Source organism: Salminus brasiliensis, chromosome 8, assembly GCF_030463535.1.
Source record: "Salminus brasiliensis chromosome 8, fSalBra1.hap2, whole genome shotgun sequence".
NCBI lineage: Eukaryota > Metazoa > Chordata > Actinopteri > Characiformes > Bryconidae > Salminus > Salminus brasiliensis.
In genome coordinates this window covers 6889579-6961667 of record NC_132885.1, presented here as the reverse complement: position 1 = coordinate 6961667, position 72089 = coordinate 6889579, and the positions used below count along the sequence as shown (strand labels likewise).

At 42.0% G+C, this 72089-nt stretch overlaps 2 protein-coding genes across 3 annotated transcripts in view; both read left to right on the top strand.

Annotated features, from left to right (window-relative positions):
- The window catches only part of abca12 (ATP-binding cassette, sub-family A (ABC1), member 12), a 106577-nt gene extending 88714 nt beyond the window's left edge, over positions 1-17863 (top strand). Inside the window, exons 54-64 of the mRNA XM_072686225.1 lie at positions 2013-2172; positions 3077-3330; positions 5325-5529; positions 5831-5940; positions 6097-6247; positions 12134-12268; positions 12615-12718; positions 14276-14368; positions 14557-14662; positions 17062-17199; positions 17465-17863. Coding sequence (XP_072542326.1) covers positions 2013-2172; positions 3077-3330; positions 5325-5529; positions 5831-5940; positions 6097-6247; positions 12134-12268; positions 12615-12718; positions 14276-14368; positions 14557-14662; positions 17062-17199; positions 17465-17593 — 1585 coding nt within the window. The 3' untranslated portion in view covers positions 17594-17863. The remainder of the gene's footprint in view (positions 1-2012; positions 2173-3076; positions 3331-5324; positions 5530-5830; positions 5941-6096; positions 6248-12133; positions 12269-12614; positions 12719-14275; positions 14369-14556; positions 14663-17061; positions 17200-17464) is intronic.
- Positions 17864-22664: 4801 nt separating this feature from the next.
- On the top strand, positions 22665-68399 carry bard1 (BRCA1 associated RING domain 1). Of its 2 annotated transcripts, XM_072685456.1 has the most exons (12): positions 22665-22819; positions 25735-25791; positions 26909-27060; positions 30482-30606; positions 30712-31554; positions 37524-37604; positions 40624-40796; positions 45454-45580; positions 45709-45841; positions 48965-49057; positions 61114-61211; positions 66003-68399. In XM_072685456.1, exons 1-12 carry the CDS (start codon positions 22722-22724, stop codon positions 66336-66338), a joined length of 2316 nt encoding a protein of 771 aa, XP_072541557.1. In that variant the 5' UTR covers positions 22665-22721; the 3' UTR covers positions 66339-68399. The 2 variants fall into 2 exon arrangements, with proteins under 2 accessions (XP_072541557.1, XP_072541556.1); XM_072685455.1 differs by having other exon boundaries at positions 30482-31554.
- The last annotated feature ends 3690 nt before the right edge of the window (positions 68400-72089 follow it).

Sequence of the window (72089 nt, the reverse complement as noted above, 5' to 3'; positions counted from 1 at the left end):
ATCTTTCACAGAAAACAACCCCACATTTTAATACACAATAAATATTTATTTTTCTAAAGACAAAATACGTAAATGTGGCATATTTAAACAAAAGGTAATAGGATATAGTTTTTTTTTATTAAATTCAGCAAAAATACAAATTGTTTAAGTCGGTTTCTTCTTTTCTATTTTTTACTTCAAATTTAGAAAATCAACAAAACGTCTTATTTTTACAGGGTGTCCAAACTTTTGCAATGATCTGTATGTACTAGATCTAGTACTACTGTATCTACTAGATTTAGCAGCATCCTGCTTGCAATACATTAGACATATAGTATCGTGCAAAAGTTTGGGCACCTTTGCTCAAATTGCTGTAGTTCTTGATTTTTTAAGTTAAAATAAATATGTAACACATCCTCTACAGGGAACACCCCTTACCACACAATTACTGATTATATGCTGATTTAAATATATTTGGAAAAAAAAATCAAGTGCAAACATTATGGCACTTTTAAAAGGTGATGTTTTATCTTTTCCAGTAGGTTAAAGTCAGCAAATGAATAGAAAGTGTGCTCTTACAATTGCAGAAAACTATTCAAATTGTTTAGTGTAGTGTAGGATTTGTTTTTTGCACAAGACAATTTGTTTTTGCATAATCCTTCATAATATTCATAGTTACTGAGTGAAGATGGGTTTACTTTAGCTGTCTTGGTGCAGGTTATTGTCATAGCAAGAAAAACAGGCTACTTAAATGCCCATTTTGGTCTAAACTGGGTAGTAATGTTATTTATTGTGCTTTGCCGTATTCTGTACTGTAGCATCAAAAACCTCAGCTTTATTAGTTTGACAGAATTCCAGATTTTCTATCGTTTTCGTATTTTTCCTTTACCAACGTTCCTTTGAAATTTGAAATGTCAGAATCCCTGCAGTGCTCATCCAGTCCTAACTTCTGTCTGAGTGTTGTTGCCGTCTTTCAAAAGTTTCCTCAGCCATCAGAAGGCATCTACAGAAAAACGTGCAATACCATAGAGACTAGTAGCAGAATACAGTCAATGTCAGCATGGTTTCTCACATAAGACACATTAGCTTTCACAAAAACTTTTGTATTAAAGATTATTTACACTCCCATCAAATAATAGTACCGGGGCTCCGCTCAGCTCAGCTTGTGCTCACAGTCTAATTGAACCCCTGATTAGAAATCAAGGTCTCCTGCCGCACAACAGGAGCACAAGCTGCCTACAGTTACCCTGCCAGCACTGAAGCTGTACAGCAGAAAGTGATTTCACCACCCCGTCACTTCTCTAATTGCGCTGTGAGCGGCACCACGGCCCAAGCTCAGCGCCGCTCCTTTGGCGGTGGGCTCTGAGGAGGACCGCGAGGCCCCGGTGTTCGGCGAAAGCTCAGCACTCCGTCTTCCATTCATCAGCCCCAGCGGCCCTCTGCCTCCCGGCCCATAAATAACTAGCCCAGCGCCGCTGTCTGCTGCCCGCTCTCACCCGGATCCGCTTAATTGCTTTTGTTCGGCATCCTTGTGTCTAAGGAAAAAGTGTCTCTCTCTCTCTCTCTCTCTCTCTCTCTCTCTCTCTCTCTCTCTCTTTTTCTCTCTCTTTCTACTACTCCATACACACAGGCACACACACACACACACACTCTCACTCACGCAGATAAACACTCACACCCTCAGCTCTCTCTCCTCTGTGTTTAAGCACATCTTCTTCCTTGACCCCCTCCACCCCAATCACCGAGAGTAATGAATAAAAAAGCAGATCATTTTGTAGTGCAGAAAAGGCGAGAAAAAGCCTCACCGTGAGAGAGCAGATGAAGTCATTTATCTTCCGCTCGCTTAGCTCAGCTTGTGAACGTTTTTTTTTTTCTTCTTCCTCTTCTCCTCTTTCTGATTTTTTTTTTAAACATCCTTTAAGTCGCGGTCTGAGTGGACATTTCTCCTCTGTACTTTTCACTCAGCGTGGCTGTCTCTTCTTCTCGTCTTCGTCTCCGTTCTAATTTCTCAACTATTTTGTTTTTTCCCCCAGGTTTGCCAGCTTCCCCTGGATGTACCTCTTGTCAGCCATGTTCAAGGATGCGGAAATGGCCTTCATCAGCTACGTCTGCATCAACCTCTTCATCAGTGTGAACACCATCATCTCCACCGCAATCATCTACTTCCTAGGGCAGCTCCACCCGAACGATGAGGTAAGAGTGAGGCCACTCATGTGCTTGTTCAGTCTCTCGTCACTTCAAGACTTGACTACTGCAACTCTGGTTTAGCTGGTCTCCCTCTGCGCACCATCAGGCCCCTGAAACTTATCCAGAATGCAGCGGCACGGGTCGTCTTCAGCGTTCCTAAATTCAGCCGTGTCTCTTCACTGCTGCGTTCTCTCTTCACTGGCTTCCTGTAGCTGCTGCCTGCATCAGATTTAAAACCCTGACTCTGGTCTATAAAGCCAAGAATAGACCAGCCAGCCCCTCCGTACTTGATGGCAAGAGCCCTTCCAGCTTCAAGTACGGCTCGGCTCGACCCGCCATCCTTTAAGATCCACAGAAGACAAACATCCAGAATTTAGTCTGTCCTGGTGCCGAAGTGGTGGAACGAACTTCCCCTGGGTGTCAGAGTGAGCAGAGTTGCTCGCTGTCTTCAAACGCTGACTGAAGACCCTTCTCTTTTCCGAGAGCACTTGGGCAAAGTGTAGTGCCAAGTACTGTGGTCTCCATACTGACTTCTGTATTTAGTAGTATCTAAGCTTAGAGGGATCTTCTGAATTCTAGCCAATGCAAACTAGCTAGCTCTGGATAAGAGCACCTGCTACATGCCGTAAATGTAAATGTACATGAAGTCTCCAGTGAGCATGAAAGAACCATGATCTATAGGGCAGCAGCAGCGTTCCTGTCTGGAGTGGCAAAGACAGAGATACCATTCTCCCTAAGCTATGTCTGTGTACCCTCAAAATGCTTTTGAAATTTGGATGAAATTGCTACGTAATATTCAAAAGTAATTACTCAAAATCTGGTCAAATCTGATGACAATGCATATGTAGTTTAGAGTTTTCTAGGTAAAGTAAGCGAAATCTAATCCTATGTCTTTTATTTCCCCTCACAGAGCATCCAGGCGGTGTACCGCACCCTGAGCTACGTCTTCCTGATCTTCCCCCAGTTCAGCTTTGGAAACGGGCTAATGGAGCTGGCCCGGGTGGACATGCAGGTCCAGATCCTGAGCGTTTTCGGGGTGGACGCCTATAAGGACCCCTTCAGCATGGACGTGCTGGGCTGGATGTTCCTCTCCCTGTTCCTGCATGGTTTCATCTTCTTCACCTTGCGGCTGCTGCTCAACAAGTGGCTCCTCCGGAAAGTTAGGTAAGGCCCCAGCCTCTCAGGGTTTACCGAGCCTGGCGGAGTTGGAAATAAACTTGAATAAAGTGTCACTCCACGTTATTACAACAGTAAATAGTGTAAAATGAAAAAGAGAAATGCAGTGTTATTGCAGACCCATTTTGTGACAGTAGAAGTGCGATACGATGGCCATACATCATTAGAGGTAGAATTGGGTATTGGATATTGAGCTTGGCTCGAGCGGTTATGGAATAAAGTACAGAATAGTTGCTGAGGGTTTAAAACTGTGCAGAATAATTGTTCATCTATTCTCAAGATGATAGTATGAGAATGTCAATTTATATTGCAGAGGGAAATGTTTTGATTGTATTAGGCCCCTTTCACATTTCCAGCCAGCCACTTCCGTCAGCCTCTGAAGCAGGTAATTACGTTTCCGGTCTAAGCATAACAAATACCTCAGTCAGCGGTGCTGTGGAGTGCGGCAGACTTGCTTGCATTTGCATTTAAATAATATTTGCACAGATAAACATTAATGGCTCTCAGTGATATCGCAACAAACCAACATGCCGAGAGTTGCAGAGAGTACAGAGTTAACTGAGAAGAAATGTCCCCTTAACGTGGAATGTTAAAGCTGATGGGTTCAGCTGTAGCTCTTGTTAAAAAGCCTTCGTCCCTCACTCATGCCTCCGGCTCTTCAAGCACAAACACCTACCCGTTTAAATTTAACACAGAGCATCTAAAACCTTTTTATTTTTTTCATAAAAAGACACAGATCATAAACTGCCACTATAAACGAGCAAACATGCACTGTATGTCCAAATATTTTTGGACACCCCTTTTAATGAATGCATTCAGCTACCTGAAGTCGCACCCATTCCTGACACAGATGTGCAAATGCACACAAACACACAAACACAGCTCGTCTAGTCCCTGTAGAGAAGTATTGCCAATAGAATAGGACTCTCTAGAGCAGATCAACATGAACCTAAAGGCACCATGCCTCCTAAAGCCAGGCAAGGGCTAGAGGGGTATAATCACCCCCCCCCCACCCCCAGCATTAAGATGTGGAGCTGGTGGAGCTGGTGGAGCTGGTGATTAGCCAACACCCTGACATCACTAATGCTCGCCCCTGTCACTGAATGCTATCAAATTCTTACAGAAATGCTCTGCATTGCTTTGCAACACCCCAGCAACACCTGAGAGACCACCAGCTGAGCAACCATCCAAAATACACAAAAAAAGCCACTTAGCAACATTATAACACTAATCTCGCAACCCCTTAGCAAAACACCATAGCAACCACTTACTAACGCCACTGCAGCCACCTGGAATACCATTGTAATTTTCTGTCAACCACTTAGCAGCATCCTAACAACCACTAATCAACTACATAGCAACACCATGGCAACCAGCTGGGCTACCATGACATCTGCCTAGCAAACACCTACCACCACCCAAACAACTAAGCAGCTCCATAGCAGCCACCTAGCAACACCATACCAGCTACCTACCTACACTAAAGGAATCACCTAGTAACCACTTAGTGACAACATAACAACCACCTGTGATGCCATAGTGACTGCCAATCAACTACATAGCAGCATCCTAGCAAAAACAAAATAACTCTAAAGAAACCACCTAGCAATCCATAGCAACCACCTGGGAGACCATTACAACTGCCGAGCAACCACCTACCAGCACCCTAACAACTAAGCAACTCCACTGAAGCCACCTAGCCAACCAACAACCTAGCCACACTATAGCAATCTTCTAGTAATCATTTCACGACAGTATAACCACCTGGGATATTATAGTAACTGCCAATCAACCACCTAGCAGCATTCTAACAACCACTAAATAATTCCATAGAAACCACCTAACAAACCATAGCAACCACCTGGGATACCATAGAAACAACCTGGCAACACCACAGGAACCACAGGATGTGCAACCCTTCAGTGTTTCCTTCAGGACATGCTCTTTTTCAGACCTGTTCACCTTTCTCTGTCCCTGTCAAGGCGACTCTTCTGTCGGAGGAAATCGGTGCCTCAGACAGGAAGCTGCGATGAGGATGAGGATGTCTTGGCTGAACGCCACCGTGTGGACAGTGGGGCGGCCAGTTCAGATTTGCTGCAGGTCAGCCAGCTCACTAAAGTCTACCAGCATCTGAGCAGGAAAGTGCAGGCCGTGAAGAAGCTGTCTTTCGGCATACCAGCGGGGGAGGTCAGTCCTTAAATGAGGCAGAAATGATTGGAGTATTTGTTACAGTAATTCATGAATAAGTGCTAATTGTGAGTGATTTTGATTACAATAATTAGTTCCCCTAATGAGCACCCAGATGTGCTTTCTGTATAATAATAAAAATAAATTCTGGTCCGCTTGTTTGGTTTGGTGATACCATTGGGATTATTCCAGAGTATTTCTTGAGTACAGAATAAGATCACTCTGTATATTTAATCAAATGTTAAGCGCCGTGTTTGGGCTAAACAGTTTCAGAGAGAATCAACATTTCTTGTGTTTCTAGTGCTTTGGGTTGCTGGGTGTCAATGGAGCAGGAAAGACCACCACCTTCAAGATGCTGACTGGAGATGTCAGTCCAACGCATGGCTCGGCGCAAGTCCGCGACTGGGATGGGTAATTGACTGATCTCTCCAGTATCAACTCTGTCCAGCCAGTTTTAGACTATCTACCAATGGTTATCTAATACACTCGACCAGTTTAACCAGAGATGCCAGCATTAGGGTTGAGCCTTTGCTGGACAGTGCTGAACTTGCTCACTTCTGTTTCCAGGAGATTGGTCGACATGATTGACTGTAGGACAGAGGGCATCAACATTGGTTACTGCCCTCAAGTGGATGCTCTGGACGACCTGCTGACCGGAGAGGAGCACCTGTACTTCTACGCTCGCATCAGGGGCATCGCTAAGAGAGAGATTGATACGGTAACACGGCCCGTTTGTCTTTGGTCACCAGTTCATCGTCCAATTATGAAATCAGACTCAAAGACTCAACCTGGGTAGTTTGTGGCTACAGCTAAGTAAAGTCTGAAAGTATGGCGAGGACAGGGGTCTTACCAGGAGCATACTGGTGGTAAACTTGGGAATTTGACACCAGCTTCATGGGTTTTGGTGACTGGCTGCATTGTGTGGATCAGCAGGCCTTGATCTTATAAAAAAGCACAGTCATGCCGAGCAGGCGGGGCAGAGAACTAGAACTGCCAGAGTGCAACTGATTTCGATTCGTGCTGTAAAAGGAGCATTGGGGTAGGGTATTAAATTAGATGGTGATTATTACATTAACTCTCCGCTGGTTCTCAGGTTTATTTGCAGATATAAATACTCGAAGGAACTTTTTAAAACTCTATTTTGTTCTGGAGCTTGTGAGACTTTGTTGTGGTAGTCAGCAATTTGCAGGGCACTGGCTTCTTTTCACATATATCTAAATATAAAGCCGCGATGGCCTCACTAGGGTATTGCCCTTTGCTTTAGTCTCAGTGCAGTGGGAGCTTGCTATGGGCAGAGTATTGAATTTGACAGGCCAGGGCTGGCGCTTCTCCATATTGATTATAGAGGGAGCTAATTAATCTTCCATTCTCACAAGATCATTGGGAAGGGGCAGTTCTGGAAAACCCGCCTCGGGCCGGTCTAGTGAAATCTTCATTAGCCGTAAACAACCTGGAGAGACAGCATTTCTTAAGGACTTATCACGACAGTGCTGATCAGGCAAGTTTGACACTTTGGCAAGCCGGCTCATTTAAACAGATATTGTGTCCGAAGCAAAATGAACGAGTGAAGCAGGGCGATGCAGTGCACCTCTCAGAGCTTTGCCACTGAAACTTACTACCGGCCACTTTAATAGAAACACTAACATTGTACTTTGCTTACCTTGTACCATGGCAATAACACGAACAATCACCTGGCATCACTATATACCGAGCAATCACATAGCAACATCCTATCAACCACTTAGGAACTACATAGCAACTATTTAGCAACATCATAGCAAACACCTAGCAACTCCCTAACAACCACCTAGCAATACCATATCAAACACCTGGGATACCATAGCAAGTGCCAAGTAACCCCCAAGTTACACCATAACAATAGCTACATGATAGTAACCAACCATTTAGCTATCCCATTGCAAACATCATGGACACTGTGGTTACTACCAAGCAAACAACGTAGCAATCATTAAGCAACTACATAGCAACAACACAGCAACCACCTGGGATACCATGACAACATCATAGCAACCACCTTTAAAAGTTCTTGTCTAATTGTCCAACTGACTACTCTACAAGTGTATAGTTAACACACTAGAGCTCGCCTATTTGATTACCTCCCACTACCTCAATTACCATTGCAGTTCATTCATTCATTAGTAGCAGGTTATGTATGTCATGTATCATCACATATAACATTTCTGACTTATGTGAGAGTCTGTGTTTTTGTCACTATATAGTAAAAGGTGCATGAGGCTTTCTTTATTGTTTTTTTCATTAAGAGCACAGTTCATTTATTATTATTATTATTATTTTTATTATTTTTTTTTAATCATTATTGATTATTGCTTTGATCAATCAGAAAAAAAACACTTAAAGATGACTGATGTGTACTTTTGTTTATCATTCCTGTTCAGAATTGAAGTTTCTAACTAGATACATATTAAAGAAACTCAACAGTTGCATTGAAAATAATATGTGAAGAGCAGATTAACTGAGTGGTCGCTAAAAATACCACCTCACTCATGTTTGCTGCTTTTTACTTTCTTTGTGATAAATCTGATCCAGCAAAGCCCAAAATGTGTCCATTAAATGTTTTTTGTTAGTGTTAGGAACTCTTATTTTTATAGAACCTCTGATTGCTAAAAAGGGTAGAAAACAAACCACTAACAGTAATTAGTGCTAACATATCCAGCCGGTGAGCTACAAGAGCCTGCATGCTCACTCAGGGATAAAACAGTGTAAGAAACACAGTTTACAACCTTATACATCCTTCATACAGCCAAAAAAACATTGTAGAACACACAAATCACAGATTCTACACACTAATCTGTGTAACAATGTTTAGCAAGAATAGTTGAAAGGGTTCTTTGGATGGTGTACTATGCTCAACACTGAATACGGTGATAGTCTGTGGCTCTGTGGTCAGAAACTGCTAATCGCTGAAGAGATACAGGAACAGAAAGTGTGCATCTGATGGGCTACAAGCGCTCAGTGTATATCAGTAATATGGAGCTACACGTAGGGGTTTGCAATAAAGCTGTAATAAAATGTCTGGTGAGTGTATCCCGATGGGCCAGTTTGGGAGCCATTTGTCATTTAAATGTCCAGTGTCCAACATGTTCTCATCTGCACCGTCACCTTCCCTCTGCGGTGTTTAGATATTTAGAGACATTGCTTTCCATTCTGATGAAAAACTGTGATAGCCATTAATTATGACACGACCATTGGAGTGTCTCTCAAATGCAGACATTAGGAAGGTGACACTGCACTGAGATGTTTTTTTTTATCATTTTAATGTGGTTCGCTGCTTCACCGTTTCACAGCGATGGAGGTAATGACTCCTACTTGAACCTTTCTCATAGAACAGCACACAGCCTGCTAGGACTAATAGAAACAGTGAACAATTTCAGAGCCTTTTAGAAGGTGAGTCATCATCTGAAACAGGGACATGAGTTGAAGGAGTTCTTCAGTAGCTCATAGTGAAGTCAAAGTGAGGACTGTGTAGAGCTGTGTTAGCCTTGTTTTTGCCCTGATTGTGAATGTTATTTTGAATTGCTACAGAAACTGAAATCCAAAAGGGTTTGCAAGCCATATCAGACATCTGTTACTGTTGCTGCTGCCTTGGTACCTTTGTGGCTCAGCCCACAGGACAGGCACTCTCCGTCCCCAACTCCCGATGACCCTTGGAAAACACACTATCACTTTCAAACAGGACAGGTGGGGGGTTCATTTAGGACACCACAGCAACTACCTAGCAATACCCCAGCAACCACCTGGAATGCAATAGCAACTACTTGGCAACCCCAAGCAAGATCGAGATACTAAAGTAACCATCTATTAATACCCTAGCAATCACGTGCAATACCATAGAAACCATCAGAAATGTTCATGCTATTTATTTAGATGAAAAGGTTTATTAAATGAGAACTGACAGTCATGTCATGTCACTTTTTAAACCAACATTCTACAAATTTCATTTGTAACCATAAATCTAACATATATTTTTTAAAATATATATAAATTATAATAATTTATAGAATTTTATCAGGTTATATAATTAGTTATGTGTATTTTGCCCACCCAGGATAGCATAGCGACCACTAACAATACCTTATTAATCACCTGGAACACAATAGAAAGTACCTAGCAACCATGAGTGATACTACGGTAACCGTCTAGCAGGACCCTCCACCAGTAACTACACTGCAATCATGTTCAAAACCATAACACCCACATAGCAGTACCCTCATAACCATCAGAATGGTTCCTGCTGTCTACGGTCACTGTAGACCTGTGTTAGTCTTCTTATTTGTCCCAGACTGTGAAGATTGTCATGAACTACTAGAGGAACTGAAATCCTGAGCACGATAATGCCTTCATAAAGGCTTTTGGAAGAAGAGAATGGTTTGTAAGCCATATCTATTACAGTTACTGCTGCCTTGGTGCCTCTGTGGCTCAGCCCATTAGCTTAGCACTCCAGGACAGGACAATCACTCTAAGTCCTTTTGACCCTTGGGAAACATGCTATCACCTTCAAATAAGACAGGCAGGGCGGTTCCTTTATTCTAAGATAGCATAGCAACCATTTAGCAATACTCTAGCAACCACCTTTGAAACACAATTGAAACTACTTAGCAACTGTAAGCGTTTCTATAGTAACATAGTACTATAGTAAACCAGTAAAGCACTTTTTAAATAAATCTACTGAGGTATAAAACTATAAATATTTTAAATATCAAGATTATGAGAATTTTTATCGTCTGGAAATATTTTATCATCTGGTTTCAGTCATGCGTCTACCATGAGTGATACTATAGTAACCATCTAGCAGTTCTTTCACAGTTATATCCAATACCAATGAGGTCACTCAGCCTTATTTTTGCTCCTGATTGTGAATATTATTTTAAATTGCTACAAAAAACTGAAATCCTGAGCATAATTATGTCATGAATGGGCTTTTGGAGAAAGAGAAGAGTCTGCAAGCCACATCAGGCATCTCAGCTGCCTTGGTGCCTTTGTGGCTGGGTCCAAGCACTCCCGATGACCCTTGGGAATCAAAGAATGGCTTTCAAACAGGACAGGCAGGGCTTTCATTTATACCCATTGAAACTGAGAGGACTTCATGGTTTGTCCATCGCGTCTACATTGAGCTGTTTAAATTCCGAGTGAGGCTTGTGAGCTCTTTTGATGTAGGAATCCAATTAATTAAATGGATGCAGCATGCATGCCGTGCTTTTTGTGGCGGGTCAGATGTCAACAAGCATTTAATCAAAACACTGTTTGGAGCGACTCATTATGGGTGCTGAGACCACATGCTCAACATGCTAGACCAAGTTGTGAAGCTTTTTGTGGAGGGCAATTAGTGCTTCATTAAGCAGTAAAAAGAAAAAGTTGAGAGGCTGGGAACCAGGGAAAATATGGTGTTGCTGGGGCAGTGGTGGCTCAGTGGGTAGAGTGATGGGTTATTAATCACAGGGCTGTGGGTTTCAAACCTGGGATTACTACTAGCTCACAGCACATTTGGGCGCTTGAGCAAGGCGCTTAACCCTCTCTACCCCAAGGGCTCTGTAACGTGGCTGATCCTATGCTTTGACCCAGGCTTTCTGATCTTAGTTGTGCTGACCGAGTGTATACGCATATTGACAATAAAGGCACCTGTTGATGAGTTAATTGTGGAGCCTGAGGGTTAAGGTTACATTGATGGCCCTCAGTTTAACCAGCAAAACATCACCAATAATGCACTAATTAATACTGACTTCATTTTTGACAGTAGGGCAATATGTATTATATGATTTTTTATCAGCTGATATTGATTATGAGTTATGTGTACTTTGCTACCCAGGATAGCATAGGGACCACATAGAAATACCCCAAGCAACCACCTGTAACCCAATAGTAATTACCTATCAACCCCCAGCAAATGTAAGAGATGCTATTGTGACCATACAGCAGTACCCCAGCAATCACATCCACAACCATAACAACCACCTAGCAGTACCCTAGAGACCATCAGATGTTTATTCCTTCTGCTGTTTGAGTTTCAGTTGTTAATTGAGAACTGACAGTTAGCTTTATAAGGCATTTTTACCAAAACTATTGTAGTATAAAAATAATAAAAAAAAATATTAATCTAAAATCGCATTTTTACATTAGAAAATATAAGAATTTATAGAATTTTTATCAGCTAATTTCGATTCTGAGTTTTGTGTACTTTGCTACCCAGGATAGCATAGGGACCACATAGAAATACCCCAAGCAACCACCTGTAACACAATAGCAACTGTAAGAGATGCTATTATGACCATACAACATTAACCCAGCAATCACATCCACAACCATAACAACCACCTAGCAGTACCTGAGAGACCATCAGATGCTTATGCTGTTTGAGTTTCAGTTGTTAATTGAGAACTGACAGTTAGATTTATAAGGCATTTTTACCAAAACTATTGTAGTATAAAAATAAAATAAAAAAATATTAATCTAAAATCACATTTTTACATTAGAAAATATAAGAATGTATAGAATTTTATTATCTGATATGATCTATGAGCTATGAACTAACAGAATGCTTTTGTGTGTGTTTTTCTGTGAATGGCAGGTTGTGAACTACCTGCTGAAGAAACTGGAGCTGAACTACCACAGGCAAATCACCAGTGAGCGCTACAGCTGTGGAACACGCCGGAAACTGTCTACTGCCCTGGCTCTTATTGGACAGCCTCAGATCCTGCTACTGGTGAGGCTAACCACCTCGTCCACTCTTATCTGGACTATTTTCTAGTTTATATTAGAATTTGCTCCGCTCAGCACTTCTCCTGCGTCTTTCCATCAGCTCATTTTTGCCCACCTGTCGGCAATCCCATCTACTGCTACTTTAAAAATGGATTGCTTTCTGGGACGTTCAGTGGGCAGGGAAATTTACTGCAGCTTTTAGCTACTTCACACCACTGTGTGTTCTATCCACACCCTATCTACTGTGACACTGATGCTCTGTGCCATTCAGAAGCACTGATCAACTCACTGTCCACTGGGATTTGCTGGGAAATGCTTATCTGTTTCCTCTGGTTTTCCCTAACCATTAGGACGAGCCTAGCTCAGGAATGGACCCCCGTTCCAAACGGCACCTCTGGAAGATCATCTCGGAGGAAGTGATGGGGAAATGTGCAGTGGTTCTGACATCACACAGGTAGGAATATGTATATGGAAGTTCTTTGGGGCTGGGAAATTCTGGAAGTCTTATAATCTTATGACTCTTTAACTACTGGAAACATTATGGCCTCTTACTATGACCCATCACAGAGCATAATTAATAACATTTCTGCTTATATAGGGTGCCACAGAACAGTATGTGCCATACTGCCCCCTGCAGTTACTGTAGTGTCTTGCATCCTTTTAAAAAAATAATTAATTATTTATAATTTGAGTAACTGATTTCTTCATCTGCCCTCTCATTAGTGTAGACGTTGTGTTAACAGCCCATTGTGTGCTTGTATACAGCTATGTGTATGTTTTCAACAGTAGCAACCGTACATAGCTGGATCTTTCTAATAGGAATGGATGCTGAAATGCTTAAAAATGACTGTGCAGATATTTGTACTCCCCTTTTATGTCACCATGATACAAGCAGCCACTTGGGATAGCATAGCGACCACCTAAAAATACCCTAGCAACTACCTAACTATCTTGGCCACCTAGCAATACCCTAGCAGTTAGGTCCAATACCATAACAACCACGTAGCAGTACCCTAAAAAAAACCACCAGAAATGTTACTGGTGAAGTCTAGTTTGTGGTTTAACCTTTTACAAATAACTGTTCTGTTTGCTTGTAATGCTACATTCTTTGTAGTTGACGTTATAACAGTTAAGAGAGTAACAATACCCCAGCAACTACCTAACAACCTATAGCAACTATAAGAGGTACCGTAGCCACCACCTAGCAATACCACAACAACTACCAGCAACACAATAGCAACTATCAAACAACTACAAAGCAACCATGAGAGGTACTGTACCCACCACCTAGCAAAACCCTAGCAGTTAGGTCCAATACCATAACAACCACATATATAACAGTTAAGAGAGTACCCCCCCCCCCAAAAAAAAAAAATAAATAAATAAATAAATAAAATAATAAATAAAATAAGTCATTTGGTTAATATTTCGTGTAAAAATTGTGCCCAAAATATACATCAAGAATTATTCATAGTGAAATATTTATACAATTTGTATCATGTTTTAAAAATAATTATGTAATGAAGGTTCATCTATAATGAAAAGTTTATTTTGGAGATACATTTCTAGAATGTCTCGGATGGTCCCGGGTTGTCTCCCAAAAGTCTTTCTGTCTTCTTTTAACACCATTTTACCTTAAACATAACTGACGATACATTATGAGACATTGTTTTAGTCCCGTTTAACTCATTAAAATCTGTCTCCAGAGTAGTGAGTGAGCTGCATGTCCACTCTAGTCTTAGTAAAATGGATCAGCATGTGGAATTGGAGCTTTCTGTGAGCTACAGAAACATGATTTGAGTTATTTAATCAGAAAAACATTAAAAAGCAGCTGAAGGCTTAAGTATAATCCTATGTGTTTGTTTGCTGGTTTAACGAGGTGGATGTAGAAATCACATTATTAAAGGAGAAGAGTAACGAATAACAAGCTGCTAGTTTGGCCTCTGCATGAAAGAGTAAAGAGAGAAGGGAGATATTTCCCCGCTCAGTTTGTTGTATTTGCTTGTTTCAGCATGGAAGAGTGCGAAGCTTTGTGTTCTCGCCTGGCTATAATGGTGCAAGGCGAGTTCAGGTGTCTGGGCTCCCTGCAGCACATCAAGAACAGGTCAGTGGCCTCACCATCTCCGCCGCCACAAACCTATTAGTCACCACTTTCCCTCTGCCTTTCCGCCCTATTCTTCTCCTTACGTTTGTTCTGTGCACCACAATGAGCTCCGCATCAGTCTAACAGCCCTTGCACACACTAGTTTGTCTAGTGACGAGAGATGGAGCTAACCTGTGTTGCCCCAACAGGTTTGGCAGTGGCTTCACTGTGAAGATGTACCTCACTACAGCCTCCAGTGACATTGATGCAATCACCACGTTCATGGAGCAGCAGTTTCCCAGCACTTACCTGAAGGTAAAGTCACTTAACATGGACAGGGCTGATGAGTTCATTCTGAGAACTTTAGTTAGAAATCAGCGAGCACTCTGTTCGAGCTCAGGGGGGCCATTAAAGCTGCCCTGCAGAGTGGTCTTCTGCCAGCATTTGCAAGCTGGAAGCCAACAAGCCTGTGTTGCATTGTCTGTAAACTCTTGTTAGGAATCTTTAATGGGTAGTTTACAGCAGTCGCTCAGTCCCAGTCCTGGGGGCTCCCGGCTCTTCAATTTCTTTCTTTGCCCTGCTTTACCACAGCTAATTTGGCTCTTGAAAGACTCTGGGCAGACATTCTGTCTGTTGTCTTATGGATTAAACTGGTGCATGAGCCTAAATGCATGGTTTATGAACCATGTGTGTTTCTCTCCCTCAGCCAGACATTAGATGTAGGCTTGGGCAAAATAAAGGAGGATTGATGGGAGGACCCACCGCTTATAATGTGTGATATGGCTTTTTATTCCAAAAATAGGCATAAGTCATTTTGCAAGCCTTTCTTTAGCCTCTCTTACAATTAAATAAAATTCTGGCAGTGGTGGCTCAGGGGTTAGCGGTTAGAGCACCGGGCTGTTAATGACAGGGTTGTGGGTTCGTTACCGGGGTACGGCAAGCTGCCACTGTTGGACCCTCTCTGCTCCCTGCGTGCCAAAGCAATGGTTGCCCACCACTCCGGGCAGGTGTGCTCACTGTCACTGTGTGTGTGTTTGATCACTAGTGTATGTGTGTGTGTGTTCACTGCATGCATGGGTTAAATTCCATCTATGTCCAACACTAATGGTGAATATGGTTGTCTTGTCTCGTCTAAACAGTGTGGTTTTGTTGCTGTGCCCTTAAGACGGATATCGCCCCCATAATGCGTCCCCATAATCTCCAAAATAGCAACTTTTTTTTGCATTTCTTTTTCTATTTGTTTATCAAATGTTTGCAAAAAGCAGCAAAAACAGCCTATTTTGAGTGCACTGTTTTTGTAAGATCACAAAAAACAATTTTATTTTTTTGTTGTTTAGCCCCGCCCACTCATGCTGACTTTTTAATAAATAGAATATTGATTTCAGAGGCATCGTGAGCAAATATTTCACACCCTTCGAACCTTCGAACAGACTTGCTCATGTGGGTTCTGGCTTTCAGTAACATGCTGTATTCTGTAAACATTGACACACGTACAAAGCATCGCTACAAACCACAGAAGCAGCCAAAGCAGCCAGTTTGTCACACAGGTGATACCTACAGCATTTTGTACTTTAAAATAGCAGCTTGAAAATCATGCTGTTGCTCCACTGACTTGTAAAAGGGAGGACAGGGCCATGGTCACTGCAGTTCAAGGCTCGGGACACTGCTAACTGCACCGTGTTACTTTGGTGAAGCAGGCAGGACAGCGCTTGCGAGAACTGCATAGCTCTGCGTAACTCATATTAGTGACTCATATTAGTGTAAAATCCTGTAGTGTTACTCTACTGCCTCGGCCCAAGGCACTTGTGAGTGCTTATACTTACATGCATAGATGCACTAGTCTGGTGAGGGAGGTTCTTAATGCCACTGTGTGACTCTCTTGGTGTATTTTACAAACGACAGCGATGGATACTGAGCGGATTATGTTGGAGTTGGAGCAAAAATAGCTGTTAATTATATTTACTAAAACTGCAACAAGAAAAAGAGAGAAGACGTCAGAGTACAAGAGAGTCCGCAGACATTAAACTGAGGCAGAATGAACGCATTTAAAAGTGACAGCGAAGGCGGAAATACGATGCCTCCAAGTGGACCAATCACAGTTGTTGCGGCCTCTGTCGATTTTTTTTAATATACATTTTATCATACATTTAATTTTATTTACGTAATCTCCCCCAACATTGCACACCAGTGTGGGCAGACTAGCACACGCCCACTCCAAAGCATGCGTAGTCATGCCGGGAGAGAAGCGCTGCATACTCAGCTCCAATGCACCAGCTTGCAGACGCCAGTGACGGCCAGCACAGCAAGAAAGCGGTGTCAGAATATTGGATTATCAACACCCCACATCATCCTCAACTGCCAAAGTCATCCAAAAGTACTGGATGAGGCTCCACCATCATTCCAGAGAACACTGGTCCTGGGGGGCTCTGTACCCCTCTAGTACAGGCTATGCTGTAGATTTAACGCAGAGGCATAAATAGGCCCTAAAGCGTGTTAAAGCTTAAGTTCAAATTCCACTTCCAGCCTGGAGGGGGAGCCCAGGAGCAAGACATACCAATTCTCCATAATGCTGCTTTAAGCTGAAGACTGGGATGAGCTGGGAAACACTGGTTTAGACTCCTGGTTATACAATTATAATCCCTAACTCTGCTGTATGATGATGTTATGCTGTGATGCACCAATATAACCATGCTCTTTACTGTCCACCTGCGCAGGATCATCACTCGGCTATGGTGGAATACCATGTTCCCGTGGCTCCCGGCGGCGTGGCTGACATCTTTGACCAGCTGGAGTCGAACAAATCTGCGCTGCAGATCAAACACTTCTCCGTCAGCCAGACCACGCTGGATGAGGTGAGGGACTGGGAGGGAATGAGGGAATGAGGGATGTAGTAAGAGCAAATGAGAAAAAGAAGGATGATGGGGTGATGTTGAAAGACTGACTGATGGATAGCCGGATGGGAGAATTGAGTGAGTGAGTCGCCTGGATCTCCTCACTGATTCAAATATTCGTGTCCACTCAGAAGAAAAGGCAGAAAGTCAGTCAGGAGAAATGAAGTGAAAGAGGAAGCGCGGCGCAGAAACTGACAGTTTCTTTCTTTTTGTCTCGGCTCTACAGGTCTTCATTAACTTTGCTATGGGAAAGGCTGGCACGGAATCGCAGGATGTCAGCGAAGCCTCGGACTCGGACAGTCTGGACACATTCAGCACTGTTGACTCAAAGGAGTACACTGGCCAGGTTGCATAGAATGGCAATGAAGCACTAGGGAAAATGCAATGTAAAAAATTAACCAAATTAATATAATGTATGGTATCTCCTGATGGCTGGATTGCGGTACTGTAATTTTCATAATGGACGAAAAATCACTTTGTTTAACCTTCATATTATATATATATATATATATATATTTTTTTTTTTTTTTTCCCTTTCATAAAATGATGGAGTATATATTGCACTTTGTGAGAAATTAACCTACTTCTTGGGTTCTTTCTGTGTGTCTGAAGCACCAGTATACGCTTAGCAGGCCAAAAAATAATTCTCAGATATTAATAAAACAAAAAAAAATGGAATAATGAAGGGGTAACTGTTCTCAGGTTCTCAAGCCAAATGTATGTTTTGCCACATGAAGTAAAAAAAAAACCTCTGTTTCCTCTACAGTTATACATATTTTATATAATATACATATATTATTCATAGCTATCATGCAAAAACCTTGGATCCCCAGTTTTAATTTTTGTCATTTTTCAGTTTTTGTAGAATCTGGCAGATGTTCTTTACATTGGTTCATAATTTTATGATTAAAGGACCAATAGAAATGCAAAATCCAAAATGACTTGCAATAAAAATCTTTTTACATTGACTTCCGTTGAAAGTTTATGAGGTTTTTTCCTTCTTGTAAAGGTGACATCTTGGAGATACAAGTTTTTTGCTTGACAGCGATGACATGAAAGTGTAACTTGTCCTCATTGCAATGTTACAATGAGTCCAATCCCTCTCTGTGGGGCTATAAATGATACAATACGCTGTCTCAACCCAAGGCTGTGAATCTGCAGTTTCACCCTCTCCAACAGAACCCTGTTGTTGGTCCTATTGTTTACTATAACCCATCATCGGAACCCATGCCCATAATTCGGTTACTTAATACCGCATTAACTATGCATGCATGCAGGGTGAGGATCTCATCCTTTTAAACTGCTGGCAGCCCCACTGCCGCGCTACTTCTGAGGTTGGTATAAATCACAAAGACCGTTTTGGCTCCGAGATATAAATGATTCTTCAATGTCTGCACATCTTCATTCTCATTAATATTTCCTCTCAAGGCACATCTCTCATGTACTGAATATTTCATCAGCTCTTCCCTCGGACCGCTTCAAGGCACAGTTTCTCTTTTTAAAAATGTACCAAACGTATTTATACATTAAAGCTATTTTTCAAAATGCAAGCTGTTCGCCGCTTATCTTATTGTGTGTGGAACAAGTGGCTCCTCACATCAGAATCGAATCAGAGCTGGCCCCTGTGAGAAATGAAATTAGTCATTATAATGCCATTGTCAGCCACTGAGGGTCGGGGATACACTGAAGGCTGCTGTGCTGAAAGAAAGAAATGCAAATTACGTAAGCTATTATTTGACACCATGAACACACTTATTAATATTCATGTTTTCTATATGATGCTCATGAAACAACCGGCACTGTGATAGATATAGACAAATATATAGACAAATACAGTTACAATAACCAGCGCACTTATACATATACATAGTAGCTCTAGATATCATCAAGTAAATCAGAATCAGTAAATTACAGTTGTTACAGTTGTAATCGTTCAAGTAAGAATAAACACTTTATGGAGAAAAAAAGCAAACTAGGATTGGGGATCTCTGAATATATATATATATATATATATATATATATATATATATATATATATATATATATGTAAATAAAATATATATTAAAAAAATAAATATATAAATATATATATATATATATATATATACACATTATATATAAATTTGCATCTCTACATGTCATCTGACTATGAATGGTATGAAGTCCCAAAAGCAGTGTGAAAGACTAGTGGAGATCCTGCCAAGACATGAGAGCTGTGATTGGCAGTCGAGGTTATTATTTCACCATAGTGATTCTGAATGCTCTCAAAGTTCAGATATTAGTACTGTGTTTAAATCCGAATAATAACTTCTTTGCATTATAATTATTATAATCATTTCTTTGCATTATTTGAGCCGTTGTTTTTGAGCAGTTGTGATTTCTGCAAATAAATGCTTGAAATATTTTTATTTGTAATTTAGGGGAAATGTTGTCCATGGTTTATTAAATACAGCGCAAATTTATACAGAATGTTCCATGGTTATTATCACAGTTAGTGCCACTTTGCCACTTTATTATATTCATATAATTTATATACATGTACATATATACATATTATATATATATATATATATATAAATATATATACACAACTCCGGAAAAAGACCACCCTACACTATCAGAGAAATGAACTCTAAACACATGTTGTGAGCATGAGCTGTGTGCCACTTATTATATACATTTATTTATATACATGTACAGTGCCACTTTATGGCACTTTATTATAGTGCCACTTTATTATATACATTTATTTATATACATGTACAGTGACACTTTATGGCACTTTATTATAGTGCCACTTTATTATATACATTTATTTATATACATGTACAGTGACACTTTATGGCACTTTATTATAGTGCCTCTTATTATATACATTTATTTTTACACACATGTATACATGTATATGTATATAAATAAATGTATATAATAAAGTGGCACTAACTGTGATAATAAACCTGGAACATTCTGTATAAAGCAGTTCCAATAATTGCACATATGAACAGTATAATTTGAGGATTGTAAATATTATTACACAAATAAACAAATACAGAAAATTAACGATTTCATATTAAGGCTGTGGAAAAGTACTGGGACACCTGCTATATCAAGGGCATTAAATAAGAGGTTTGCTAGTGCGGACCATGGAGTTGAACTGAGAAGTGAGAGTATATTGGGCCTTTAAGGCCGGGAGGAGGCGTTTCGGTCATAACTCCCCTTTATCCTGCTTAGTATTATGAGCAAGTGTGAGAATTTGATTGCATTCAGTAATAAGAGCCTTAGTGAGATCAGCGTGGTCATGGATGATCCCCATCCCACCTCATCCCCAACTGCCAAAGACATCCCAGAATTATTATTGGATGGAGCTCCACCACCCATCATTCCAGAGAACATAGTTCTTCCACTGCTCCACAGCTTAATGCTGGGGGGCTTTATACCCCTCTAGCCCACGCCTGGCATTGGGCAGCATGGTGCTAATAGGGTCATGTTTAGTCCTATTCTATTGGCAAAACTCTACAGGCTGCAAAGCAAACCAGGCCTCAAATGTCTTTTTACTTCAGAGAAATAATGACTGCAGTAAAAGTCTTTCCGAAAAGTCTATGAGTATGTTTTTATCTCGCATCTTGATCCTTTATTAATTGTATCATAAATAGTCATAAAGGGTGAGTGAATTTAGGTCTTCCTCAAATAAATAAAACCTTCAATAAATAAAAACATGGATAAATATTTGACTTAACACCAGCTGTGATGGCATGTGATCAAAATCACATAACGTCTCACAGGCCCAGTCTGAAAATATGGAGGAGAAATCTTCAAACAGTAGTGCTTACTCTATATGTACACCAATCAGCCATAACATTAGTACCACCTGCCTAGTATTGAGTAGCTCCCCATTCTGCTGCCACAAATGATCTGACCACAACACCTCTGCACTAAGACGTCAGCAGCAGATCCTTTAAGCCCTGTAAGCTGTGAGGTGGGGGTCCCATGAATCACATCAGGGAGCCTTAGGTGCTCATGACCCTGTTGTGGGTTCCCTGGCTGTCTTTTCCTGGAGCACTGCATACCAGAAAAACCCCCACCTTCCTGATGTTTTGGAGATGTTTCTGAGATGTTCTGACCCAGTCGTCTAGCCATCCCAGTTCGGTCCTGGTCAAAGTGTCCAAGTGTCCTGGGCTTGGCCTAAGTTGGCCTAACTTAAACTCCACTCAGGGAATAGAGGGCCCTCAATGTAACAATACAATGTGCAATATTTTTCCATTTTCTGACCCCGTCCCATGTGCAACTTGTAATTATCTGTAAATAATATATAATATAAATATATATATATATATATATATATATATATATATATATATATATATACATATATATATAAAATATATAATATATATAAATAATAATATATATAAAATATAAATATATATAATATTGTTTTTCCTCAGAGTGTTTGACTTGATATTGAGCTTTTGACATTTATTATTTATATTTGACATTTATTATTTATATTTATATTATATTATTATATTATATTGGTCATTTATCTGCTTTTTGCATCTGAATGTCTTGCTATGCCTTTGCTGCTGTGCATTTCCCCACTGTGGGACTAATAAAGGATTATCTTATTTTACATTTAAGGCATTTAGCAGACGCTTTTCTCCAGAGCGACTTACAAGAGTGCTTTGCTATTTACCCAAGAAAAACCTCAGCTAGTTTGAATAGACTAAAATTCAAAGATCCTCTAAGTTTAGACATTTCTCAAATCTTATCTTATCTTTTCCTGCTTTTAACAACACACCACCTTTAAGACCTGAATGTTCATATGCTGCCTAATATATATATATATATATATATATATATATATATATATATATATATATATACAGTACAGGCCAAAAGTTTGGACACACCTTCTCATTCAATGCGTTTTCTGTATTTTCATGACTATTTACATTGTAGATTCTCACTGAAGGCATCAAAACTATGAATGAACACATGTGGAGTTATGTGCCATCCTTTGAGAGAATGCCAAGAGTGTGCAAAGCAGTAATCAGAGCAACTAGAATATAAAACATGTTTTCAGTCATTTCACCTTTTTTACAGTACATAAGCACATAACTCCACATGTGTTCATTCATAGTCTTGATGCCTTCATTGAGAATTTACAATGTAAATAGTCATGAAAATACAGAAAACGCATTGAATGAGAAGGTGTGTCCAAACTTTTGGCCTGTACTGTGTGTGTATATATATATATATACCCACCCCTGACAGATGGAGCACTGGTACTAATGTTATGGCTGATCTGAGTAGTTTCAGTATCGGGTGGGCGGGGCTTTTTATGGATCTGGCAACCCTGCCTTTCGGGAACCAACAGAAAGAGCAGCTGTAGGCCCCGCCCCCTTTTTCGCTGCTACTGGCGGGAAGCGAAAAACCAGCAGCACCGTCAACACGCAGGATAACAGCCATTGATAATAATCGCCATGGGTCCCGAACCAGCTGTGGAGTCGGAGGAGGACACCTGGGGGAAAACCCGAGAAGCTGTAGCGCATTTCCGGAAGCTGCTGCTCTGCTCTAAATGGTAAGTTTAGTCCGCTGTTAGCGAAAACTAGCCTGCTGCTCACGCCTCCTGCTGTTGCCCGCGGTTGCATCATGGGTAATGTAGTTTTTCGGGACGGCTGTTCTGCATCGAGTGGGTTGAAAGGTCTCGGTTTTAAAACTACAAAAAAAGTTGTAGGATTTATTCCGGAAGTCTGTGTTATTAGGCGGACAGTACTTACTCTGTGTCAAGGTGGGAAAATATTAAACAAATAAATCTCGACGTGTCGTTTAATAACATTAGCTTTGTCACCGTCAGTTCGTTAGCTAACCTTCAGGCTCTTCAGGCAGTCTGGTTGGGGTTGTTTTAGCAGATTAATGGCCTGTCCAAAACCTGCAGAAGACACCAGGCTGAATATTGACCAGTGTTTAAAACCTGCATTCATTTACACACTGCAGCTGGAGTGTCCTGCACCTCAGAGACCCCCAATCTTAGTCTTCTGTGCCCTAGGGACCCCTGATCCTAGATGTACTGTACCTCAGAGACCCCCAATCTTAGTCTTCTGTGCCCTAGGGACCCCTGATCCTAGATGTACTGTACCTCAGAGACTCCCAATCTTAGTCTTCTGTGCCCTAGGGACCCCTGATCCTAGATGTACTGTACCTTAGAGACCCCCAATCCTAGTCCTGTGTACTGTACCTCAGAGACCCCCAATCCTAGTCTTGTGTACTGTACCTCAGAGACCCCCAGGCCTAGTCTTGTGTACTGTACCTCAGAGACCCCCAGGCCTAGTCCTGTGTACTGTTTTTTTAGAGAACCCCAATTTTGGTCTTCTGTGCCCTAGGGACACCCAATTCTAGTCCTGTGTACTGTACCTCAGAGCCCCCTGGTCCTAGTTTTGTGTACTGTACCTCAGAGCCCCCTGGTCCTAGTTTTGTGTACTGTACCTCAGAAACCCCCGAAACTTGTCCTGTGTACTGTACCTCAGAGACCCCCGGTCCTAGTCCTATGTACTGTACCACAGAGACCTCCAGGCCTAGTCCTGTGTACTGTTTTTTAGAGAACCCCAATTTTGGTCTTCTGTGCCCTAGGGACACCCAATTCTAGTCCTGTGTACTGTACCTCAGAGACCCCCAGGCCTAGTTTTGTGTACTGTACCTCTGAGCCCCCTTGGTCCTAGTTTTGTGTACTGTACTTCAGAAACCCCGAAACTAGTGCTCTGTACTGTACCTCATAGATCTTCAATCCTAGTTTTGTGTTCTGTACCTCAGAAACCCCCGAAACTAGTGCTCTGTAGTGTACCTCAGAGACCCCCGGTCCTAATCTTGTGTACTGTACCTCAGAGCCCCCTGGTCCTAGTCCCATGTCCTGTACCTTAGAGATGCCCGATCCTAGTTTTGTGTACTGTATCTCAGAAACCCTCCGTCCTCGTCCCGTGTGCTGTATCTCAGAAACCCTCCGTCCTCGTTCCGTGTGCTGTATCTCAGAGACCCCCGGTCCTAGTCCCGTGTACTATACCCCAGAGACCTCCAGGCCTAGACCTGTGTACTGTTTTTTAGAGAACCCCAATTTTGGTCTTCTGTGCCCTAGGGACACCCAATTCTAGTCCTGTGTACTGTACCTCAGAGACCCCCAGGCCTAGTCTTGTGTACTGTTTTTAAGAGAACCCCAATTTTGGTCTTCTGTGCCCTAGGGACACCCAATTCTAGTCTGGAGAAGGAGAAGATACAATAACGATATTAATGCCAGTGTGTTTCGGGTTCAGCATAAGACGACATAAGTATGTTCACTTCAGTTTTTGATATTTTATATATTTTAAACGTTTAAAGAAGTACTACTTCGTTACAGCAACACAAATGCATCGAAATTATGCTGCCAGATGTCTTGTTTTAATCATGAATGGTGGTTTCAGATAAGAAAAGATAAAATAGCCCTTTATTAGTCCCACAGTGGGGAAATTCTCAAAATCAAATCAAATTTCCACAATCATATATTGGGGACAGAAGAGAAGGAGGCGCATCTCGCCCACACAGTTTTAAAAATGAAATGTTGTTGGTTCAGACATCCTTCTATTAGTGTGAAATGGCCGCACATCTCTATAGGGGAACATGTAGTGGATGTAGTGATGAAGGTGTGCAGCCTGAATTTCATCGTTGTTTTCGTACGTTATGTTTTCTGGTTCTGTGTTTCTCATTTTGTCCAGAAAGGCATGTGTACATGTCATTTTAGGGGTTTCTCTCAGAGTGCAAATTGTATTTCCTGACTGTAGGGGGAGCCCAGGAGCAGGAAATGCCAATTTTCCATAATGCTGCTTTAACTATCATGAGTTTTACCACCCAATTAGGAAGATCTCAAGTTGTGTTGTTAACTTCGGAAAACACATGTAATGATGATGTAATGGTGATAATCAATAACTTGATTTAGGGAAAACTAAAGAAAATGAACTCTGTCATGGAGAACAGCAGTCAATAGAATATATTTACATTTACGGTATTTGACTGATGGTCTTATCCTGAGTTGCTTACGGTTGAGTCATGATACACAGGTATAAGAATGTAGGGTTAGGAGTCCTGCCCAAGGACTTTAATCAGTGTGGTGTGCTTGTCCGGCTGGTGAAGCTGGTGTTGCTAATCACCACAAAACACCAATATAAGAACCCAGTGAGTCCAAATGACTCATTTTCTGCAAACAGGTGTACAAGCGTTCAGGCTGCTCAGTCAGGGAGTAGTTTAGCCGTGAGTTTGGAGATGGATGAAGAAATGAAAGCTTAGCTGCTCTCAGACTGGAGATAAGGGCTGTGGAGAAAGAACAGCGCTGTGTCCATTGGCGCAATCTCAAAAGACAACCTTCGCCTCTGTGGAAGTGAATGTACATAAACACACTCTGTGATAAGGTGCCTCTCCGCTCGCCATTCAGTATCTTTGGTTTTCACAATTATCTTTAACTTACTCTTGCAGTTCAAACATCCTGACGGAGCCGGTGTGTCTGGGCATCTGCGAACATTTGCTTTGCAGGTAAGCATTCAAAAGTGACAGCTTCAATATTTGTCTGTTCAGGGTATTGTGGGGGTAGAAAAGTCCAGGTCCGGGTTTGCACAATATGGAGAAATTCCCTTTCACTATTATACATACACTAATCAGCCATAACATTAGTAGCACTGATTATTTTCATCTGCAGTGGCTTCTGTTAAGGGGTGGATATATTAGCCAGCAAGTTAACGGTCGGGTCTTGAAGGTGATGAAGTGTTAAAAGCAGGAGTGTATGAATCTGAGTCAGATTGTAATGTTTAGATGATTGGGTCAGATCATCTCTAAAACATCAGGCAGGTCTTGCAGTGGTCAGTACCTACCAAAAGTGGTGCTGATGGTGGTGCTCTGACATCGGCTGGGAGATTTTTTTCCTATTCTTCTATGCAGAATTCTTTCAGCTTTCTTACACCCACAGCCCGTTTCACATCGACACACAGTATCTCAATAAAATTAGGATCTGGGCTTTAATTACCTTCTGACTGTTTCAGAAATCTCCTTTTTTTTTTCTTTTGAGCCATTCCTGGATGGGTTTTTGGGAATGTTATGGGTCATTGTCATGGCGCATGGTTTTGCGCTGGAGTTACAAGGCTGGCAACTGGTGAACTTGAACTCGAGCTGAAATGTGAACCCAGTTAGTGAAGCTGGACAGGATCTCAGAGACTGCTGGGTTCCTAACCTGACATTTACATTTATGGCATTTGGCCGATGCTCTTATCCAGAGTTCATACGTGTGATGTGTCATGTTACACAGGTAAGAGAATGTAGAGTTGGGAGTCTTGCCCAAGGACTCTCTTTTTAGCCTAGTGTGGTGTGGTTGTCCGACTGGCGACCCAATGCCCTGGTCTGCCACAGGGAAGGGGGTGCTCGTACCCACTAGGCTACACTGATCACTGCAAATGGTGCATAACCAAGTATTAGAAAAACTGTGTTCATTCATTTATTTGTCTGTTGAAGTGATTGGCTGTGTTGTATGACCCCTAACAAGTCATACAACACACTTAACTAAACAACTACAACAGATTTATTTGTAAAAAGGAGAGAATCCTGGTAAGTAGAAGTTTCCAGTGAGCTTTCACTCTAATGTGAATGGTTCTTGTTGCAGGTCGTGTGCAGGTCCCCAAGCAGGAGATGGCTGCAGTGTGTGCCACAGCCCTGCTTGGGTAAAAGACATCCAGATCAATAGACAACTCAGCAACATCACTGAGCTGTTCCTCAACCTGGAGTCATTGCTTTGTCGTCAGTCAGATGTCCAAGGTAATGCCAAACCAGTCACATTGTGGCATAGAGCAGCTAATTAAGTCATAGAGGGTTAACCTGGTTTACACACACACACACACACACACACACACACACGCACACATGCACAATATGTCCAATGTTTGTGGACACCCTTCCTAATGAATGCTTTTAGCAACTTGCTTTTAGCAACCCATTGCTGATAAAGATGTGCAAATGCATAGTAGTGCCAATAGAGTACACAACAGGAACCTGTCTGCTACATGAGTTGGGTTGGGTTGAGGTGGGGTGGTAATCATCTAACATCCTGGCCTCACTAATACTTTTGTTGCTAATGCAATACAGAAATACACTTGCTTCATCACACACACACACACACACACACACATATATATATATATATATATATATATATATATATATATATATATATATATATATATATAGCCTATTCCCTTATGCCTAAGCCTAATAAAAGATCTGGGGTTGATTTTTGTATTTAGTAGCTGTTCATGAGAGAGCTCTCGGTATGAGGTCCAGAGAGCTATCAGCGTAAGTGAAGAAGGCCATTATTAATAAATGTAAATACTGAGGGTTCACCTTAGGCTGCAAACCACTCAATAAGAGAAGGGCCACATTGGACTGCTAGAAAATGTAAGAAGAAAAGGAAGGGTTAAAAGGTCTAAAGCAATACCACGTCTTCTGTCAAACATGATGGAGGCACTGTTATTGCATGGATATGTGTGGCTGCCAATGCAGCTTCGTCACTGGTGCCTACAGAGGAAGTGGCTGCTGATAGAAGTAGCAGGACATATTCAGGAGTGTATCGAGCTAGAACTTCTGTTCCTGTTCAGTGAAATGCTGCACATCTGCACTTCATAGCTCCGATGGATCTGGAGCTATGACCCAAAACACTACAAACGGTTGATAAAATATTTCTGCTTGAAATAAAGCTTAAAGTCCACTGAGAGGCAAAATCACAAATTATCACTGTCCAAGCAGTGTGTGTGTGTGTGTGTGTGTGTGTGTGTGTGTGTGTGTGTGTGTGTGTGTTTCCGACTGAACTTTGAGCCTGATAATGACAGTAATTATGTGATGCAATTAGCCATGGTGGTTTTTTAGCTTGTAGGTCTGGCCAAAGACAAAGCTGGGTGTGATGTCGTAGGCTACGGAGCAGTGCTCTGTGTGAGCGGCAGATCTGTGCCCGTGGGGTCAGCGCATTAAACGCGGCGTGGAGATTACGTTTGGCCGGTCTCACAGTTCGACTCAGGCAGGCACTGCTGTAGAATCAGAGATTGCTCTCCGAACTAGTGGCTGAGGAGCATATCTGGCTGAGGTGTTTCTGAATACCTTATTCACAGGGAGCTCCAGCAAAAAAAATAACAGGTGAATACTAATTGCAACACCTTTCTGGTAGGTGTTGTACATTTTCTGAAAGAAGAGCAGGGGTGACAGTATTATAACTGTGAGACCAGCCATGTATGTTTCATTATGTCGCATAAACAGTATTTTCGAATAAGTCATTATCAGTGACCAGGGAGGTTATTAAAGCCTGGTCCTTATGAAGCTGCTTAAGGCCGTGAATAGAGTGTGAAAGTAATTCGAGAGTGCAGTACCTGCAGAAACTGCTGGTGTGATTGCTGCTCAGCAGTGTTACTGCGAGATAGGAGTTTAGTTGCATCTAAGGTGGTTCTAAGAGGGTTTGCTAAGATGTTGCTGTGGTATAGCTGTCCGTGCTAAGCCATTACTAGGTGGTTGTTAAGGTGTTGCTGTGGTAAAATGTGGGGTTCCAGAACTTTTGCCCAAAAGATGGTTGGTCCAAGAGCTGGCTACAATTATTTTATGACAACTGTAGTCCGTGGAAAAGCATAAAGCATAAAACTGTTATTGTTTTTACAATTGTGCTTAATTTGGTGACTGTAGCTTGAAAAATGTGACATGGAGAGTAGTTGGATAGAAAGTTTGCAGACAAATCTCAATGCATTCCTATGGGGGTGTTTTGGCCACAGTAATGTTTATACACTTCCTGTGTGAATACTCTTATCCAAAAGATTTTGATTTTAGATCAAAACGGATCTGAAAAGGAGTTGGAACAGTGGTTTTCTCAACAACTATAGGAGCAGTAGCGTCATAAAAAACAGGAGTAGTAGTAATATAAATAAATAAATAAATACAATAAATAATAATAAAATAAAAACAATAGTGTGATTTTCCCTTCCGCAATCACACAAATAAAGGAAATAAAACTTAAAAAGAATGCCAAGAAGGAAACACCAAGATAAACAAAATACTACAGTACAGCATGTACAGTATGCATGATTGCAGAGCATATCTGAGCATATCATATCTGTCTGCAATTGTTCTCCAGCCTTTACTGAACATTTGTAATTTACCTGGGCTAACAGCAGTTCTTTGTTCCAAAACAATAGCACTGTTACTCCAGTTCCTCAGTGTTGGGGTTTAAGCTCTCTGTGTTTGTTTTCTAACAATGATTTTTTGCACCAATACCGTATCAGTATCAGCGCTGATATGGCAGTTACACACCGTATCAATACTGGTAATAGCGAGCAGCAGTACCATGAAGCATACTGAAATTCTGCATCTTTTAAAAATATATTTTTCATTATTATTATCATTATTATTATCACATTTTTTTTTTTTACATATTTTTGTTTGCATATTTTATTATGAAACCAAACATTTCAACAACCAGTAAAAGCCAGTCATATATAGTTATTACTATTAAACAGACATTTATTGGACCTTTTTGGCACTTTTTGTCTTCATGTGGTGTTTTTTTTATTCTGATTTCCAGTTTCAGCAGCTGGTTTAAAGGAAACACACTGAAGTTTAGTAGTTTTGTACACAGAGACGTGAACCTGAATGTACCTAAATTGCTGCAGAAGCAATTTCAGAGTGAATAAACACCAGTTTAGAAACAGAAAGTGCTTCTGCAGCAATTTAGGTACATTCAGGTTCACGTCTCTGTGTACAAAACTACTACTACACTGTGGCAATTTTTTATTTTTTTTCACAGCTCTGAAACTTTTCAAACTTGCAGTTCCTCAACCAGTAAACGCTGTTCTTTCAGGCTTATTATATTTTATTTGGGATAAAATATTAAACATTATAACCTTTAAAACTTGGAAAACTATAAATATCAGGATTTAGAGCCGTCTGTCCAGTATTTAAGTCAGAGTCGGTATCGGTACTCGGCAGATACTTAAAAATCTGCTGTCTGTATCTATATAAGTGGTCATTTTAAAAAAGTGGTATTTTTTGCATTCTTAATTTTTTCACAATTGCAAACAAAAATTGTTGGAATTGGGGAAAAAAATGAATATTCACTTTTTATAAATCATCCAGGATACACGACTGGAGTAATCTACCTGTTAGACTATCTGTAACCTCTAAAACATATCTCTCTCTTCACTTCCAGCCTCTCCTGCAGAATCTTCCACATGTTTGAATGAAACCTCTGTCCTCAAGCAGAAGAAGAACTTCAAGATCTGGTTCAGTCCAAGGAGCCGCAAAGTACGCTGCCGAGTGGAGAAACCAGTGGAGGTGAACTTGCAGACAGGAAAAAGTCCTTCCGGGCCTTCTGAGCCAGCATCTAAACTCCCAGACCCCAAACTCCTGTCTGTCTTCAACTTCAATTCCTCCTCTCAGGATTCCGGCTCCTCATCTCCTCAGAGGGAAAGAGGAAGCGATGGGAGAAAGAAGAAAAGAAAGAAAAGGAATGCGAGAGCTGTCAGCAAACGGACCAGTAATAACCCTAGGCCACCCACCAGGAATCAGACCAAGCAGAAGCTGAAGAAGATGAGGCTGGAGGCTGTGAACCAACAGTGGGGGTTCAGTAAAGATGGGGCAGTGCATGGTGAGGGTAAGGAGGAGGAGGAGGATGATGAGAAGAATGTGGGGGACGCTGAGGGAAAAATAAGTAAGAGGGTGTATTTCCAATGCCCTGATGGGCAACCTGAGCCTCAGCTGGTTCAGGAAGCCCCTCCCCAGGGGGTCCCCAGCCCAAGGAGGAGCATCCTGAAGGAGGGAACAGTGAAGGAGACCAAGTTGTCCAGTGAGGAGCAAAAATCAGCAGTCCGAAGCATAGTCTCTCACTGTGATGAGCAGACTGATCTAGTTATGGAGACTGAACCAGTTGTGGACATCAAAATACCTGCTCGTCCTTCCCCTGGCAGGACCCCCAAAAGAGCCAGGTTGGAGGAGCAAAGGGGCAGCCCACAGTCCACACCAAAGCGACCTAAGCTGTCTCCAGGCCGGAGAAGGAGATCAGCTCCTGGTAGAGCCACCACACTATCTACCCCTCCACCTTCTCCAGACTGCTCCAGTCTCCATAGTGTTCCTGAACGAGCTAGAAAAGATCAGGAAGGAAGCCCAGGCAGCTCTCCTGCCACGGGGAAGAGGACTCCAGTGGAACGCCACAGCCAGAGTAGCCCGGCCTACATGAAGAGGAACCATAAAGGAGAGACCCCTCTGCATCTGGCTGCCATAAAGGTCAGTTTTTCTTTTTCACTCTTTATTTTAAATATAGGTGATTAGCCAAGATAAGCGGTATGGACAAAAGTATTGGGACACCAATCAAGGCTATTAAGAGTTAATCCTGCTTGCAGGATTTGATTGCAATCAGTGACATTAGTGAGGTCAGGATGTTGGATTATCCCAAAAGTATTGGATGGAGCACCATCCATCATTCTAGAGAACACAGTTCATCCATTGCTCCACAGTTCAATTCTGGGGGCTTTATACCCCTCTGGCCCACACCTGGGATTAGGCAGCATAGGTTCATGTTTATCTGCTTCAGAGAGTTCCATTCTATTGGCAATATTTCTTTACAGGGACTAGACAAGCTGTGTGTGTGCATTTGTACATCTGTATCAGTAATGAGTGCAGCTTAAAACAGCTGAATGCATTTATTAGAAGGGGTGTCCACAAACATTTGGACATGTGTCGTGTAGTTCTTACAGCAGAATTTGCTGCTGATACTGACAAGCAGTAAATACTGGAGCACTGGGTTTGAACTTGGCACATGGATCACCTGGAGTTTAAGGAGTGATTGGCTAGTGAATTCTCTCAGATGGTGGACAATGTGAAAGTAACAGAGTGCTTGCTGTGTGCTGCCCTGACTCCAGAGTGCTCCCTGGCAAATATCTGACCAGTGAATCGACACCCATGTGGATTATTTGCCGGCATTTTAGCTGTTGCCATGAGAAACCAACCGGACCGAATAAGGATACAAGGTCACAAAAACCCACATTCTGGTTCTGACTTTAGCAAATAAACGAGGCATGAAAACCGTCTAAACCATCACACGCTCGCCTCAGACTTCCCTGAGTTATAGATGGGTCAGCCACAACATTACAACCACCTCCCTGATATTGTGCAGGTCCCACTCATGTGCCACCAAAACAGCTCTGACCTGTTGAGGCATGGACTTCCCAAGACCTCTGTCCTGTGGTATCTGGCACCAAGACTAATGTTGGCAGCAGATCCTTTAAGGCCTGTAAGTTGTAAGGTGGGACCTCCATGGATCGCATCAGCAAGTCTTGGGTGCCCATGACGCCTGGCGCTGGTTCACCAGTTGTTATACTGACCACTGCATACTGAAATTATTTCTATATACAATTATTATTTATTATTATAAAAAAAAAATACCTTTAGTGGAAGAATACCATAGTGGAAGAAATAATGAACGTGTGCAGGTGTCTCAATACTTTTGTCCATATAGTGTACACGGGAGACTGTTGGAAGCCAGATATTAAAACACAGGCAGTTTATGTGGACAGCACGGCGCTGAAAAGCTGCTGGAAGTAAAATCATGCTCTGGCATGACCTTGTTTGGTGCAAACCATCATGAAATAGCAGCAGTTTCCAACAACAGCAGCAGCACCGTCCACAAGAAATTTTGCCTGAAACGTGAGCAGTTGTGCAAAGTGAGAGGGAGTGGCAAAGTGAGAGGGAGTGGCGCTTGATGGGTGGGAAGTTCTGAAGTTCACAACACAAACTGAATGAACAGAAGACAATGGGAGCACTTATAATGCCATAATTTTGTTTTTGGAAGATCAAGATTCCTTGTCAAGTCAGAAATGCGATTAAAGAGTAAACCCATAGCAGCACACAGCCCTGCCTCTGCCCCAGTTCAGATTTACCCATCTTCTTTTTTTTGATTGGCTGTCTCCTGGAAAGTGACACATGAGGAGTGGAGCTTATACCTTAAAATAGAAAAAAAAATTAATCCGATATTCGAGGGTCCGCAGAAGGAACCCAGCCGAAAGCTTGTGGATCCCATGTCTATCTGTAGGATGTAAGGGAGTTTTTGATTGGCATATGCTTCACAGACTGAACACAGCCGTGTTTAACTGGAGACTAAGTTTCCAGTACACTCTTAACAGCAAAGGTCCAGACTTGATTACTGCAACTCTCTTCTGGCTGGTTTCCCTCTGCACACCATAAGGCCCAAGGCTGCAGCTCATCCAGAATGCAGCGGCACGGGTCGTCTTCAATGTCCCTAAATTCAGCCATGTCTCTCCACTGCTGCGTTCTCTCTTCACTGGCTTCCTGTAGCTGCTGCCTGCATCAGATTCAGAACCCTGACGCTGGCCTACAAAGCCAAGACTGGACCAGCCCCTCCGTACTTGATGGCAATGGTCAAAAGCCGATCCGCACCAAGAGCCCTTCCAGCTTCAAGTACGGCTCGGCTCGACCCGCCATCCCTCAAAATCTACAGAAGACAAGCGTCCAGACTTTTTTCTGTCCTGCACCAAAGTGTTGGAACGAGCTTCCCCTGGGTGTCCGAACGGCTGAGTCGCTCGCTGTCTTCAAACGCAGACTGAAGACCCTCCTCTTCCGAGAATACTTGGACGATTAGAGTACTATGGTCACCTTATTGTCTTGTGTTTAGTAGAGTCTAAGCTTAGAGGTATCTTTGAATTATTAGTCTATTCTAACTAGCTAAGGTTTCTTTCATGGGTAAATAGCAAAGCACTTTGTTAGTCGCTCTGGATAAGAGCGTCTGCTAAATGCCATAAATGTAAATGTAAATGTAAATGTAAGGTCCCTGAAATAGCACTGTGGCTTTTCCATCCACCAGTCTACTTTTTCCACCTCGTTTCAGCGTGAAAATCTTTTTTTGTTGTTGTTTTTTTTCTGAGTTTCACACTGAGACGAGGTGGAAATGTTACAATGCCTCTAAAACCTTTAAAAATGCCCCCTGGAAACCTTTTTTTAATTTGTATTTTATTTAATTTTTTTAAAAATAATAAATAAATGATGGCCTATCAAGCCGCAAGTCACATGAATCCGTTTCACGACTCCACACAAGTAGCCAGCTTGAATATAACATGTTATATACAGTGGGGAGAACAAGTATTTGATACACTGCTGATTTTTCAGGTTTTCCCACTTGCAAAGCATGTAGAAGACTGTAATTTTTATCATAGGTACTCTTCAACTGTGAGTGATGGAATCTAAAACAAAAATCCAGAAAAATACATTGTATGATTTTTAAATAATTAATTTCCATTTTATTGTGGGAAATAAGTATTTGATACACCAGAAAAAGAAACTTAATATTTGGTACAGAAACCTTTGTTTGCAATTACAGAGATGAGACGTTTCCTGTAGTTCTTGACAAGGTTTGCACACACTGCAGCAGGGATTTTGGCCCACTCCTCCATACAGATCTCCTCCAGAGCCTTCAGGTTTCATGGCTGTCGCTGGGCCACACGGACTTTAAGCTCCCTCCAAAGATTTTCTATTGGATTCAGGTCTGGAGACTGGCTAGGCCACTCCAGGACCTTAAGATGTTTCCTACGGAGCCACTCTTTAGTTGCCCTGGCTGTGTGTTTTGGGTCGTTATCATGCTGGAAGACCCAGCCACGACCCATCTTCAGTGCTCTTACTGAGGGAAGGAGGTTGTTGGCCAAAATCTCACGATACATGGCCCCATCCATCCTTCCCACAATACGGTGCAGTCGTCCTGTCCCCTTTGCAGAAAAGCATCCCCAAAGAATGATGTTTCCACCGCCATGCTTCACGGTTGGGATGGTGTTCTTGGGGTTGTACTCATCATTCTTCTTCCTCCAAACATGACGAGTGGAGTTTAAACCAAAAAGTTCTATTTTTGTCTCATCAGACCACATGACCTTCTCCCATTCCTCCTCTGGATCATTCAGATGGTCATTTGCAAACTTCAGACGGGCTTTGACATGCGTTGGCTTGAGGAAGGGCACCTTGCGTGCACTGCAAGATTTTAATCCTTGACGGCGTAGAGTGTTACTGATTGTTTTCTTTGAGACTGTGGTCCCAGCTCTATTCAGGTCATTGACCAGGTCCTGCCGTGTAATTCTGGGCTCATTCCTCACCTTCCTCAAGATCATTGATGCTCCACGAGGTGAGATCTTGCATGGCGCCCCAGACCGAGGGAGATTATCCGTTATTTTGCATTTCTTCCATTTTCTAATAATTGCACCAACAGTTGTTGCCTTCTCACCAAGCTGCTTGCCTATTGTCCTGTAGCCCATCCCAGCCTTGTGCAGGTCTACAATTTTATCCCTGATGTCCTTACAAAGCTCTCTGGTCTTGGGCATTGTGGAGATGCTGGAGTCTGACTGATTGAGTGTGTGGACAGGTGTCTTTTATACAGGTAACGAGTTCAAACAGGTGCAGTTAATACAGGTAATGAGTGGAGAACAGGAGGGCTTCTTAAAGAAGAAGTAACATGTCTGTGAGAGCCAAAATTCTTACTGGTTGATAGATGATCAAATACTTATTTCCCACAATAAAATGGAAATTAATTATTTAAAAATCATACAATGTATTTTTCTGGATTTTTGTTTTAGATTCCATCAGTCACAGTTGAAGAGTACCTATGATAAAAATTACAGTCTTCTACATGCTTTGCAAGTGGGAAAACCTGAAAAATCAGCAGTGTATCAAATACTTGTTCTCCCCACTGTATAGAGTTGATTAGTTGGCATGGTTGGCCGGTGACTGCAAATGACAGTCTGTACGGATAGTCTGATCAGGACATATAGCTTTTCAACAGTTGCCTTTGACTTTTTGAATTGCCATGTCTCATGTATAAAAAAATAAATAATAAATCTGTGCTCCCAGATGTATGGCGGACAATGTTGGGGTGGCACAGAGATCTCAGCCCTCGTTAGGTGGGCCGCTGCTCGTCCGGCCCGGCGTCTCTTAACTGCAAACAGCAGCCATAAACGGACTTCAAACGGCTGTAAAGATGATTATGATCCTGCTAAAAGTAAAAGTAAAGGTTTCGATGTAGCTCTTAATCACAGTAGCCTATAGCATGCGTTTCTTTGCATAACTGTAGTGGATGGGAAAAAAAAACTTTTTTTTTTTCTGCTGAAATGTTGAAATTTTATTTTGACAGTCTGTTTACCAATGGCTTTCGACACGATCGGCCTGTATTAGTGACTTTTATTTTGACATGGCCTGTTTGCGATGTAGTGGTTGAGTGGAGCGATTGTTAAAGGGTAGGGCAGGAGTGACGGAGTGGCAGTGTTGCCGTTCAGTGTGAGCGCTGCTGAAACACAAACAGGAAAGAGCTGCTGTGAGATTGACTGGACAAACAGATTCAGCAGGAATTCAGAGCTCTCCTTCTACAGACTGCTGAAAGCTCAACAACAGAAAAACGAATGGATCGCTGCTATTCTGGAATCCAGACACTGAAACGTGGTGAAGTCAGGCTCTAAAAACAGGGGGGAAGAAATTAAGCCCTCTGCAGTTCAGGTAAGAGGGATAGTAAGCAAACCTGGATGAGCCAGTCTACTAACAGAGCCTGAAAACTTTGGAAAACACTCATAAGACCATTCACTGGATTCTGTGCTCTCAGGTATGAGGCTTTATCCTCTAAACGGGGGGTGATTTGAGCCTCAGTTAGCTGGTTATCCTCTATAGCGAGATTTCTCCTTTTTACACTCATCCCGTGTCCATATGAGACTCCCACTCCTCACACTAGTAAAACTCTGCTTTCCACTCACACATCTGCAGAGCTGTGTACAGATGTGTGGCCTTGCTTGATTTCCAGACCATACAGGTTTTTTCCGCATGCTCCGTTCTGGTGACAGACAGCTGCTCTGTCTGAGTGTGTTCACTGCAGCTCTGCATCCAGATTGAGGGAGTCTTTACTTTAAACAGTAAAAGCTGTAGTAAAACTCTATTCCACACTGTGATGGTTCAGCTTCCGCGATCCGTTACACCACTAACCCCCAGCATTCCTAAAATCTCCTCATAGCTCTCGCTCTCAGCTTCCGTTAGTCTTGGAACTCCAGTGAAGCAAACCTGGGAAACCATGTGTTTACAGACCAAATGCATGTGTGATGAGAGGAGTATATATGTGTGTGTGTGTGTGTGTGTGTGTGTGTGTGTGTGTGTGTGTGTGTGTGTGTGCGCTAAGAATAGCATCTAATCTATTGACACTCGTGACCTTTGTGTTAATGCAGGGTGATGTGGAGGCGACAAAAGAGCTTCTGGCTCAGGGAGCTGACCCCAACCTGAAGGACCATGCTGGCTGGACTCCACTGGTCAGTAGAGACCTTTCTCTGTCTTGCTCTTGCTCTCTCTCACTTGCTCTTGCTCTCTCTGTTGCACTCTCCCACTCCCTTTCTTGGTTTCTTAATAATAATAACGAAAGAATAGACAATAGCAGTAACAAGTTAACAGTAACTTAAATGTAGGTGTATATATAAAATATAGTTTGTGGACACCACTTCTAATGAATGCATCTATTGCTGACAGAGATGTGCAAATGCACATGTACAGCTTGTCTAGTCCCTGTAGAGAACATCATAGGACTGGGAATAGGACTCTCTGGAGCAGAGAAGCATCATTTATTGGCACCATGCCTAATGCCAGGCCTGAGCTAGAGGAGTATAAATCCTCCAGTACTAATACATTTGGGATGAGTTGAGAAGTTGGGGATGATGAGGTGGGGTGGTGATCATCCAACATCCTGACCTCACTAACACTCTTATTGCTGAATGCAATCAAATCCTCACAGCAATGCTACTCCAAAATCCCTTCCCTGGACAGTTACTCGCTCTCTCATGCACTCGCTCTCTCTCTGGCTCTCTCATGCACTCGGTCTCTCTCTGGCTCTCTCATGCACTCGCTCTCTCTCTGGCTCTCTCATGCACTCTCTCTCTCTCTCGCTCTCCCATACACTCGCTCTCTCTCATGCACTCGCTCTCTCTCTGGCTCTCTCATGCACTCTCTCTTTCGCTCTCTCATGCACTCTCTCTCTCTGGCTCTCTCTCTCGCTCTCTCTCTCGCTCTCTCTCTCGCTCTCTCTCTCGCTCTCTCTGGCTCTCTCTCTCGCTCTCTCTGGCTCTCTCTCTCGCTCTCTCTGGCTCTCTCGCTCGCTCTCTCTGGCTCTCTCTCTCGCTCTCTCATGCCATCGCTCTTGCTCTCTCATGCACTCTCTCTCTAGCTCTCTCTCTCTCTCTCTCTTTCTTTCGCTCTCTCTCTCGCTCTCTCATGCACTCGCTCTCTCATACACTCTCTCATACACTCTCTCTCTCTCTCTTGCTCTCTCATGCACTCTCTCTCGCTCTCTCATGCTCTCTCTCTCTGTCTCTCTCTCTCTCTCTCATGCACTCTCTCTTGCTCTCTCTCTTGCTCTCTCTCTCTCTCTCTCTCTCTCTCATGCACTCTCTCTCATGCACTCACACTTTCTCTCATGCTCTCTCTTTTACACACACACTCTTTCTCTAATGCACTCACACTTTTTTTACTCTCTCATGCACTCACTCCCCCCCCCCCTCTCTGCCCCCCCGCTCTGCTTAATATTTGCCATGTACAACATTAATCATAAGGGTTATAACATATGTAGGTCTGAGGGAGATGTGAGGAACGTCCAGAAAGCTTTCTCTTGTACTGCTGGGTTTATGGGGAGATTTCTTATTATACAATATTTAACCTTTTCAGCGGTTCACAGAGATGTCATGCATAATCTATTCACGCTGTAGGAAAAAAGCATAAATATTTCAGCATATATCCACTTCCACAAATTTACCAACTTTACCTTTTTACCATCTGTGCGATCGGTTGCCTGTTTTTGTTCATGGGAAATGTAGGTTAGAGGACATAAAGTTTTCATGTGGTGAATTATGCAGTAGCTGAGTGAAGTATTTAGTCTTCAGGGTCTGTTTTTACTTGTGCTTTATGTAGGAAGCTCCAACAAACAGATCCATGACATTCCAGTATGGATTTTGCCCAGGGCGTGTGTAGATGATGTTTATTTAAAGTGGGTTTTAACAGCGAGGATTCAGGATAGACTTGACTGTGTGATAACCCAGCTGAACCGATATCCCAGCTTGTTAAGAATTTGTATTCATGTGCCGGATTCTTCGGTTTGTCCTGTAACAGATGGGTATGAATGTCTGTACACAACCATTTAAATCCTTGGTTTTATTTCAAGACTTTTTTTACTCATATTTTATGAATTTTGGGAAACTAAATTATGAGATGACTCTGCTGTAATTATTTTATGTGGAATATATTTTTGTCACATTAGTTGCCTCAAGGATTGGTCACCACTTTGGATTTGCAAGATGTTTTTAATATTATATAACAATTAATATTAATTAATAATTCAAATTTTGAACATTATGTTAAGTTTTTATTTTAAAAATGTAATCATATTTTACCTGCAGCATTGTGTAATTTTATTGAAAACAAATTTCAAACTTTCGAGTCAAAAAAATTAGGACACCCCATTTTGTTTAGCATATTTAAACATCTGGTCATTTGGACCCTACATTTAACGAAATATTGAGAAATGAAGGTAACAAAACTACTAAATAGAACACACAGTATATTAATTTTCCTGAGAAATAATTGATCTGTTACTACTTTAAATGTGTAAAATCAGAATCTGCTGCAGATTATTAGAACATGGTTAGAGAGGATTCTGGAGGAGTCTGTCTTATTTAAACCTCAGATTCAGTTTAGTCTGGTCTGCTCTTGATGGTTGAAGTGAGTGGTGAAAATCACAATCATGGCCAGATCCAAAGAGCTCTCTGAGGCCTTCAGAAAGAAGGTTGTAGAAGAGTCTGATAAAATCAGCCGTTCCACTGTCCGCCAAATCATTTACAAGTGGAGAGCATTTAAAACAACTGCTACCGTGGCCAGATCAGGCTGCACTAGCAAGTTCAGCCCAAGAGCAGACCACCAAAGTCTCCAACAGTCCTAAAATTTCATCACGGGACCTACAGGTAGCTCCTACTACAGTTGGTGTCAAGGTATAGCATCATCTACCGTCGGAAAGAGACTGGCCAAGTCTGATTTTCATGGGAGGAGTGCATGGAGGAAACCTTTGCTGTCAGAAGAACATCAGGGCAAGACTCCAAAAAGACCTGGTCTGGGTGTTGAGGCAACCTTTAGTTCTCATGTTGTTCAAGTGAAGATGAAGTGAGATCAAGGTGTTTAAATGGAATTTTAGGGGGGTTTATTATTTTTACCATGTGCCTGTAAATGTACACTTATGTTTGTTTGATTTATTTATTTATTTATTTGTTTGTTTGTTTATTTTCCTTCCATTAGCATGAAGCATGCAACCTGGGCCACCTGGGTGTGGTGGAGGTTCTGCTGCTGCAGGGGGCACTGCTGAACACTCCCGGCTACGAGAACGACTCTCCACTTCACGACGCGGTGAGAAACGGACATGTGGCAGTAGCCAGAGTTCTGCTGGAGCACGGAGCCTCTCCAAACGTCCTGTAAGAACTTCCCACAAACCTGTAGCTGTAGCCTGGTTGGCCGTCTTCTGCTGTTAAAATTCCAGTCTCTGCTTTGGTTTTATCCAAAAAACATACTTTACACTTTCAACCGCGGCACATCTGCCAGTCTGACGATCAGTTTCTCAACATAAGAACCAGTTCAGGTCTCAGTGGTGGGGTGTATGTGTTGAACTCGCTGCCTGAACAGAAAGCAAAGGCTGTAGTGTAGTGCTGTAGTGATGAGGATAGACCTCAGCTTGGAGCTGCACAGTATGGTGTGAATACTACCACGCTCTTCTTGGTGTACGCTCTTCTTGGTGTACGTGGTTAACTTGTGAGGGCCTCCTTTTTAACTTTCCTTTTCCTTTTGTTGGACTCTGTTGGACTGATCACATACTGTATTGCTTGTTGAGTGAACACCTGAAAGACGTGGCAGAGTGTAAAACCCATTCAACGGGCAGGAGATCACCTTATGCCTGAGTACAGACTACAGGGTTTTTAAACATCTGTTTGTTGTCCTCAGTCATCCTTCAGCCGTCTCACAACTCGAATAAGGACACAACATACTTTCAGAGTTTCACGTTATGCTCATTTTAGTCCAGACAGATTTTGCACAGGTTTTGCATTTGTTCCTTCTGAAGTTTGTGTGTAAAGTCTTTACTCTGATTCAGATCTTTACCCATTTTGTGACCAGTTTGCACCAATTACCCAACCCATACATATTCTTCCCCCATCACATGCAAAGCACCTGACACTGGGAGGGTAAAGACCAACACGTCTTCTCCGGCATGTCTGTCAGTGAAGGCGGAATCTGAGACACGCTTTGTCTGGGAGAAGGGGGGGGGGTCTACCAGATGAGTGGCCTGGCTCTGCCTCTGGTCCACCTTTATTTATGTGTGTGTGTGTGTGTGTGTGTGTATATATATATATATAAGGTGGACTGTCTGGAGGTCCCTGAGGACTAGGACTCATTTGCATATTGCAACCTTCTGCATTATCAGTATTGCAACGGTCACAATTACAGTAATGATTAAAAAAGATGGATTGTGTGCCCAAAGTGGGCTGACCTTTTTTTTGTTTTGTTTTTTTTTGTTTTGTTTTTTTTTTCCTTCAAAAAATTATGCGGCTGGCTTGGCTGTAATTTTGTAATTTTGCACATGCAATTTTTCTTCCTCAGTTCAAAGCAGGCTTAGTATGTGCACCATTGTTTTTCTACAAGCAGCTAAAAGCTTGGCTTGGCATACTTCCAGCGAAATGAAGTTCGCCACCATTGCACTAAGCCGAAAGCGCCTTCGCAAGCATACGAGCTCACATACAAGCTCACATACAAGCTAGCTCACTTTTCTTGCACACTTTTCTTTTTTTACTTATATATATATATATATATATATATATATATATATATATATATATATATATATATATATATATATATATATATATATATAAACAAACCAATCACAGGCTTTGTCGTGTAGCCTCAGTGCACCGTCTGTTAAAGCTGTGAACGCCGTCACCGCGGTACGCTGAGCCCTTAAGCCTGTATGTGACATTTCTTTCAGCTTCTGTTGCTCAACCTTTATAGGCGGAAGTGTTCTTTTTGCCTTTTTTCTCCATGTTTTGGCTCATTACTGTAACAATGCCTCACCCACCTGGAGACTGGCAGCCAATCTATAGGGTGTAGTCTGGGTGTTCCATAGGGCATTGTTGCTCTATCTGTGGGCCGCTCTCATCATTTCTAATGCATTCCTCTGTCTGTGGCTCTTTTGTACACTGATTGCCTATAGTTGAGCGCCATACAGAAGACATCAGCAAAAATGTGCCTCTCTTGCCTCAGAGGCAGCAGTGAAAAGGAAAGATGTCGACTCTGTCATAGTCGCGGTAGACAAAAGCAGTCCAATTCCGTCAGAGACAGCTCGCTTTACTCCTGAGTTCTGAGAGCAGGGAGGCCCATCGCTGGAGTAGGAGGGGTTGGTTTTGACCAGAGCCGGCCCTTAGACTACTGCCTTTTCAATTCTGTAGGGATACCCAGTTCTATTGGAGCCCTATTAGAGCCCTATCGGCCTTACTCAGAGGCCACATGCTGATCAGGGGTTGTAGATAAGAAGGGCAGAGTTTAATTAAAGCTCCCACAAAAGTGAAGCCCCCACAGGTCTAGTGCCTCTGCTGGCTGGTTGCAGTATGATGTGTAGCTCCGCCTATCCCCATATGTTTCAATGACAGAAAAGCTAATTTTCCATCTCATTTATTTCCTCTAAACTGTCTTTCCATCTCCAGTGTCTAAATCCAACAGTTTTTAAACCCATATAATGCTACATCGTAAGAAGGCGGGGTTTACACCTGATGTGAAGTGATTGACAGCCTTGGTCGTCTGCAGGACCTGCATGGCGCCCCCTTCTGTTGTAGTTGTAGTGGAACTTGCATGAACTGCTCTTCTGCTGTTGAACTCTTCCGCTTACCGGACAAGCTGGGAATCCAGCACTATAAGCTCAGTGAAGGGGGTCTGAGACGCGCTCGGTCTGGCAGAAGGAGTAGTCTGGCTCTGCCTCTGGTGTCTGCTGTACAGAAGACGGTTGCAGATTTAACATGGCAGACTGGCTTGGCTTCATTTCTATAGTGCAGAAGGGGATGGAGCCACGGAGCCCCTGTGTTCTACAGTCATTGGTGTGGTGCTGATGTTCTAGTGTTAATGTACCATGGTCAGTTTGGATGACCTATCAGCAGCCTGACCTGTCAGTCTAGTGTTAGTCTGTAGTGTAGAAAGCTGTAGACACACTGTGGCATTAAAAAGCACTGGACTTTTGCTCAGCACTAGTGTCCACTCTGTGATCCCAGTAGTAATTTTCAGTGCTCCCTGGGTGGCTCCACACGGCTCAAGCTACAGCAGAGGAGGTGTGTGTGTGTGTGTGTGTGTGTGTGTGTGTGTGTTGCTCCTTGTAGAAGCAGGATGGTGTGACATGCTGGGTGCGGCTCAAGATTGCTCTAGTGATCTGTACTCTGTGTCTGTGTGTCTGTGTGTCTGTGTGTCTGTGTGTCTGTGTGTGTGTGTGTGTATAACAGGCAGAGAGAGAATGTAGTTTGTGTGCATGATCGAGAGACTGAGGAAAAAGTAGATTTCTGCTTGTATGAGGGAGAAAGTAATTTGTGTGTATGAAAGAGAGAGAAAGTGTGTCTGTGTGTGTGTCTGTGTGTGTGTCTGTGTGAAGGGGAGCCCTCCTGTCAATCGATGAGCCATGCTTGGCTCCAGGCAACATCCCCACCACACTGTACTGCTGCAATATTCCAGTTGCATGAATAGAAACATCTGGTGCATCTTTTCACTTTTTTAATCGATCTGTGATTCTCTGGGCCCCGTTATCGCTGGCATCTGTGTCCGATTCATCAACGGAGAAATTGAGATCGCTTATTTGAGGCTGTGGTTCAGTAATGCATGGACAAAGTTACTTAGCATTCGCCTTTGAGGCAAAAAAAAAAAGAAATACACAATGTCCAAATATTTGTGGACACCCCTTCTAATGAATACATTCAGCTGCTTTAAGCTGCATGCATTGCTGACAAAGACGTGCAAATTCACAAACCCTGTCTAGTCCCTGTAGAGAAGTACTGCCGGTAGAATAGGAGACTCTGGAGCAGATAAATATGAGCCTATTGGCACCATGCTGCCTAATGCCAAGTGTGGGCTAGAGGGGTATAAAGCCCTCCAGCATTTTGCTGTGAAGCAGTGGAAGAACTGTGTTCTCTGGAAAGATGGATGGTGCTCCATTCAAAACTTTTGGGATGAGTTGGGGACGAGGTAGGGGGGTGGGGTGGGGATCATCTAACACTGTGACCTCATTAATGCTCTTGTTGCGGAGTGCAATCAAATCTTCACAGCAGTGCTCCTCCAAAATGTAGTAAAAGCCTTCTTCCTGGACAGCAGAGACAGTTACTCCAACAAAAGCAGAATGAACACTTTTGGAAAAAACAATGAATGAGCAGGTGTCCCAATACTTTTGTCCTTGTAGTGTACCGCCGCTTTATTTCTATTGAAGGCGTAATTTGTAGATGTAGCTTCTTGAGTTGCTTGCCTCTTGCCCCTGTATTTATTTAGGTGCTAAACTCTGATCTGGCATGAACCACAAATGTGTGTGTTGTGCATTTCTGCACATGTGCACTTAGGAAGGTGGGCCTGATGGCTCCTGAATTCAAATTAAATATTTTATGGGCCAATGGACCTATTAATTGTCCCCCAGGTGTTATCTCTGTGCTTACGCTCAATCTAATGAGTGGGGATGAGCCAACTGCTTGACTTAAAAGCCCACTGGGCACCTTTTGTGCTGGTCATGGACCTGTGCACTCGATATTCACACATTCGCACAAGTGAATTTGGTATTGCTTGAAAGTTATCTTCCAATACTTTTAATACTGCAGTGAGATTATGGGTATGCGGTAATTATGAGCTTATATGGAAATAAGGAGAGAGATCTATTAGCACTGAATGCTGAAGCCACTTTTAGCTAATGTATCTAAAGCATTGCTTTAGATTTTGTAGCTTTTTTATGGACAAATGTTAAACAGTTTATTTACCTGAACAACAAGCTCACTGTACATTGCTGTGAACTGAAGCCATTTGAAGAGAGTGCCAAAAATGCCAACAAACAAATTGTGTCTGTGGCAGGAATAAAGTTGGGCTTCGACCTGTTGATTATGCAGTGACTCAAGAAATGAAAGAGATCCTAAGAGTGGGCCCTGAGGCACCCCAACCTGTGACAACCCACCTAACTTCTCCAGCCAGCCTCTCGAAGGTAAGACCATCAGACTCTGTCGTAAATCTGTCATGCTGTTCTTCGGGGAAAATGATAGCTTGTTGTTTGAAAACATTTGAATCTTTTGCTTGATGTTTTTCTAATTATCATTAATGTATTCTTTTTAGTCTGCAAGCGTTATCAGAAGGGATGTGCCAGTCACTCTGATGGGTAGTAAACTGACCCAGGCCCAGCAGAACCAACTCATCAAAGCAGCTCGAGTCCTGGGTGGAAAACGAGTTGAGACATTTTCTAGTGCAGGTACCTCTCTTGTGTGATCTGTTACTGTCATAAAAAATAGATCAGGTAGAAATCATGCATTAGTCATCACTCTAAGAATAGGAGGCTCAGGCATGTATTCGAAGTGCTGTGACAGATGTGATGTGTATTAGATTGGCTTAAGCTTAATTTGATCTACCCGGTCCCATGTGGGTTAGATGTGCACTAGGCACTGTCCAGTATTAAACAAAGACTGTGTCCATAAAACTGTTTAGAAAGCATTTTTATCAATTTGGATCAGTTTTGACTTGCAAGTAGTCAACTGTCATTTTGCATTATTTTCCAGTTGGAGAATTCAAAATTGTAGCTTTGTAGCTCATTCTTGACTTTACTTGAGCAAAAAGACATCTGATACAGTCATACTTCACATGAACAATATTGAAAGATGGAGGAAAGATAATTGGTGCAAACTAAACACAGCATTTTAGCTCAAGGGCCTCATACCAACTGTGAAGCATGGAGGGTGTACATGTCTTGGTTTGGGGCTGCTCTGCTGCAGCAGGGCCTGGCAAGCTCTGGTATGCAAGATGCATTCTTTGTTGCATCAGAGAGAGCTTGAGGAAAATGTAAGATCATCTGTCCGAACGCTGAAGCGGAAGTGGACCATGCAACATGACGATGACCCACGAGTTCTGCATGGAGGAATGGGAAATGTTAGAGACTGATAGATGGTGGTAGACTTATTTTAGTCAATTGACATGCATTCACAAATTATGTTTTTTTTTATAAAAAAAATTTGATCTAAGATTGACCTGTTTATTGAATTTTTCAAAGTAGAACAAAGATAAGACGTATAAGACAGTAACAATAGTAGTAATGTACAATAATCTAAATCTGAATACAAATAAGTTAAAAATAAAAATAAAAAAACTGAATGTAATTGAACAAAATACATAAATCCACAATAAAACCACTGAAATAGACTGACTACTGACATATTATATATATATAATTTCAGGTTCTGATACATAAGTCAGTCAATTAAAAGATAAGAATCTATAAAAATATGAGAATATAGGTAACGTTATACTGCGTTAAGGGAGTTCAAGGGAGGATACATGTTCTACATATTCAAAAAAGGAGAGTCCCAGACCTCATGGGATTTGTGTATACAGCCAGCTCTAATACATCTCATCTTCTCCAATTTTGCCACATTACACAATTCTTGGATCCACATGGTATAGGAATGAGGGATTTCCGTTTCAGTAATATTAATCTTCTAGCAAGAAGAGTGGCAAAGGACACAAAGTCATCCTCCACTGTTGAAAGGAAAACCGATTAAGGGATCACACCAAACAAAACCAAAAAAAAGCAATAATAGCATTAGGTTTAACAAATTTGCCTATAATGCCAGTTAGAGTCTTGAATAATCTTCCTCTAACTGCAGCCAAGTTTTGATTAAAGTGTGCAAAACCCTCTACCTTGAGGATAAAAGGGTTATTGCGACATTGCTCCTCATACAGCAGGAGTGTACTCGCACCAGATACTTGCACTTGCTCCAGCAAAGAGACTCGGGACGGCTCTGAAAAACCGTAGTAATAAGGAAACGCACAGTGCAGTCTCGTCATCCGAGATGGAATAAGACAAAACAAAGGCGACTGAAGCAGTTGTCAGAAGTTGCACGTCAGTACCGTTAAACCTGGGACCGAGTTCTTCAGAATACTTGCCAGAACTAACAGTTGGTCACAAAGTCAGACTTTAGGCCTTTTGTAAACATTTTCCATTTGTTCTGCAAATTGCTTTCATTTAACGAGGTTTATAGAAAGGGCTCTCCGTCTCTGAACATACACGTACATTTGTGCTTTGAGAAATAATTAAGAGCTTTCTGTAATTACTGAGCAGAAAGCCTTTGTTTCTGAGGAAGCTGTGAGTAATCATTTGTGTTTTAATTAAGAGCTGTCACATCGGGTGGTACTCTTCACTCTCTCGCTCAGTTTGAAACAAAAAAATCAACAGGCAGTATTTGTTTACATTAACAGATTTGATTAAATTGATCCATTTGTGTGTGATATGTAAATTAGCTGTGTGTTTCCTGTGTAATGTTAAATAACATGGTGTTTTGCTTGCAGAACAACCCCAGTTCTTTTACGCTGAGATTCAGGAACCTGACTTTACAAACTTTTGAGATGATGTGATAAAGAACAAAGAAGTTGTGTGAAACCACATTCACACAGTTTTATCCTTATCCCAAAAATCAACCTGCCAGGCTGCGTTTAGTGTTTACAGCTCTTTGGTTTTGCACTGAAGCTACGATGTAAGTAATGCCTCACTAATTAGTATCAGCATGGCTCCCTTAACTCGTATTAGACTTGCTCTCCATTGTCTCTCTCTCCGTTTCACATCATTATAAACCCCAACTGTTAGAAATAATGGGGCAGTGGTGTCTTAGCACCGGGCTGTTGATGACAGGATTGTGGGTTCGATAACATAGCTCGGCAAGCTGCCACTGTTTGGGCCTTTAGCAAGGCTCTTCACCCTCTTTGCAATGGCTGCCCTCCGCTCCAGGCACATTTTCTCACGGTCACTGTGTGTGTGTGTGTGTGTTTTACTGGTGGGTGTGTGTGTGTGTTTTACTGGTGGGTGTGTGTGTGTTTTACTGGTGGGTGTGGGTGTGTGGGTGTGTGTGTTCACTGCATGGATGGGGTAAAGGCAGAAGCCAAAGTCCATCTGTGTCCAGTACTAATGGTGTTTATGGTTGTCCTGTCTTGATCAGGATGCGGAGAATACTGATCCAATCTTTGTGTTTATATAAATAATAGAGCCTCACAGTTTAGAGAAGATGAGCTGCTGATTAATCCGTTCAGTAAAATCTCTTTCTTTTTACTATAATGAGACATTCTGGACTGATTGCTTTAGTCTTATTTAGTGGTCAGTCCCTACTAAGAGTGGTCCATGAAAGGACAACCTGTGAACCGGCGACATGGTCATGGGCAGCTAAGGCTCATTTATGAGAGCCATGGAGGCTCCACCTCACAACTTCCTGGACTTAAAGGATCTGCTGCCAACAAGAGGGGACCTACTCAATATTAAGCAGGTAATGCTGATGTTATGGCTGATCTATGTATTCTAACTGAAGTATCTCTGTCCTTCTCTCTGTCCTTCTAGTCACCCATGTGGTTGTGCCGGATGGTCCTGTGCCCACTACTCTGACCGCACTGCAGGGCATCCTCAGCGGCTGCTGGATCGTCAGCTTCAGCTGTAAGATCACTTACTGACTTTCTTTACCCCAGGTCTGAACGTCTCAGAACATCTAGTTGAGAGCTGTAGCACTGTTCTACACTCTTGAAGATAAAGCTGCTTCAAATGGTTTGTTGAGTGATGCCATAGAAGAACCTATTTTATTGTATGTGTGAGTGTGAAGAACCTTACAACTAGTGAACAAACCATTACATCAAATATTAGGTTCTCTTTAGACCTTTAAAAGGTTCACACTCACTCATCTCGATTATGAACATGGTTCTTCATGAACACGAAAGTGATTCTTCTGTGGCATCACTTAAAGAACTACTTGAAGCACGATTATTCCATTATTTTTAATAGAACCACATTTGGTTCCATAGAGAACCACGTTTGTGATGGAGATGAGTGTAAAGCATATTTACATCAAGTGAAGGTTCTTTAGATCTTTAATATAAATGTGTTTGTCAAATTCTTCCTCCCAATTTGGCCATTAGAGTTTAGGTTCTGTGCCCGAGCCCGACCTGATGCCCATCCCGAACTCAGATCGGGTTGATTTCCTACCACTTCCCACCCTTGGGCCCTGTCGGGTCAGGCTCAATAAAATGGTCTGTGACGTAGGCCTACATTCTTTAATACTATTTCTTATGTCTTATTTTATTTTATATAAAGTTATGACGTGAGAATCACAATATAACACAGTAATAAATCACACTGTGATCCTAAAAAAGTAACACAAGTTAGAACGTTATAATCATGCAGTGTTGGCCTGCGCAGCGCTCACACGTCAGCTCCTCCACTGTCCGCATTACACTTGACCTGCAGCTCTGTGTATAGCCAGCGGGACGAGCCCGGCATCGGCATGTCCTGGAATCCTTCAGCCTGTTAAACGTTTCCTCGTTCCTTATATATTTATTATTTATTTGTTACCTAAATGCAAAATCAGTGTGTGTGCAATTGCGTTATTCGTTTGCAGCAACCTGAGCATTTGCACCAGCCTATAGCCCATTAATTTTTTTATTTTTTATGGTTTTGATTAGGCTGCAGTTTGTTTGATCGGCTGTTATAGGCCCTAATTATTTAAAGAATATTCGATGTTATCTTGGTTTACTTTGCATGTAAATTATGATATTGTTGTTGGCCTATTGCAGTTTAATGATTACACATTGCACAGTCTTATTGCTGTTTTTTGCATGTTTGCTCTAAGGCTATACGCTACATAAAAAGTAAAAGAGTTTGTTCAGAAAGTATTTTATATTTATAATCCTTATTAAGTTATCTTAGAGTAGAGGAACGTCATTCCGACATCGTTATTATAGCCTATTTTGCAGATGTTTAGGCCTGTGGACTATTATTAATAAATTCTTAAGAATTAATAAAGAATTAATTAATTTTTATTACTTCTTAAATAATAGGCCTATGCTTCTTCCGTGTTGCACTGTTCATTAACATCATTCTGAACAGATTTCAGTCATTTAAACAACTCAGAATTCTACTTAAATTGTCAGTTTTAATGGTGTACTTACAAAAAAAAAAAAAAAAAAGAAAAGTCCGGGCTTGGGCTCATAATATCGGTATGTGGTGCGAACGTGCACGTGTGGTTGGTGTGGTGCAACAGATAACACCACTACCTGCCAGTGAGCTACCACACCATGTGGGAGACTGGGATTCGATTCCTGGTCTGGGTGACTATGCTGTGCTACACCAATAAGAGTCCTTGGGCAAGACTCCTAACACTTCACTGACCCACCTCTGTAATACCAGTAACCTTGTAAGTCGCTCTGGATAAGAGCGTCAGCTAAATGCTATAAATGTAAATGTAAATGTAAATGCACAGCCTGGATTCTTTGGGCCCAATCTAAGCTCTGCTAGCAATACTCCCAACTTAACATAAAGACCACCGCTTCTTTTACAACTGCTGCCGATGCTGCATTGCTGGGCAGCCAACACTCTCGGAGGACAGTGGCAGGTCCCCAGCTACATCGCACCAGCTGGCCAACGTCACTTAGGAGTGATTAGGGGAGAGAGTGCCATCTACCCACCTGGATGGCAGAGTGGCATGGCTCAGGATTTTCATGACCCCTGGGTCATAGTTGTAGTGCGTTAGACCACTAAGCCACTCGGAGCCAGATCTTTAAAAGGTTCCTAATACTTCCATCTCTCTCTTACAAACACGCCTCTCTATGGACCCAAACGTGATTCTTCTGTTGCTGATCCTAGACCAGCTACCGTAGTGCAGCTTCGCATAGGTCCACCGCAGCAGTAATAGAGACTTTTCAGCGTGAAAGAGGCTTCACTACAAGAAGAGCGAGCTGTGCTTTCTCTCTCAGTTTAGGTTTCAGTCTGGCTCTCTGTGTTTTTTCTCATGTTGGCTCTCTGTGGCTGTTGGCTGTTGTTGGTGGTGAATATATACAGGAGCTGTGGGATGTGTTGCTCAAGGTCTGCTCGAAGACTCTGAAGGCGTCCAGCATGTTCAAGTGTTTGCCTCCCGGTCTTTCATCCCCCTTTTGATGTCCAGTTCAATGTGGACACACAACATTTATCAGACAGGCTGCAGAGAAAGCCCTGCTTCTCTCAGATCTGAAACGCTGGTTATTTTTTTTCCCCCCTGTTTTTCTGCACTTATATTTTTTGGAGCGTTTGTTAGCACATAATCAATCAGTTTATCTCTTTCTCTGGAGATCTACAGAAACACACTTCAGTTACAAACAGCTCTTATAGAACACCTTTCCCGCTGATTACGACGTGCCTTTCTTCCCAAATAACTATTGTCTTTTTAGAAATCCATTCCAAAGTAAAAACACAACAGCACCAAGCCAATTTATTCACTTTAAAGTCTCTTTTTTTTCCCCAAATGGAAAGTGTGTGTGTATGTATGTGTGTATGTATGTATGTGTGTGTGTGTGTGTGTGTATATATATATATATATATATATATATATATATATATATATATATATATATATATATATATATATATACACACACACACACAGTGGTGAGTCAGTATTTAGTATTAAAAAAAAAGTATTTAGTCAGTCACCAATTGTGCAAGTTCTCCCACTTAAAAAGATGAGAGAGGCCTGTAATTGACCTCATAGGTAGACTCAACTATGAGAGACAAAATGAGAAAAAGAAATCTGAAAATCACATTGTCTAGTTTTTAAAGAATTTATTTGCAAATAATGGTGGAAAATAAGTATTTGGTCAATAACAAAAGTTAATCTCAATACTTTGTTATATATCCTTTGTTTGCAATGACCGAGGTCATACGTTTTCTGTAAGTCTTCTCAAGGTTGGCACACACCGTTGCTGGTATGTTGGCCCATTCCTCCATGCAGATCTCCTCTAGAGCAGTGATGTTTAGGGGCTGTCGGCGGGCAACACAGACTTTCAACTCCCTCCAAAGGTTTTCTATTGGGTTGAGATCTGGAGACTGGCTAGGCCACTCCAGGACCTTGAAATGCTTCTTACGAAGCCACTCCTTTGTTGCCCTGGCAGTGTGCTTGGGATCATTGTCATGCTGAAAGACCCAGCCACGTTTCATCTTCAATGCCTTTGCTGATGGAAGGAGGTTTGCACTCAAAATCTCACAATACACGGCCCCATTCATTCTTTCATGTACACGGACCAGTCGTCCTAGTCCCTTTGCAGAGAAACAGCCCCAAAGCATGATGTTGCCACCCCCATGCTTTACAGTTGGTATGGTGTTCTTTGGATGCAACTCAGCATTCACTCTCCTCCAGACACAGCGAGTTGTGTTTGTACCAAACAGTTCTACTTTGGTTTCCTCTGACCATAAGACATTCTCCCAATACTCTTCCAGAACATCCAAATGCTCTCTAGCAAACTTCAGACGCGCCCGGATATGTACTGGCTTAAGCAGGGGAACACGTCTGGCACTGAATGATCTGAGTCCCTGGCGGTGTAGCGTGTTACTGACGGTAGCCTTTGTAACGTTGGTCCCAGCTTTCTGCAGGTCATTCACTAGGTCCCCCCGTGTGGTTCTGGGATTTTTACTCACCGTTCTTGTGATCATTTTGACCCCATGGGCTGAGATCTTGCGTGGAGCCCCTGATGGAGGGAGATTAGCAGTGGTCTTGTAGGTCTCCCATTTTCTGATTATTGCTCCCACAGTAGATTTCTTCACACCAAGCTGCTTGCCTAATGCAGATTCAGTCTTCCCAGCCTGGTGCAGGTCTACAATTTTGTTTCTGGTGTCCTTCAACAGCTCTTTGGTCTTCACCATAGTGGAGTTTGGAGTGTGAGGTTTGAGGTTGTGGGCAGGTGTCTTTTATACTGTTAACGAGTTCAAACAGGTGCCATTAATACAGGTAATGAGTGGAGGACAGAGAAGCCTCTTAAAGAAAAAGTTACAGGTCTGTGACAGCCAGCAATCTTGCTTGTTTGTAGGCGACCAAATACTTATTTTCCACCATTATTTGCAAATAAATTCTTTAAAAATCAGACAATGTGATTTTCAGAATTTTTTTCTCACTTTGTCTCTCATAGTTGAGATCTACCTATGATGTCAATTACAGGCCTCTCTCATTTTTTGAAGTCGGAGAACTTGCACAATTGGTGACTGACTAAATACTTTTTTTCCCCACTGTATATATGAAACGTGTGTGTATTTGGGTTGGGCAGTAGACTGTGCCTGAATAATGTAGTTAGCGAGATCTGAAAGTTGTCTTGTGGGGAATTTTTAAATATTGTAAAATCACAGTATGGGCTGAGTGTAGTATTTTCTTGGGCTTTGATGGTGGTTGCGTCATGTGCTCATATCCAGTAGCTAAGTTTTAGCCTTTCAAGCCCTCTGGGCATTTTCTAATAGTTAAGATGAAACGTCCGTCCCCGACTCCTGTCCTGATCTGGTGCTTTTAGATGTGCACAGTAGTTTTTCAGCAACAGTTTTGTCTCTCATATGTTTTCTGAAGCGTGAACCATTTCATTTCTCCACTGTATGTCAGAGGTGTGAGGAAATATGGATATATAGACGTTTCATAATGTTATGTGTTGCATTTCGAAACCTGAGTGTTGATTTTTTTAGAATAATAGTTTACATGTAAAGATTGCTGACAGACAGTGGTTCATTTACTATTGAGACTGCTTAATATCCCACTGTTCTGATTGGATAAATAGTATGCTTTTCCTTTACTCACATTTGATGCATATGATAGTGTGTTTTTATACTAGGACAGTTTTTGTAAAAAATTATTTTAAAAATTGCAGTATATCACCTTGCTTACAATATCACAATATATCACCTTGCTTACAATATCACAATATATCGACTTGCTTACAATATCACAGTATATCACCTTGCTTACAATATCACAATATATTGACTTGCGAATCGTATCGCCCAGATTCTTTCCAATACACACAATATATCACAATCAATTAGGGACAACAAGGGGTATTTCTAGAGGTTTAATGACATCAAAAAAGTATTAAAAAGGCTAAAAAGTCAAAAAAAATCTTTTACAAACTTTAAATATTTGTGTTTAATCAAAGAAGGGTCACATGGTCAGCCCTAAATATGCATCTTGATGTCAGAAATGTCAAGTGTATAGAACCTGACCGTGTAGACTATATGCTAGATTGTGGAGGAGCCTTGCTGTGAGGATTTGATTGTATTCAGCAACAAGAGAGTTAGTGAGGTCAGGATGTTGGATGATCACCACCCCTCCTCATCCTCCCCAACTCATCCCAAAAGTACTGGATGGTGCACCAACCATCATTCCAGAGAACACAGTTCCTCCACTGCTTAATGCTGGGGGGCTTTATACCCCTCTAGCCTTCCTGGTATTAGGCAGCATGGTGCTGATAGGTTTATGTGTCCACAAACATGTGGATACATAGTGCATGTGTGCTGATGCACCCTCATAGACATGCTTTTCAGCCATAACCTGCAGTATAGTCTTGTATTTGAGCTCGTATCGTTGCTTCTCACAGCTGGTCTGCTTTCAGTGTCTCGTCTCGCTGCTCTGTGTGCCTGAGCTGCTTTGTAAAACCACCGCTTTCGTGCATACACAGACGCAGACAGTCTCCTCATCGTTGTGAATCTAATTAGCTGATATGCTAATGGGTCCTCGCCGCTCGGCTAACGAGACGGCCCTATCGTCCGGAGAGGGAGCCGGATTAACCCCGGGTTCTGGCATTGGCACCACCATTGCGACAGGGCTTCTGCAAATGAAAGCTGTAATTAAAGAGGCAGAGGAAACGTAATTATGGCTGATGACCACTGTGGAGGAGAGTGGCGTACGATCATGGGATGCTGCACCCTTTCCACCATAGCTTTAACATGTAGATGATGTGCAGATGATAAAAAGATGTCCAGATGTTTGTGGACACCCCTTTAAATGAATGCATTCAGCTACTTTAAGTTGTATTTATTTATTTTTTTAATGCCATGTGTACGTGTTCTGTTACAGACTCTGCTATGGTCTGCTGTGCTGTGCTGGAGATAGAGATAGCAGTTGTGTGGCGTAGAGTCTAGGAGGATGCGAGGGACGCTATCTTGCTAATGGCTTTGTGTCACACGGCCACAATGGCATGCAAAATTCTAATCTGAAATGGGTTTTTCCATTAGGCTAAGAGATTGCGGAGGGCATGTGGGCAGAAATGCATGGTTACCTCTCCGATTTGATTTTCATTTGAAGCCCATTTGCACTCGTGGCTGTCCTCAGCCACAATTGAAAGGTGAAAAGAAAACACTTCTCTAGGAAGCGTAGTCCGGGCCCTACCTGTGGCTTACACCTACTTTTCAGAGGAGCACTTGGACAGGCCTGCTTGTTCTTCTTGTCCGTTGTCACCGCCCACAGTAGAACAATAGACAATAGTTTCCATTCCCAGTAGAGCACTTTTAAAAAGTGCCCTGCTTTTCAAACGCAAAAAAGACCTCCTTTCCACAGCAAAGTGAGCAGGAAAACGACCCAAAACGAGTGCAGCCGATGAAAAATGCAAGTAATGGGCGTCTTCTGAAGCTGGAACAGCAGCTGCTGCTTTTGTCGGGAACCCTTGTACACTGGAGCAGCGAAATCAGGAAATGAGAACGCGGCCCTTTTTTTCTCCCCTGTAAAGCATTATATCTCTGCCGCTGAAGGGGCTGAAAAAACCCTCCCTTTGTCCTTGTTTGAAAAGAACCTGGGTGTCCTCATTTTACTGCCGTCTGTCTCGGCGCTGAAAACCTTGTCTTGCCGCTCAGACATAAATACAGCGAGATCTCGCAGCTCTTAAAGTGTTGTATCACTGCTGGGATTGGCTTTTGAACACGGAGCCCTGAGAAATGCAAAGCGTTTAGATTTACCATCCTGATCCATGGCATCGTGTGTGGCTTTCTCTCTCTCTCTCTCTCTCTCTCTCTCTCTTGCCCACTCTCCCTCACTTTCTTTTTGGCTCTGTTATTCTCTCTCTATCTCTCTCACTCTTTCTCTTTTACTTCTCTTTTGCTCTCTCGTTTTTTCTCTCACTTTCTTTATTGCTCTCTCACTCTCTTTCTCACTCTTTCTCTTCAGCTTCACTTTTGCGCTCACTTTCTCTTTCACTTCTCTTTTGCTCTTACTCTCACTCTTTCTCTTTCACTTCTCTTTTGCTCTTACTCTCACTCTTTCTCTTTCACTTCTCTTTTGCTCTTACTCTCACTCTTTCTCTTTCACTTCTCTTTTGCTCTTACTCTCACTCTTTCACTTCTCTTTTGCTCTTACTCTCACTCTTTCTCTTTCGCTTCTCTTTTGCTCTTACTCTCACTCTTTCTCTTTCACTTCTCTTTTGCTCTTACTCTCACTCTCACTTCTCTTTTGCTCTTACACTCACTCTTTCACTTCTCTTTTGCTCTTACACTCACTCTCACTTCTCTTTTGCTCTTACTCTCACTTTTTCTCTTTCACTTCTCTTTTGCTCTTACTCTCACTTTTTCTCTTTCACTTCTCTTTTGCTCTTACTCTCACTTTTTCTCTTTCACTTCTCTTTTGCTCTTACTCTCACTCTTTCTCTTTCACTTCTCTTTTGCTCTTACTCTCACTCTCACTTCTCTTTTGTTCTTACTCTCACTCTCACTTCTCTTTTGCTCTTACACTCACTCTTTCACTTCTCTTTTGCTCTTACACTCACTCTTTCACTTCTCTTTTGCTCTTACTCTCACTCTTTCACTTCTCTTTTGCTCTTACTCTCACTCACTTCTCTTTTGCTCTTACTCTCACTCACTTCTCTTTTGCTCTTACTCTCACTCTTTCTCTTTCACTTCTCTTTTGCTCTTACTCTCACTCTTTCTCTTTCACTTCTCTTTTGCTCTTACTCTCACTCTTTCACTTCTCTTTTGCTCTTACTCTCACTCTTTCTCTTTCGCTTCTCTTTTGCTCTTACTCTCACTCTTTCTCTTTCACTTCTCTTTTGCTCTTACTCTCACTCTTTCGCTTCTCTTTTGCTCTTACTCTCACTCTCACTTCTCTTTTGCTCTTACACTCACTCTTTCACTTCTCTTTTGCTCTTACACTCACTCTCACTTCTCTTTTGCTCTTACTCTCACTTTTTCTCTTTCACTTCTCTTTTGCTCTTACTCTCACTTTTTCTCTTTCACTTCTCTTTTGCTCTTACTCTCACTTTTTCTCTTTCACTTCTCTTTTGCTCTTACTCTCACTCTTTCTCTTTCACTTCTCTTTTGCTCTTACTCTCACTCACTTCTCTTTTGCTCTTACTCTCACTCTCACTTCTCTTTTGTTCTTACTCTCACTCTCACTTCTCTTTTGCTCTTACACTCACTCTTTCACTTCTCTTTTGCTCTTACTCTCACTCTTTCACTTCTCTTTTGCTCTTACTCTCACTCTTTCACTTCTCTTTTGCTCTTACTCTCACTCTTTCACTTCTCTTTTGCTCTTACTCTCACTCTTTCACTTCTCTTTTGCTCTTACTCTCACTCACTTCTCTTTTGCTCTTACTCTCACTCTTTCTCTTCTCTTTTGCTCTTACACTTTTGCTCTCACTTTCTCTTGCTTTCTCTTTTGCTCTCGCTTTCTTTTTTGCTCTCTCCCTCCTTGTCTTTCACTTCTCTTTTGCTCTCTCTCTCTTTGCTCTTTTTTGCTTTCTTTCTCTTGCTCTCTCGGTCTCTTTCTCTTTTGCGTTCTCTCGTGCTCTCACACTCTTGAGTACATCTTGCATGCTCTCTTTTGTCCTGTAAGATACAGCTGCTGGATTGCAAGTTCGTATTCAGTGCTGATATCCTTGATATGCAGAATTAACTATAATAGTAATAATAAAATAATTTAATTAGTTAAATAGTTTCAAACCCAAGGAAAACATTCAACTAATGCAAAAAATGACCAAACACTTCCCTCCCCAGCATGGAAGAGGGAAATCCCCAAGCCATGGCACAAAGTCCTCATGAGTGGGGTAACCCTGAAAAGCCTGGAAGCCGCAATGCAGAGTCACTCAGCGGCCGGCCCAGTGAGCCTCCAAATGGTCATGTACAGTTGCCCCAGTGGCCGGCCCACCAAGCCTCCAAATGGTCATGTACAGTTGCCATGTATTTGATTTGAACATTGACTGTGCGGTTTTATCTGATCATTTGGCCATTTTGACTTTATTAAAAATGACTATTGTAAAATGTTTTCCTTTACCATAAATCTGGTAGCTGATGAGGTTTTCCATTTAAACTGTGCTGCTTCAGTTTGAAACTAGCCCCCAGAGTGTCCAAGGTTGGAGTAATGTCTGATCTAGGACCCTGTCCACATCTATCTGGCTATATTTCATTGCATTTGGCCTCCTGTCCTCACCAACAAGGCATTCTCAAACATCTCCACCCTGCTGTGTGTTTTCTAAAACCACAGGGTACGTCCCAAGTGCCGATCAGAAAGTAGTTCTTGAATAGGAAGTATGTAGAAGTATCAGAGTATACTCAAATATCCAAGATACATGCTCAGAACCAGTGTGACTATGATGGACACTAATCTTACCATTTTTATGGGACAGATATTAAAAAAGGAGGATAATGATGAAAGTGTAGAGGCAATGGTAGCAGGAGAATGAGCAGTGCCGTGTGTTGGCATGGCAACACCTCATCATTTCCGGTTATGAGAAAACGGGGTAGTAGGGTAATATTTTGAGTACTAACCTGCCAAACGCACACTAATAAAATTAGTATACTGTGTATACTTTATAGTTTTAGTGCGTAGTACGCAAATGTGGCGCAGCCCCACTTTCTCGCGCTGTATTTAGGCCTATTTTGGGTTTTGTTTTTGTTCCTTAAAGAATTTAATGTCCACAATTGTGAGGTGTTCTCGCTCCCTGCTGGGCTGGCGTTCACGTTTGGAAGACTGAGGAAAAAGCCTAGGTTTCTTACAGGGCCGAAGTCAAGCACAACATATTTAACTCATATTATCAGATTAAGTAGTCGTGTTGGAGCAGAGCAATCCCCAAACTGTGCCGCCCTCCTCCAGCCTAAATTTCTCCACCCTGCTCCAACGCATCTCAGACTGTGAAGAAAGAGGGTTTTAGATGGAAAGACATGTGTGGTGCTCCCAGTCAACACCGGTGAATAACTACTGACAGCCGAAGGACTAGGAAGGACAAACCATGAGCCAGCGACAGGGTGTTGGGCGCTCAAGGCTTATCGATGAGCGAGAGCAGTGAAGGCCGTCCCCTCTGGGCTGAACCGACATAAGGGCTGCTCGGGTTCAAGTAAGAAGCATTTGATGATATCTTGAGAATCAGCTGATATTCATTAAAACTAGTAACTGGTTTTAAACTGAGCTGTTTTTCTTCAAGTTTGAGATAAACATCTAAACGTAAGCATTCAAGCTCGACCTACTCAGCACTCAAATACCCCACCGGATGAGCGACTCCGCTGTCACAGCTGTCACATCACACAGTGCGAGTGTCTGCTGTTCCAGGCTAGATTGTAGCAGAGATGGGCACTCGAGTGAGAGACCCAAGTTCAAGTCGCACTTCAGTCGCATACAGATATGACTCTCCCCTCGACTCTGACTCGTCAAAAAGAACAACATAAACAACGTAAACATAGGAAACATTAAGTTAGACACACACCCTTTAGCCTTGAAATACAATGTATGTCCAAATGTTTGTGGACACTCCTTCTAACACATGCATTGTTATTTGAAATAGGACCCATTGCTGAAACAGCGCACATGTGCAAAAGTGCAACTAGCTTGTCTAGTCCCCGAAGAGAAGTACTGCCAATAGAATAGGACACTCTGGAGCAGATAATCATCATGAACCTATTGACATTAGTGCTCCATCCGATACTTTCATGGTGAGCTGGGGTGATCTTCCAACATCCTGACCTCACTAATGCTCTTCTTACAGCAATGCTCCAAAAACTAGTAAAAACAGTTCCAACAAAACCAAGAGTTTATATATATATATATATATATATATATATATATGTGTGTGTGTGTGTGTGTGTGTTTGTTTATTTATTTATTTATTTATTTATTTGTGTCCAAGTACTTTTGACAAAAACCTGGTGATACGAAAAGTATTATTTATTTGTTTGTTTGTTTGTTTGGTTGTTTGTTTGGTTGTTTGTTTGTTTGTTTAAAAATTCACCGTCATATTAATCTTAGTAAAATACATTGCCATCTAGTGGTTGGAATTTAAACACAACACAAAATGAACCATTGTGATCAATCTTTATTTAAAATTAAAAATCAGCATCGATACAGAACTACAGAACATATCAGGGTACTTTGATATATAGCAATACTTTCGAACACCTATACTAGATAGTTTACTCTGATATCCAATCCAGTGTTTGAGTTTGTGTGTATTATGTATATAAATGTGTTTGTGTGTGTGTGTATATGTGTGTGTATATATGTATATGTGTGTATATGTATATATACATATATGTGTATGTATATGTATGTATGTATATATATATATATTATACACACAACTGGATTGAATATCAGAGTAAACAGTATTCTAGTGTGTGTGTGTGTGTGTGTGTGTGTGTGTATACTTTTTTTCTTTATAAATTATTATATATAAAAAATGTATACACACAAACTCACACACACACAAAAGTACATCGTTCACATCTCCTTCTCTATATTTTAGGGCTGGCTGATTCCCTGCAGCAGCGCAGGTGGCTGGAAGAGGGTGAGTTCGAGAAGGGCGAGGGGCCGCAGCAGGCTCGTGTGAACAGGGACAATCTGGTGAGTGAAGCCGGCACAGGTGTGAGCTCTAACGGCTATCGACAGCTAGCTCCCTCTCCGGAGAGAAGCGGCAAGGGCGGACTAATGCCACTCCGCACCCATTCCTTTTTAATGGTCACTCGTGTGGACCCAGCTGGTCCTCCTGCCGTCCTCAGGGTGCCTTGGCTTTTATTACCGTCCGTTGTATGGATTGTGGCTCATTTAGAAAGCCCCACTCTTCCCTGGGGGCAGATGACTCTAGTGAAGGCAATGGACCTGAAACAGCACAGCTCTCAAAAGGACCACTTTTACACTGCAGAACCATTTAGGTCGTCGATATGGTCTCCCTAAACTCCTGCGTTTAGCACAAATTTAGTGCCTATGGAGAAACAGCACTGTTTAAGATAATAACGTATCTTCTACTGCTAGGGAGGGGAGCATTGAGCATAGAAAATGTAAGCCACACTGTGTGCTACTTAATGCTCTGGTCCTGGTCTTGCTATAGCTCTGCATATTTTGATGTGTTCTCTGCTTTTACTCACGTGTTTGAGTTAATCAAGGCATTAACAAGCCCTTCTGGAGTTCATGCGAGTGTGCTAGGGCAAGGAAAACACCCAGTTTGGCGCCTATGTGCTGCATTCTTATATACACTATATGTGCTTCACTGTCTGGAGGCACAGTGGTATTCACAGTGGAAATTCAAATGGAAATAACGTATTACTGGCTAGTACCTCACAGCAATGACAGCAATACCTTGCAGCAATGTCAGTTTTTTTTTTCCAAGCAGAGCCTGGAGTTTCTGTTCTTGCTTTCTGGCCCCACAAACATACCTCAAACAATTAGAGCTAATTTATTAGTACAAGTATTAGTAAAATAAGCTACACCCAGTAGTTGTGTTGGCAAGAATAAGCACATGTTTGCATTATGGGTATTTCAGTACAGTACCCAAACAGCAACACAAATGTGTATCAGAATTAAAAATCCTGGCTGTCTAAAGTTAAAAGGTCAGATGCAGGCATCTGTTTTTGTTTTTGTGAATCAATAAGGTGCTCTAAACTTCATCCATCAGATAGCCTGTAATTATCGACAGACGGACTTATATATTGATAGTCTAATGAGTTCAGTGCAGTGCTATCATAAAAATAAAAGCCATCAGATAGCCCATAATTATGGACGAACAAACCGACTGATGGACATATTGATTGTCTGATGAGTGAAGTGCTGTGCTGCTATAATAATAAAATAGTAATAATAACTGACATTAACCGGCTTTATCTGTCTCAGGTGTACTTTTATTTCCTTGATTTTTGCATATCTTCTTAAATTCGCTAAAGGCACTTAAAGGCACTTATATGTTAGATAAAACCTACTTGTTTTATATCAAACGGTTCAGATCAGATTAATCTCAGCTCTACAGACCTAAAGCCACCCCCATGTTACCCAGAGCACTGTGTGAAGAGACACTCTGAGCTTAGATCTGAACAACTAAAGTCAGATTGTAGAAATTCTTCATATTTCCTATTAAAACATCCTTTTACTCATGTGGACGAATTGTTGTGGTGCTTGAAACAAGTTTATCAGAGTCTAAGAGATAGAAAAGCAGTGGAAAGTCTGAATAACATGCTATATAAACGGTGAGTCAGTTGGTCAGTTTTGCACGAACCCATAGACGGTAGCAAAAATCTAGCATTTCCAGATGAGCGGCAATTGACAAACAAGAAGCCGCCGGTTAGGCACAGCGAGAGGCAGAGACTGAGATCTTGACTCCTCTACACGGCCTCGTAACTCCAAATGTGAGTCATGATTGCATTGTATGATTGCAGTGATCTGCATTGGAAAGGAGGAGTTATAGCCTATAGATTTAGGAAATGTGTGAACCGTAGTTTTGTGCTGTACTATCACAAAGATCTTAATAGAAACATCAGATCATCATCAGATTATATCAGATTTGATGCACCGGCACGTTCGTAGACTCCAGATGGTTAACGTAATGAGGTTTGTGTGGAGAAAACCTGTATGTACTAAGCTGGGCTTACCTTGGCCCTATCACGAATTATTTAGTTCTAAAGATTCACTGAGTGACAAATTATGCATTGAATGAAAGTAATATAGTGTAGGTTTTCATAGTTTCTGCACAGTTCAGCTGTTCAGATGTACACTAATCCATTTTGAGTGGTTTGATGCAACTTGGCTCTAGAGAAATGGCACAGAACTGAAATCCGGTAGCGGTATTAGGATGATATCACAGAGTAAATTACAGCCACCATATTCAGATTATTAGAAAATGACAAATATGGAGATGAAAGGTTTTTGTGTGACTGACTGATTATTACTATGTCTGTCATTATTACCTATAATATATAGATATATAAAGGTAAAGGTGCAGGTATTTGTCACTGTACAGTGTGCACTGCACAGCAAAATGGGTCCTCCGCATTTAACCCATCTGTGGTAGTGAACACACACTCACACACACACTAGTGAGCTAGGGGCAGTGAGTATACACACACACACACACACACACACACACACACACACACACACACACACACACACACCCAGAGCGGTGGGCAGCCAACTCCAGCGCCCGGGGAGCAGAGAGGGTAAAGGGCCTTGCTCAAGGGCCCAACAGTGGCAGCTTGCCGAGCCCGGGAATCGAACCCACAACCCTGTTTTCGATAACCCGGCGCTCTAACCGCTGAGCCACCACTGCCCCACATAATGATAAATGTATTAAAAGTTTTGTTTGGGGACTATTATTACTATTATGCCTGTCATTTACCTTCACTTTTTTGTTTTTATTTTTGCTGAAATTGCTTCTCAAAACTACTGCAAAACAGTGTCTCAGCTGTCAAGCTGTCAAAAGATTCATATTTCATGTAATAGTTTTCTGCCTCAGACCGTTTCACACTAAACCTCTCTGGATGACTCTGTTTATATCTAGCAATTTACTAAGGCTGAATTGCACTGATCCTACTTGATGCTAAACATCTACATATTAGGCTGGATTATGTCTTCGATAGCTAAATTACAGTATATGAATTTTTGTAGTTGGTTTAGCTTGGTAACTCCAATAACCCAAATGATAACTCAAATATGAGATAACTCAAACTGTCTGCTATTGCATTATTGTAATTTTCCTTCACCTGAGTGAATCAGACAGATTAGACTGACATGCAGACAACAGGAGTGGTATAAAAGCTAGGTATGCTAGCTAGCTAGCAACCTGACTCACGAAAAAGCGGCACAGTGATTCGCACCACGTGACCAGGGTGAGTTGTTTGTCTGCAGTCTGTTGCACTTTTGATGGCTGAGGTTCAAAACTGAGCTGTTCTGCTCCATCTGTATGCCTGTGGGACACACACACACACACACACACACACACACACACACTCAAATATACATACACACACTGTCCACAGTCCTGGCCTGTGGCTGTGTGGCAATCCCTGAGCTAATTCTGACCCAGTGAGCAGTCACCTTTAAACACCTCCCAACCCATCATCCTCTCCCCTGCTTGACTGACAGCACCCTGCAGCTCAGGCTCAAAACACCTCTCAGCCTGTTTATTCTGGTTGCTGTCTGATCTGCTTCTCTCTTTCTGACAATTTTGTAAACACACGCACCCTGTTTGTTTATTTATTTATTTATTTATTTATTTATGGATTAGCATTTTGGAAATTCGCCTTATTGAATGGCAAAGATTTGCTCGTGTTGTTCGTATGGTAGCCCTTATAGAAGTGTGAGGAGATGGATAGGTTTTCTTGATCACTCATGAGTACACGAGCAGAGCGGATGCGTCTTCTGTGGAGCAGCCTGGGGGACAAGCCGTTCTGTCCCTCTCAACGCCATATCAGTAGCTCCTCTGCGTCCATGGCTCCTGTCGGCTGTGACGACATCCCATCAGGTCACTGGAAATGCGCCTTCATGGTCAGTTTTCCAGTGCTAGACTAAGCCTAAGATTGAGTACTGAAACACCACTGACAGATAATGAGTGGTACTTAATAATATATATTGAATACCTTATATGGACAAAAGTATTGGGACACCTGCTTTTTTGTGTTTCTTCCTAAATCGAGGGTGTTAAAAAAGAAAAGCTTATCCTGCTTTTCTTGGAGTAACTGTCTCTGCTGTCCAGGAAAGACTTTCTGCTAGATTTTGGAGGAGCATTTCTGTTATTTCAGTTCTGAGCAGTTCTGTTGCATTCAGCAATAAGAGTGTTAGTGAGGCCGAGATGTCTGATGGTGCTCCACCTCATCCCAAAAGTATTGCATGGAACACCAACCATCATTCCAGGGAACACAGTTCTTCCACTGCTCCACAGCTCAGTGCTGGGGGCCCAATACCCCTCCAGCACACACTTGGTATTAGGCATGGTGCCAATAGGGTCTTGTTTATCTTCTCCACAGAGTCCTATTGTATTGGCAGTACTTCTCTACAGTGACTAGACAAGCTGTGTGTGTGTACGCATTTGCAGAACTCTGTCAGCAATTGGTGCAACATCAAGTAGCTGAATACTTTCATTAGAAGGGGTGTCCACAAACATTTCTCCGAATAATTTGTGCACAGGAGATCTGTTGCATGTCTACATTTCATATTGCTGTGGACGTCCAAACACTCTAGACTGGCACTCTAGTCTAGACTGGGCTGGCAGAGAAGAGTGAAGTATCTAGAGATTTCTCCCTAAATCATTTATACCCACGTAGAACCAGAGCACAGAGTGTTTTGGGGTGATGTTTCCGTGATGTCGCCTCATTTATTTATTTATTTGCTCGCTTATTTATTCCCTCATCTATCTTCTTGCCTCCCCAGCTGCCACGGCTGTTTGATGGCTGCTTTTTCTACCTGCTGGGATCATTCCAGAAGCCTCCTAAAAATGAGCTCCTGCAGCTGGTAAAGGCAGGAGGAGGCCAGCTCCTCAGCCGGCAGCCCAAACCGGACAGCGACGTCACCCAGACCCTGAGCTCGGCGGCCTACCACGCTCAGCCCGGCTCGGACCAGGCCTTCTGCACGCAGTACATCCTCTACGGCCCCGAGGGCTCCTACAGACCCGATCGGATCCGCCTGGGCAAAGTGTGGTCTGCGCCCTCCTCGTGGCTTCTGGACTGCATCAAAGCCTTCAGCCTGCTGCCTGTACCAGAGCTGTAACAGGGCTGCATTTTACAGCAACATCAAACTAAGACAAAATACATATATATACGTGTGGTAGAGCAGATGTATATTAAAATATATATACGTGGGGCCCTGTCAGCCTACATTCGTAGCTTCATAGTGTCGCTGGGGGGAAATTCTGGCACCAAGAACAACTGTCAGATTCACATTATGTCAAAAATGAAAAAGAGCAAAAATGGACATACAAGGTTTGGATAACAGGAAGCAGGCCTGATTCCAGGAGGCTAGTGTTCACCTCTGTGCAGTAAAGACCATTAAGCAGCTACGCTAGTGGTTTCTTAATGGACTTGCCAATTATCTGATAAGAAGGAGACACTGAAACGTGCAATTGGACGGAAGAACCACTGCTGTGTCTAAGAATATAATGGTGATTGCACTGTGAGGCTTATAAAACTCACCGTTATAAAGCTGAGGTATGTGCAGGCAGTCCTGACAGGCAGTTCTTTTTTCTTCAGGTAGTTAAGGAGGTGCCAGCTTTGGCCAGTGCTGTTCCTACAGTGCTAAAGTGTGACAGTGCTCTTTAGCTGTCTCTTCATATACTTCTCCTTAATCCTGCTAATGGAGGGCTCACTGATAGTATACCAGTGTAAAAGAGGGGTACCAAAAATAAGTCATTAGTGAAATCGTGGTCTGTTTTGTCTGTGATGAGTGATTTTTTTTATGTCATGTTTGATTCATACTTGGAAAGATAATGAATAAGTCGTTATAATTACTATATCTGTGTTAAGAGGGAAAAAAAATCCCTGCTATCCTGCTGAGCTTCGTTTCGCTCTGCAAATTACTGTGTTGAACATTGTTGAATGGCTTTGCAGGGCTATTGTGCCTGTTCCTTTTATGGGTTGAATTATACCATCTGAAAGAAAGGAAAATTAGGATAGAGCTACTTTTTCTTTTTTTTCCTTCTTCTTCTCTTTTTTCTTTTTTTTTTTCTCTTCTCCTTTTTGGAAACGCTGTGACCCACTTTTGAGCACTGCATTTATTGTGCAACTTGTATGAAAACCATGAAAAGACCTTGGCAGTGTTTCACCCCAAAATACACAACGTAATTGCTAAACCTTTTAAGACCTCAACTGTTTGTTTGATGTTTTTGCTATGACTAATTTTCTCTGTCTATCTAAAGCAAGTTCGTTTCTTTGCTCTTCTGAATGCCAGAAGGCTTCCTCCCAAAGATCCGTGATGTGCAGATTGATTTTAGGGAAGAGAAGGTGGAAGACACGAGCAATTAATCCTCCCCTCGGCAAGACACGAATAAGTTTTCTTCGCCGTTCGCTTCGGCGCAGGTTTAAGGCGAAGGGAATAAAGGTAAGATTCCTGGCCCTCGATCTCGGAGGTCCTCTTTGGCCTTCTCCCAAAACACAGCTTTCAGTGGGATTACTCAGGGATGCTCCTAATTGCTATTGATTGCTGTGAGCCGCATTAAATTGCTTGGCCCTCGTCTTGCAGGGAGGTGGAGGAAGCAATTAGTGGCGTGGACAGGGTTTCAAAGGCCTGATTAATAGGAGGGTACAGACAAACCCGTGGGCTGATGGAGAAAAAGAGAAAGAGTGAGCGAGCGAGCGAGAGAGTGAGTGAGTACAGATCAGCTGCACGCTGAACTCCCAACACCTCACTCAACAAACTTTACCCACCTTGCAGACTAAGAGCCAAAGCCCGTAGTCTGCTCAGCCAGCACAGCTCCAGGAGCAAGACTGAAAACCCACTTCCAGTCTCCTGTCTCGGGGGGATAATGCTATTCAGCTCAATAGCACATTTGTTTTGCTTAGTTGCATCAAATACGTTTGTGGTAGCGTGTGTGAGGAATTTGATTTATTTGCCAATTTGCCCAAATTTGCTGTAAATGCAAAAGTTTTGTGATCCAGGTCCAGGTTTTGATCCTGCATCACAAACTCCACACAAATTTCAACCTTCTGGGTTCCACATTATGTTTGTCTGGATGCTTAAAATGCCCATATTGTGGAACAAACTCATTTTCTTCAATTTGTTTTGTATAAAAGAGTGTGATGTAGCTGATGTTACTCTGTTCCTGTTCCCCTTGTTCATACAGTCCATAAATAAAAAAAAACTGAGCTGCAAAAAACTACTTTTTTAACGTTTACCCAATTTTCCTCACCTATACTCTTTTCCTAGCATGTGTAATTCTCCTGACACTGAGAGGGTAAGGCCTCACACATGCCTCCTCCTATGACTCATACACTGGCCTCTGTTGGAACTGCTATCACAGATGCACCCGGGCAACTAATGTGCTCTGAGGAAAGGGCTGGGTGCTCAGCTCTGATCTTCAGCTTGCAGACGCTGGTGCCGGCCAGCATCACACTGCAGAGTGATCTACCATCTACCCATCTAGAAAGACCAAGGCCAGTTGTGCACTCTCAGGCTCCGGCTGCTGATGCATGCAGCATGACCTGGGTTGTGGGGCCGTGCCTTAGTCTGCTCGCACTTCATTGTTTTGATGATGTTATGAAAACCAATAACATTTACATATTGTTGCTGGCATGCAAAAAAAAAAAGCATCCAGATCTCTGAAACAGCAACTTTACCGGAGAAGTGAAGAACCTTGTATGGTGATTTTATTCCAAATCATTTTGGAGCCTTTCTACTGGTTCTACAATGTAAAGAACAACCAAATGCAGATTTTGTCCAAGTGAAACAATAATGGCGATTCAAGGCTTTTGTGTGATTTCGATGATGTCCTGTATTACATTCAGCCATAAACAGTTTCACTCCATCCATTGTTGCTGAAGGTATAAGGAGTGTTTCAGCCTGGCCTGCTTTTTTTGAATGAGGGTTATCTCAAAGCACAAGGCAGCCAGAGGTCATTTACATATATCAGCCTTAAAACAGCATTATGCATCAAATTTATTTTAACATAACTGCTTCAAAATCATGGTGATGCTCCACTGACCTGTAATGGACAGTATATCCTTAATATCACGGCTACTCCGGGCTCGGCATGCTGCTAATTGCACTATGTAACTATGCGTAACCTGAGTACAAATAATAATACTAATAATACACTACAAATACTGTAATATTACTAATATTCTCTCACTTTTAGTGACGGCTCTGTATCTCTCGGCTTGTCCAGAAAAGCATGTTTGTAAAGAGTCCTAAGGAATGGCTCAAATAGCAAATTCCACGTCCCTGGCTGCAGGGGGAGCGCAGGAGCAAGACATACCAGTTCTCTCAAATCCTGCTTAAAAAGCTTAATAACAAAAATGGACAGTTCGGTTGTGAAGCATAGTTTGGAAAATGGTCACGCAACAAGGTCATTAACTTGTAGCTGTATGCAAATATTTGGGCACTAAGTGTAAATAATTCACATCCTCTACAGACACTCATATTTTAATGAGCAATTACTGTTTATTTGCCGAAAGGATGTGAATTGTTTACAGTCTGTGCTTAAATTGCGGGGACAAATAAAACAATGTGTAATGTACAGACTTTATGCTAATCTTTGTTAATATTGTTTTCTGTTTATTAATTTTTTCTATATATTCTATTGTTTTTGTGCTTACCCCTTAAATTATGGTATTATTACTGTTATCAGTCCAAAATATTATTATCCAGTAACTGTTGTAAATGATTGCTGAAACTAATAGAGGGAGGTCCTTAGTTTAAATTCACTAGGAGAATGCAATGAAGTTCTACTTCGCCATCGTTGTCTTCTGCTGTGTCTAAGGTAGTGCCCTATTCTCTATATAGTGCACTATTTGGGGGTTCCGCCATTGAGCAGTGGCGTCCGAAAACATGGTGCTGGATGCCCTGTAAAAAAAAAAAAAAAAAAAAAAAAAAAAAAAAAATATATATATATATATATATATATATATATATATATATATATATATATATATATATATATATATATATATATATATATACTGCTCAAAAACATAAAGGGAACACTCAAATAACATCCTAGATCTGAATGAATGAAATTTTCTCATTGCTGACAACAAAATCACACAAAAATCATCAATGGAAATCAAATTTATTAACCAATGGAGGCCTGAATTTAGAATCACACAAAATTAAAGTGGAAAAACACAACAGGCTGATCCAACTTTGATGTAATGTCCTTAAAACAAGTCAAAATGAGGCTCAATGTTGTGTGTTGCCTCCACGTGCCTGTATGACCTCCCTACAACGCCTGGGCCTGCTCCTGATGAGGATCTCCTCCCAGACCTGGACTAAAGCATCCGCCAACTCCTGGACAGTCTGTAGTGCAACGTGACGTTGGTGGATGGAGCGAGACATGATGTCCCAGATGTATTCAATCGGATTCAGGTCTGGGGAACGGGCGGGCCAGTCCATAGCTTCAATGCCTTCATCTTGCAGGAACTGCTGACACACTCCAGCCACATGAGTCTTGCACGGTGTTGGGCTGTGTTGGGCTGTGAGCACAACCTCCATCTGTGGACGTCGCGCCCTTATACCATCCTCATGGAGTCGGTTTCTAACCGTTTGTGCAGACACATGCACATTTGTGGCCAGCTGGAGGTCATTTTGCAGGGCTATGGCAGTACTCCTTCTGTTCCTCCTTGCACAAAGGTGGAGGTAGCTGTTCTGCTGCTGGGTTGTTGCCCTCCTACGGCCTCCTCCACGTCTCCTGGTGTACTGGTCTCCTGGTAGCGCCTCCAGCCTCTGGACACTACACTGACAGACACAGCAAACCTTCTTGCCACAGCTCGCATTGATGTGCCATCCTGGATGAGCTGCGCTACCTGAGTGTGGGTTGTAGAGTCCGTCTCATGCTACCACGAGTGTGAAAGCACCACCAACATTCAAAAGTGATCAAAACATCAGGCAGAAAGCATAGGTACTGAGAAGTGGTCTGTGGTCCCCACCTGCAGAACCACTCCTTTATTGAGTGTGTCTTGCTAATTGCCAATAATTTCCACCTGAAGTTTGATTTACTTGGAGTTATTCTGTGTTGTTTAGGTGTTCCCTTTATTTTTTGAGCAGTGTGTGTATATATATTTAATGTATACTAAACCGACCTGGAATAGCCATAATCCATCACACAGCGTGGATGTGTTCAGTTCCATCAGCAGCAGCAGCAAATAATACTAGACTTCATGAGGAGAACTTTGGAGATGTTCTAATGATGAACACAGTCATGGAGAACCACCACCACTTTCTGTAGGAGTGTTATTATCAGTGATTATTCTAATATCAGTGATTTACTGTGGAAATGAACTCTTACTGCCCAGATAAGCAGCTTTTTAGTTACAGTTCTCACAGATGCCTAAAACATTTTGCACAGGGCTGTATGCCATCCCTCTCTTTTCAGAACCCTTTTTATACCATTTAAATTAACTAGGCACCCTTTACAGTGTGTCGATCATTTATAATCAGTAGATCAACAGATATGTCATCAAATGACTTCTCATTATACTAGCGTACTTTAGTTATTATGTCCATATGAGACGGCATATGACATTACATGTAGCAGCTGTGCTCTGAAAGTAGCAGAGAATGCCTTGGGTGATATGATCACATGCTTTCACTTAGAAAACCAATAGAAGCTGTGATTTAATCAGCCTTTATAATCCTAAGGGACAAAGACAGGTCAAAGTGATGTAAAAACACATTTCTGACTCTTTGGTATAGACTATAAACTAAAATCATTAAAAACGTAAGATATGCACATTAGATTACAGCACTAACAGCACAACACTAAGAGTTTATATGGAGGTGATCACTTTCACATTTAGATACTTTCATTTA

Bases quoted from the DNA above. Each gene is read 5' to 3' on its own strand.
- bard1 (XM_072685455.1), top strand. From the start codon at position 22,722: ATGGGTCCCGAACCAGCTGTGGAGTCGGAGGAGGACACCTGGGGGAAA. The intron at 31,555-37,523 runs GTCAGTTTTTCT...GTGTTAATGCAG, and splicing joins TGCATCTGGCTGCCATAAAG to GGTGATGTGGAGGCGACAAA. The intron at 45,581-45,708 runs GTAAGACCATCA...TATTCTTTTTAG, and splicing joins CTCCAGCCAGCCTCTCGAAG to TCTGCAAGCGTTATCAGAAG.